Genomic DNA, 72,089 nt, shown 5'->3' on the forward strand with positions numbered 1-72,089 from the left:
GACCCCAGACTTCATCAACAGGGGAGATTATGAGGTGGATATAGCGGGACAGAGATACCCAGCCAAGGCGAAACTGTACCCCTTCAGCTCTCTGTTCGCCCAGCAGAGACGACGCAAAGATGAGATGGAGCTCAGTAACTTTCAGGGAAAATGAGGAGGAGGAAGGAATGTAGGATCTAAGAAGAGGGGTCTGAGTGAAGGGTGAACTCTCCAGACATGACCCTTTTAACCTTTCTCTCGCTCTACCCTTCTGGTGCCGATCTGTTCTCAGCCTCTCGCTCCACCCTTCTGGTGCCGATCTGTTCTCAGCCTCTCGCTCCACCCTCCTGGTGCCGATCTGTTCTCAGCCTCTCGCTCCACCCTCCTGGTGCCGATCTGTTCTCGGCCTCTCGCTCCACCCTTCTGGTGCCGATCTGTTCTCGGCCTCTCGCTCCACCCTTCTGGTGCCGATCTGTTCTCAGCCTCTCGCTCCACGCTTCTGGTGCAATCAATCCCCTGTTCTCAGCCTCTCGCCCCCCACGCTACAAGATACCAAAAACTCCAGAGTTGTCTGTCTGTCAGGACTGGCCCACAATCAAGTTTTCCTGTCAGGACTGGCCCCCCATCCCTCTCCCCTTCTCTGTCACTAGTGTCAATATCTGTCAAGATACCAAAAACTCCAGAGTTGTCTGTCTGTCAGGACTGGCCCCCAAGGTCCAGAGTTTTCTGTCTGTCTGGCCCCCCAAGGTCCAGACTGTCAGGACTGGCCCCCCTAGAGTTTCTGTCTGTCAGGAAGGTCCAGAGTTGTCTGTCTGTCAGGAGAGTCCAGAGTTGTCTGTCTGTCAGGACTGCCCCCCCCAAGGTCCAGAGTTGTCTGTCTGACCCCCCCAGGTCCAGAGTTGTCTGTCTGTCAGGACTGTCCCCCCCAAGGTCCAGAGTTGTCTGTCTGTCAGGACTGCCCCCCCAAGGTCCAGAGTTGTCTGTCTGTCCAGAGTTGTCTGTCTGGACTGCCTCTCCGTCCCCCCAGGTCCAGAGTTGTCTGTCTGTCAGGACTGACCCCCCGGTCCAGAGTTGTCTGTCTGTCAGGACTGCCCCCCCCCCCTGTCAGGAAGGTCCAGAGTTGTCTGTCTGTCAGGACTGTCTAGAGTTGTCTGTCCCCCCCGGTCTCCAGAGTTGTCCTGCCTCTCAGTGCGTCCCCCGTCCCCCGACTGCCCCCCCAGAAGGTCCAGAGTTGTCTGTCTGGACTGCCTCTCAGTGCGTCCGTCCCCCCAGGTCCAGAGTTGTCTGTCTGGACTGCCTCTCAGTGCGTCCCCCCCCCAGGTCCAGAGTTGTCTGTCTGGACTGCCTCTCAGTGCGTCCCTCCCCCCCAGGTCCAGAGTTTTCTGTCTGTCAGGACTGCCTCCCCCAAGGTCCAGAGTTTTCTGTCTGTCAGGACTGCCCCCAGGTCCAGAGTTGTCTGTCTGGACTGCCTCTCAGTGCGTCCCTCCCCCCAGGTCCAGAGCTGTCTGTCTGGACTGCCTCTCAGTGCGTCCCTCCCCCCCCAGGTCCAGAGCTGTCTGTCTGGACTGCCTCTCAGTGCGTCCCTCCCCCCAGGTCCAGAGCTGTCTGTCTGGACTGCCTCTCAGTGCGTCCCTCCCCCCAGGTCCAGAGCTGTCTCTGTCTCCCCCCCCAGGTCCAGAGCTGTCTGTCCTCTCAGTGCGTCCCTCCCTCTACATATCACGTGATAACCATATATTAACTGTATATCTGAACCTTTTAGAGTCCTGCGGTCTGAGTGAGTACGGTGGGGAGGACAGTAGTGGTTATCTGAGGGGGGTGGCGTGACGGAGAAGGGAACATCCATGTTAAATTCCCTCTTATTGGTGGAAACCCGCTGCCCTGTCCAATGGGAGGCCTCGTGGTTGGTGGGTGGTTTCCTATCGATCTCCCTCTGGATGGGTGTCTGTGTAAAGAAAGGAGAAATGTTCAAAATAAATGGATGTATTTTTGTATATGAGTGAAGTTGTAAATATGTTGAAGTAGCACAGATTTGATGAGTTGTACCATGTTTATCAGACTGAAACACTTTGTACAGAATAAAACTATCCAGCTATGATATGGTCCCACATCTGTTTGGTCGCGCCCTTTTCCCCCTGCCCTTTTCCCCCTGCGCCCTTTTCCCCCTGCGCCCTTTTCCCCCTTTTCCCCCTGCGCCCTTTTCCCCCGCCCTTTTGCGCCCTTTTCCCCCTGCGCCCTTTTCCCCCTGCGCCCTTTCCCCCTGCGCCCCCCCTGCGCCCTTTTCCCCCTGCGCCCTTTTCCCCCTGCGCCCCTGCGCCCTTTTCCCCCTGCGCCCTTTTGCGCCCTTTTCCCCCTGCGCCCTTTTCCCCCTGCGCCCTTTTTCCCCCTGCGCCCTTTTCCCCCTGCGCCTTTTCCCCCTGCGCCCTTTTCCCCCTGCGCCCTTTTCCCCCTGCGCCCTTTTTTTCCCCCTGCGCCCTTTTCCCCCTTTATTTGCGCCCTTTTCCCCCCCCTGCGCCCTTTCAGAGAGGATTTTCCCCCTGCGCCCTTAAAACCCTTCTATTTTCCCCCTGCGCCTAATTTTGTGTTGATTCTGAAATGGTGTTTCTTTTCCCTGCTTTCCCCCTGTCCCCCTGCGTTATCCTTCTGGGTCATATTTAAATGGTTTATACCCTCGTTATCCTTCTGGGTCATATTTAAATGGTTCTGTCAGAGAGGATGTCAGACAGACTGTAAAACCCATCTATCTATATCCCGTCTAATTGGTTGTGTTGATTCTGAAATGGTGTTTCTTTACGGTCAGTGTGTCAATGCTTTGTTGTCCAATATTTCATGTTCTAGTACATTTCATTGGGATGGGCTCCCTGAGGTCAGACGTCTGTTTGATCACAATACTGGAGACTCACCTGCTCTGAGGAGGGGAGAGATACAGGTAACTGACACAATACAGGAGACTCACCTGCTCTGAGGAGGGGAGAGAGATACAGGTAACTGACACAATACAGGAGACTCACCTGCTCTGAGGAGGGGAGATACAGGTAATACACAATACAGAGTAACTGACACAATACAGGAGACTCACCTGCTCTGAGGAGGGGAGAGAGATACAGGTAACTGACACAATACAGGAGACTCACCTGCTCTGAGGAGGGGAGAGAGATACAGGTAACTGACACAATACAGGAGACTCACCTGCTCTGAGGAGGGGAGAGAGATACAGGTAACTGACACACAGGAGACTCACTGAGGAGGGGAGAGAGATAGGAGACTCACCTGCTCTGAGGAGGGGAGAGAGATACGATAACTGACACAATACTGGAGACTCACCTGCTCTGAGGGGAGAGAGATACCGATAACTGACACAATACTGGAGACTCACCTGCTCTGAGTAGAGAGAGATACCGATAACTGACACAATACTGGAGACTCACCTGCTCTGAGGAGGGGAGAGAGATACCGATAACTGACACAATACTGGAGACTCACCTGCTCTGAGGAGGGGAGAGAGATACAGGTAACTGACACACAATACAGGAGACTCACCTGCTCTGAGGAGGGGAGAGAGATACCGATAACTGACACAATACTGGAGACTCACCTGCTCTGAGGAGGGGAGAGAGATACAGGTAACTGACACAATACAGGAGACTCACCTGCTCTGAGGAGGGGAGAGAGATACCGATAACTGACACAATACTGGAGACTCACCTGCTCTGAGGAGGGGAGAGAGATACAGGTAACTGACACAATACTGGAGACTCACCTGCTCTGAGGAGGGGAGAGAGATACAGGTAACTGACACACAATACAGGAGACTCACCTGCTCTGAGGAGGGGAGAGAGATACCGGTAACTGTTTAGAGGGCATTCGGTCACCACCAGCCAGAACACCTTCAATGCACCTTGGTATAGATTCTACAAGTGTCTGGAACTCTATAGGAGGGATTAGACATCCATTCTTCCATGAGAAATGACATCATTTGGTGTTTTGTTGATGGACACTATCAGACGCCGCTTCAGAATTTACCATAAAAGTTCATATGGCTTGAGATCTGGTGACTGAGACACAAACCCCCTTTAAACCCCCTCTGGGTTGAGATCTGGTGGCTGAGACACAAACCCCCTTTAAACCCCCTCTGGCTTGAGATCTGGTGACTGAGACACCAACCCCCTTTAAACCCCCTCTGGGTTGAGATCTGGTGACTGAGACACCAACCCCTTTAAACCCCCTCTGGGTTGAGATCTGGTGACTGAGACACCAACCCCCTTTAAACCCCCTCTGGGTTGAGATCTGGTGGCTGAGACACCAACCCCTTTAAACCCCCTCTGGGTTGAGATCTGGTGACTGAGACACCAACCCCTTTAAACCCCCTCTGGGTTGATCTGGTGACTGAGACACCAACCCCTTTAAACCCCCTCTGGGTTGAGATCTGGTGACTGAGACACCAACCCCTTTAAACCCCCTCTGGGTTGAGATCTGGTGACTGAGACACAAACCCCTTTAAACCCCCTCTGGGTTGAGACCTGGTGGCTGAGACACAAACAGGTGGGGCTGTTGCTGGGCAACACAGACTTTCAACTCCCTCCAAAGATTTTCTATGGGTTTGAGATCTGGAGACTGGCTAGACCACTCCAGGACCTTGAAATGCTTCTTACGAAGCCACTCCTTCATTGCCTGGGCGGTGTGTTTGGGATCATTGTCATGATGAAAGACCCAGCCATGTTTCATCTTCAATGCCCTTGCTGATTGAAGGAGGTTTTCACTCAAAATCTCACGATACATGGCCCCATTCATTCTTTCCTTTACACGGATCAGTCGTCCTGGTCCATTTGCAGAAAAACAGCCCCAAAGCATGATGTTTCCACCCCCATGCTTCACAGTAGGTATGGTGTTCTTTGGATGCAACTCAGCATTCTTTGTCCTCCAAACACGACGAGTTGAGTTTTTACCAAAAAGTTCTATTTTGGTTTCATCTGACCATATGACATTCTCCCAATCTTCTTCTGGATCATCCAAATGCTCTCTAGCAAATTTCAGACGGGCCTGTACTGGCTGTACTGGGGGACACGTACTGGGGGACATGTACTGGCTTAAGTAGGGGGACACGTCTGGCACTGCAGGATTTGAGTCCCTGGCGGCGTAGTGTGTTACTGATGGTAGGCTTTGTTACTTTGGTCCCAGCTCTCTGCAGGTCATTCACTCGGTCCCCCCGTGTGGTTCTGGGATTTTTGCTCACCGTTCTTGTGATCATTTTGACCCCACGGGGTGAGATCTTGCGTGGAGCCCCAGATCGAGGGAGATTATCAGTGGTCTTGTATGTCTTCCATTTCCTAATAATTGCTCCCACAGTTGATTTCTTCAAACCAAGCTGCTTACCTATTGCAGATTCAGTCTTCCCAGCCTGGTGCAGGTCTACAATTTTGTTTCTGGTGTCCTTTGACAGCTCTTTGGTCTTGGCCATAGTGGAGTTTGGAGTGTGACTGTTTGAGGTTGTGGACAGGTGTCTTTTTATACTGATAACAAGTTCAAACAGGTTCCATTAATACAGGTAACGAGTGGAGGACAGAGGAGCCTCTTAAAGAGTAAGTTACAGGTCTGTGAGAGCCAGATATCTTGCCAGTTTGTAGGTGACCAAATACTTATTTTCCACCATAATTTGCAAATAAATTAATTAAAAACGCCACAATGTGATTTTCTAGATTTTTTTTCTCATTTTGTCTGTCATAGTTGAAGTGTACCTATGTTGAAAATTACAGGCCTTATATTTTTAAGTGGGAGAACTTGCACAATTGGTGGCTGACTAAATACTTGTTTGCCCCACTGTATTACGGTAACATTTTACCTGTCGAGTCCCAACACCTTACCACTGTTATACCTGGCTATCAGCAGAGTCCCAACACCTTACCACTGTTATACCTGGTTATCAGCAGAGTCCCAACACCTTACCACTGTTACACCTGGCTATCAACAGAGTCCCAACACCTTACCACTGCTACACCTGGCTATCAGCAGAGTCCCAACACCTTACCACTGTTACACCTGGTTATCAGCAGAGTCCCAACACCTTACCACTGTTACACCTGGTTATCAACAGAGTCCCAACACCTTACCACTGTTACACCTGGTTATCAGAGTCCCAACACCTTACCACTGTTACACCTGGTTATCAGCAGAGACCCAGCACCTTACCACTGTTACACCTGGTTATCAGAGTCCCAACACCTTACCACTGTTACACCTGGTTATCAGCAGACCCAGACTGTTATACCTGGCCCAGAGTCCCACCTTACCACTGTTATACCTGGTTATCAGCAGAGTCCCAACACCTTACCACTGTTACACCTGGCTATCAACAGAGTCCCAACACCTTACCACTGCTACACCTGGCTATCAGCAGAGTCCCAACACCTTACCACTGTTATACCTGGTTATCAGCGGAGTCCCAACACCTTACCACTGTTATACCTGGCTATCAGCAGAGTCCCAACACCTTACCACTGCTACACCTGGTTATCAGCAGAGTCCCAACACCTTACCACTGCTACACCTGGTTATCAACAGAGTCCCAACACCACTGTTACACCTGGTTATCAGCAGAGTCCCAACACCTTACCACTGTTACACCTGGTTATCAGCAGAGTCCCAACACCTTACCACTGTTACACCTGGTTATCAACAGAGTCCCAACACCTTACCACTGTTACACCTGGTTATCAGAGTCCCAACACCTTACCACTGTTACACCTGGTTATCAGCAGAGACCCAGCACCTTACCACTGTTACACCTGGTTATCAGAGTCCCAACACCTTACCACTGTTACACCTGGTTATCAGCAGAGACCCAGCACCTTACCACTGTTACACCTGGTTATCAGAGTCTCAACACCTTACCACTGTTACACCTGGTTATCAGAGTCCCAACACCTTACCACTGTTACACCTGGTTATCAGAGTCCCAACACCTTACCACTGTTACACCTGGTTATCAGAGTCCCAACACCTTACCACTGTTACACCTGGTTATCAACAGAGTCCCAACACCTTACCACTGTTACACCTGGCTATCAGCAGAGTCCCAACACCTTACCACTGTTACACCTGGTTATCCGCAGAGTCCCAACACCTTACCACTGTTACACCTGGTTATCAACAGAGTCCCAACACCTTACCACTGCTACACCTGGTTATCAGCAGAGACCCAGCACCTTACCACTGTTATACCTGGCTATCAGCAGAGTCCCAACACCTTACCACTGTTACACCTGGATATCAGCAGAGTCCCAACACCTTACCACTGTTACACCTGGTTATCAGCAGAGTCCCAACACCTTACCACTGTTACACCTGGTTATCAGCAGAGTCCCAACACCTTACCACTGTTACACCTGGTTATCAGCAGAGTCCCAACACCTTACCACTGTTACACCTGGTTATCAGCAGAGTCCCAACACCTTACCACTGTTACACCTGGTTATCAGCAGAGTCCCAACACCTTACCACTGTTACACCTGGTTATCAGCAGAGTCCCAACACCTTACCACTGTTATACCTGGTTACACACCAGAGTTATACCTACACCTGGTTATCAGCTGGTTATCAGCAGAGTCCCAACACCTTACCACTGTTACACCTGGATATCAGCAGAGTCCCAACACCTTACCACTGTTATACCTGGTTATCAGCAGGGTCCCAACACCTTACCACTGTTACACCTGGATATCAGCAGAGTCCCAACACCTTACCACTGTTACACCTGGTTATCAACAGAGTCCCAACACCTTACCACTGTTATACCTGGTTATCAGCAGAGTCCCAACACCTTACCACTGTTACACCTGGCTATCAGCAGAGACCCAGCACCTTACCACTGATACACCTGGCTATCAGCAGAGACCCAGCACCTTACCACTGTTACACCTGGCTATCAGCAGAGACCCAGCACCTTACCACTGCTACACCTGGATATCAGCAGAGTCCCAACACCTTACCACTGTTACACCTGGCTATCAGCAGAGTCCCAACACCTTACCACTGTTACACCTGGATATCAGCAGAGAGTACCACTGTTATACACCTGGTTATCAGCAGAGTCCCAACACCTTACCACTGTTACACCTGTTAGTCCCAACACTTACCACTACACCTGGCTATCAGCAGAGTCCCAACACCTTACCACTGTTACACCTGGCTATCAGCAGAGTCCCAACACCTTACCACCACTGTTACACCTGGCTATCAGCAGAGTCCCAACATCTTACCACTGTTACACCTGGCTATCAGCAGAGTCCCAACACCTTACCACTGTTACACCTGGCTATCAGCAGAGTCCCAACACCTTACCACTGTTACACCTGGCTATCAGCAGAGTCCCAACACCTTACCACTGTTACACCTGGCTATCAGCAGAGTCCCAACACCTTACCACTGTTACACCTGGCTATCAGCAGAGTCCCAACACCTTACCACTGTTACACCTGGCTATCAGCAGAGTCCCAACACCTTACCACTGTTACACCTGGCTATCAGCAGAGTCCCAACACCTTACCACTGTTACACCTGGTTATCAGCAGAGTCCCAACACCTTACCACTGCTACACCTGGATATCAGCAGAGTCCCAACACCTTACCACTGCTACACCTGGATATCAGCAGAGTCCCAACACCTTACCACTGTTACACCTGGCTATCAGCAGAGTCCCAACACCTTACCACTGTTACACCTGGCTATCAGCAGAGTCCCAACACCTTACCACTGTTACACCTGGTTATCAGCAGAGTCCCAACACCTTACCACTGCTATACCTGGATATCAGCAGAGTCCCAACACCTTACCACTGTTATACCTGGTTATCAGCAGAGTCCCAACACCTTACCACTGTTATACCTGGCTATCAGCAGAGTCCCAACAGCAGAGTCCCAACACCTTACCACTGTTATACCTGGTTATCAGCAGAGTCCCAACAGCAGAGTCCCAACACCTTACCACTGTTATACCTGGTTATCAGCAGAGTCCCAACACCTTACCACTGTTACACCTGGTTATCAGCAGAGTCCCAACACCTTACCACTGTTACACCTGGTTATCAGCAGAGTCCCAACACCTTACCACTGTTACACCTGGTTATCAGCAGAGTCCCAACACCTTACCACTGTTACACCTGGTTATCAGCAGAGTCCCAACACCTTACCACTGTTACACCTGGTTATCAGCAGAGTCCCAACACCTTACCACTGTTACACCTGGTTATCAGCAGAGTCCCAACACCTTACCACTGTTACACCTGGTTATCAGCAGAGACCCAACACCTTACCACTGTTACACCTGGTTATCAACAGAGTCCCAACACCTTACCACTGTTACACCTGGTTATCAGCAGAGACCCAACACCTTACCACTGTTATACCTGGCTATCAGCAGAGTCCCAACACCTTACCACTGCTACACCTGGTTATCAGCAGAGTCCCAACACCTTACCACTGTTACACCTGGTTATCAACAGAGTCCCAACACCTTACCACTGTTACACCTGGTTATCAGAGTCCCAACAACAGAGTCCCAACACCTTACCACTGCTACACCTGGTTATCAACAGAGTCCCAACACCTTGATATGGACAGCAACCATCAACCATTATTACAGGAAGCTCCGTGGTTAGATTGGTGGAAGTCAGAAATACCCGTACCTTTGTTTTCCTGGAGCGAAGGTATTACACCCTAACCCTAAGTTATCAGAAGTCATGCCCACCATCAAGAAACCTGCTCTGAAAACAGTTGTGTTGCATATTGGGTCTAATGATATTATGTGTGTGAACTCTGTAAAGCTAAGAGACTCTTGGAGAATGCACAGAAGTTAGCAGGACGTTTCATTGTCTCTGGCCCCAATTCCATCTCCTCGTCGTTGTGGGGACTGAGTGTTGCCGTCTTTTGGTCTCTTCCCCAGTGGTTAATGCGTCTGACCAAGGACCCGGGTAAGTCCTTCGTCGACAAATCTGACTCGTTCTGGAATAGGCTACTTTCTGGAAGAAGGAATTCACCTGGGTGAAAATGGCTCCCGGCTGATGTCATCAAACACTGGAAAGGTTCTTGGTCAACTAAATTAATGTGAGGACAATATTATCATTATATGGAAGTCTGTTTTTATCATCTTCTCATTGGTCACTGAGAGTTCTATATGTTGTATCTGAAGGTGGTGACATAATGGTGCTACCCAGAGAAATGTTCTTTAGTCTCTATGAGAGTTCTACATGTTGTATCTGAAGGTGGTGACATAATGGTGCTACCCAGAGAAACATCATTGCTATTCCTCCTTATAATCTAATCTTTTTGTTTTATTATTATTATATATTGAAACTCTGTATGATTTTAGAAGAAAATACATTTTTACATTTTAATATTTGTAGTTCATTACCTAAAAAATGTCCAGATCTGGGCCTCTCAGGCAGACCCTGATATTTTGTATTGTATCTGAGACCGATAACTGATAAAATCCTGGACTCTGATGTTGCTATGGATGGTTACAATGTGTTTAGGGCTGGTAGGAAAGGTAATGGTGGTGGTGTTACTATGGATGGTTACAATGTGTTTAGGGCTGGTAGGAAAGGTAACGGTGGTGGTGTTTCTATGGATGGTTACAATGTGTTTAGGGCTGGTAGGAAAGGTAACGGTGGTGGTGTTACTATGGATGGTTACAATGTGTTTAGGGCTGGTAGGAAAGGTAACGGTGGTGGTGTTACTATGGATGGTTACAATGTGTTTAGGGCTGGTAGGAAAGGTAACGGTGGTGGTGTTACTATGGATGGTTACAATGTGTTTAGGGCTGGTAGGAAAGGTAACGGTGGTGGTGTTGCTATGGATGGTTACAATGTGTTTAGGGCTGGTAGGAAAGGTAACGGTGGTGGTGTTACTATGGATGGTTACAATGTGTTTAGGGCTGGTAGGAAAGGTAACGGTGGTGGTGTTGCTATGGATGGTTACAATGTGTTTAGGGCTGGTAGGAAGGGCAACGGTTGTGGTGTTTCTATGTATGGTTACAATGTGTTTAGGGCTGGTAGGAAGGGCAACGGTTGTGGTGTTTCTATGTATGGTTACAATGTGTTAAGGGCTGGTAGGAAAGGCAAACTCAAAAATAACAGTTAAAGGAATCTACCGTCCACCTTCGGCCAAGAAGTGTGTACTAAACAAACTCCCTCATTTAATTGCCATTGTTATTACCCCAGAGGTGTTGATCGCTGGAGATTTTAATCTTGTATGGATGCTGGAAGCTGACTGTCTACATGACTGTTGTACTAATCTAAATTTGACCCAGCTGATTACAAAGCCCACTCGTCCAAACTTAAAGGACTCTATGAAATCGACTTTGATTGACCTCATATTTACAAATACTCCAGAGTAATATTCTGGGGTATTTGCTTTGGATATTAGTGACCGCTGTCCCATTGTATGTGTCAGGGATATACAGATGCCTCAATCCAAGCCTCATTTTATCAACGAGAGACATTTTAAACATTTCAATGAACTGGCCTTTTATTTGTGACCTTTATTTTGGTGACTTTGTATTGCTTCTGTACCTGACCCACAGTGGGCTCTGAACCACGTCTCATGTTTTACATTGTATTGTAGATAAACATGTTCCCTTAGAATTAAAAGTAGGTCTTGCCCTTGGTTCAGTCCAGAGCTATCTGAAGTCATGCACAATAGAGATGCTGCCTGGGCCAAAGCTAGATTCCCAGACTGGCAGTCTTTCAGGCAGTTGAGAAATCCGTGTAAAAAAAAAAAGTTTAAAAAAGCTAAATCCGATCATTATGCTAATACACTATCTGAATGTACAGGGAACTCGGCTACATTTTGGGAAGCTGTTAAATCCCTGAAGATGTATCTCTTCTTCTCTCCCTCAATAAATTAATTTAGATTCCCTGGCCCTATTACTGACAACATGGATATCATTAATGGGTGTAAATCACCATTATCTCTGAATGTATTTCAAAGGCAGCTTGGTGGAAATCTATTGATTGACAGTGAAAATGCTGCTCAGGAGTTTTCCTTTTTCTGAAATTCACTGATCAAGAAGTCCTGGATGCTTTGTTAATGTTAGACATGATAACATCCCCAGAGATCATCTGGAGCCTGGTCGTGCTGAAGTGTGCATCACCTCTTATTGCTGTCTCAGTAGCCCACATTTTTAATTTAACGTTGTTACCAGGAAGTTTTCCAAAAGCAAGGAAATCTGCATATGTGCTGCCACTGAGCCCACACTGAGCTGGTTTCTCAATATCAGTACCTGGGAGTCTGGATTGAGCCCACACTGAGCTGGTTTCTCAATATCAGTACCTGGATTGAGCCCACACTGAGCTGGTTTCTCAATATCAGTACCTGGGAGTCTGGATTGAGCCCACACTGAGCTGGTTTCTCAATATCAGTACCTGGATTGAGCCCACACTGAGCTGGTTTCTCAATATCAGTACCTGGGAGTCTGGATTGAGCCCACACTGAGCTGGTTTCTCAATATCAGTACCTGGGAGTCTGGATTGAACCCACATTGAGCTGGTTTCTCAATATTCTCAATTTCTCAAATCCTTCTGTTCACCTGATTTAGAATTCCTCACAATCAAATGTAGACCGCATTATCTACCAAGAGAATTCTCTTCGATTATAATCACAGCCGTATATATCCCCCAAGCAGACACACATCGATGGCTCTGAACGAACTTTATTTAACTCTTTGCAAACTGGAACCCATTTATCCAGAGGCTGCATTCATTGTAGCTGGGGATTTTAACAAGGCTAATCTGAAAACAAGACTCCCTAAATTTTATCAGCATATCGATTGCGCAACCAGGGGTGGAAAGACCTTGGATCATTGTTACTCTAACTTCCGCGACGCATATAAGGCCCCGCCCCCCTTTCGGAAAAGCTGACCACGACTCCATTTTGTTGATCCCTGCCTACAGACAGAAACTAAAACAAGAGGCTCCCACCCTGAGGTCTGTCCAACGCTGGTCCGACCAAGCTGACTCCACACTCCAAGACTGCTTCCATCACGTGGACTGGGATATGTTTCGTATTGCGTCAGATAACAATATTGACGAATACGCTGATTCGGTGTGCGAGTTCATTAGAACGTGCGTTGAATATGTCGTTCCCATAGCAACGATTAAAACATTCCCTAACCAGAAACCGTGGATTGATGGCAGCATTCGCGTGAAACTGAAAGCGCGAACCACTGCTTTTAATCAGGGCAAGGTGTCTGGTAACATGACCGAATACAAACAGTGCAGCTATTCCTCCGCAAGGCTATCAAACAAGCTAAGCGTCAGTACAGAGACAAAGTAGAATCTCAATTCAACGGCTCAGACACAAGAGGCATGTGGCAGGGTCTACAGTCAATCACGGACTACAGGAAGAAATCCAGCCCAGTCACGGACCAGGATGTCTTGCTCCCAGGCAGACTAAATAACTTTTTGCTATAACTTTTAACTTTTTTCCCCCGCTTTGAGGACAATACAGTGCCACTGACACGACCTGCAACGAAAACATGCGGTCTCTCCTTCACTGCAGCCGAGGTGAGTAAGACATTTAAACGTGTTAACCCTCGCAAGGCTGCAGGCCCAGACGGCATCCCCAGCCGCGCCCTCAGAGCATGCGCAGACCAGCTGGCCGGTGTGTTTATGGACATATTCAATCAATCCCTATACCAGTCTGCTGTTCCCACATGCTTCAAGAGGGCCACCATTGTTCCTGTTCCCAAGAAAGCTAAGGAAACTGAGCTAAACGACTACCGCCCCGTAGCACTCACTTCCGTTATCATGAAGTGCTTTGAGAGACTAGTCAAGGACCATATCACCTCCACCCTACCTGACACCCTAGACCCACTCCAACTTGCTTACCGCCCAAATAGGTCCACAGACGATGCAATCTCAACCACACTGCCCTAACCCATCTGGACAAGAGGAATACCTAGGTGAGAATGCTGTTCATCAACTACAGCTCGGCATTCAACACCATAGTACCCTCCAAGCTCGTCATCAAGCTCGAGACCCTGGGTCTCGACCCCGCCCTGTGCAACTGGGTACTGGACTTCCTGACGGGCCGCCCCCAGGTGGTGAGGGTAGGTAACAACATCTCCTCCCCGCTGATCCTCAACACTGGGGCCCCACAAGGGTGCGTTCTGAGCCCTCGCCTGTACTCCCTGTTCACCCACGACTGCGTGGCCACGCACGCTCCAACTCAATCATCAAGTTTGCGGACGACACAACAGTGGTAGGCTTGATTACCAACAACGACGAGACGGCCTACAGGGAGGAGGTGAGGGCCCTCGGAGTGTGGTGTCAGGAAAATAACCTCACACTCAACGTCAACAAAACTAAGGAGATGATTGTGGACTTCAGGAAACAGCAGAGGGAACACCCCTATCCACATCGATGGAACAGTAGTGGAGAGGGTAGCAAGTTAAGTTCCTCGACATACACATCAGACAAACTGAATTGGTCCACTCACACAGACAGCATCGTGAAGAAGGCGCAGCAGCGCCTCTTCAACCTCAGGAGGCTGAAGAAATTCGGCTTGTCACCAAAAGCACTCACAAACTTCTACAGATGCACAATCGAGAGCATCCTGGCGGGCTGTATCACCGCCTGGTACGGCAACTGCTCCGCCCTCAACCGGAAGGCTCTCCAGAGGGTAGTGAGGTCTGCACAACGCATCACCGGGGGCAAACTACCTGCCCTCCGGGGACACCTACACCACCCGATGTTACAGGAAGGCCATAAAGATCATCAAGGACATCAACCACCCGAGCCACTGCCTGTTCATCCCGCTATCATCCAGAAGGCGAGGTCAGTACAGGTGCATCAAAGCTGGGACCGAGAGACTGAAAAACAGCTTCTATCTCAAGGCCATCAGACTGTTAAACAGCCACCACTAACATTGAGTGGCTGCTGCCAACACACTGTCAATGACACTGACTCTACTCCAGCCACTTTAATAATGGGAATTGATGGGAAATGATGTAAATATATCACTAGCCACTTTAAACAATGCTACCTTATATAATGTTACTTACCCTACATTATTCATCTCATATGCATACGTAGATACTGTACTCTATATCATCGACTGCATCCTTATGTAATACATGTATCACTAGCCACTTTAACTATGCCACTTGGTTTACATACTCATCTCATATGTATATACTGTACTCGATATCATCTACTGTATCTTGCCTATGCTGCTCTGTACCATCACTCATTCATATATCCTTATGTACATATTCTTTATCCCCTTACACTGTGTATAAGACAGTAGTTTTGGAATTGTTAGTTAGATTACTTGTTGGTTATTACTGCATTGTCGGAACTAGAAGCACAAGCATTTCTCTACACTCGCATTAACATCTGCTAACCATGTGTGTGTGACAAATAACATTTTATTTGATTTATACAATAACATAATAGTATTCAGATTAGTACATATACAGTAACATACTAGTATTCTGATTAGTCAGTCCTGATTGAAATGTATACATAATTAGTCATCATTGATAAAAATTCCCTTAACAGCCAGCCAGACCAGTTGGATAACATGATAGAGCTCTATGGCCAGTCAGACCAGTTGGATAACATGATAATAGAGCTCTTTGGCCAGCCAGACCAGTTGGATAACATGATAGAGCTCTTTGGCCAGTCAGATAACATGATAATAGAGCTATGGCCAGCCAGACCAGTTGGATATAACATGAGAATAGAGCTCTTTGACCAGTCAGATAACATGGTAATAGAGCTCTTTGGCCAGTCAGATAACATGATAGAGCTCTTTGGCCAGTCAGACAACATGGTAATAGAGCTCTTTGGCCAGTCAGATAACATGATAATAGAGCTCTTTGGCCAGCCAGACCAGTTGGATAACATGATAGAGCTCTTTGACCAGTCAGACCAGTTGGATAACATGATAATAGAGCTCTTTGTCCAGTCAGATAACATGATAATAGAGCTCTTTGGCCAGTTGGATAACATGATAAGAGCTCTTTGGCCAGTCAGACCAGTTGGATAACATGGTAATAGAGCTCTTTGGCCAGTCAGATATAACATGATAGAGCTCTTTGGCCAGTCAGACCAGTTGGATATAACATGATAAGAGCTCTTTGGCCAGTCAGACCAGTTGGATATAACATGAGAATAGAGCTCTTTGGCCAGTCAGATAACATGATAATAGAGCTCTTTGGCCAGTCAGATAACATGATGATAGAGCTCTTTGGCCAGCCAGACAAGTTGGATAACATGATAGAGCTCTTTGGCCAGTCAGATAACATGGTAATAGAGCTCTTTGGCCAGTCAGATAACATGAGAATAGAGCTCTTTGGCCAGTCAGACCAGTTGGATAACATGAGAGCTCTTTGGCCAGGCACTTGAACCCCATTGAAAAGCTGTGTTTTGAATGGAAGAGGGCAGACCATAACCCCAGAGGAAGCAGGATATCTATGATCTGAAAGGATTCTGTATGGAGGGATAGTTTAAGATCCCTTCCTATGTTTATTACCTTCTCAGAAAACATTTTAGAAAAAGGCCACGCCGTTATCCTCGCAAGGTGAGGTATTGAAAACTGGTGTCAATTTTTACTAACATTTGAGGAGAACATTTTGTTTAACAATCTCTTTGAACAATTGTATAAGTATACAATTTGGGAAATGTTTAAGCATAAAATATAACTCAGAATATGAATTGTTTTTGCTCATCTTTATCAAGGGTGTCAATCATTTCAGCCCCCACTATCCAGAATAATCACTATGTTGAATATAATTTCAGCCCCCACTATAATCACTACGTTGAATGTGCTGGCTGGTTTGACTTTCAGATGATTGATGATGTCATCTAGTTTCATTAGGACCACTCCTCCTCCTCAACATTCTTACCTACAGCTCAGACACTAGGCCACAGTAGCAGAGATGTTCTGTTACCTACTGTACAGACACTAGGCTACAGTAGCAGAGATGTTCTGTTACCTACTGTACAGACACTAGGCCACAGTAGCAGAGATGTTCTGTTACCTACTGTACAGACACTAGGCCACAGTAGCAGAGATGTTCTGTTACCTACTGTACAGACACTAGGCCACAGTAGCAGAGATGTTCTGTTACCTACTGTACAGACACTAGGCCACAGTAGCAGAGATGTTCTGTTACCTACTGTACAGACACTAGACTACAGTAGCAGAGATGTTCTGTTTCCTACTGGACAGACACTAGACTACAGTAGCAGAGATGTTCTGTTTCCTACTGGACAGACACTAGGCTACAGTAGCAGAGATGCTTTGTTTCCTACTGTTGACACTTGGCTACAGTAGCAGAGATGCTTTGTTTCCTACTGTACAGACACTAGGCTACAGTAGCAGAGATGTTCTGTTACCTACTGTACAGCCACTAGGCTACAGTAGCAGAGATGTTACCTACTGTACAGCCACTAGGCTACAGTAGCAGAGATGTTACCTACTGTACAGCCACTAGGCTACAGTAGCAGAGATGTTCTGTTACCTGCAGCTCACAGACACTAGACTACAGTAGCAGAGATGTTCTGTTACCTACTGTACAGTAGGAGAGATGTTCTGTTTGACTCCTCATAGCAGAACACCTTGATGGAACCAGGAAGTCAGCATGGTCTGTAACGTTTGACCCCTCATCAGTACACCTTGATGGAACCAGGTTAGCAACGATTGACCCCTCATCAGTACACCTTGATAGACCATGCTGACTTCCTGGTTCCGTAACGTTTGACCCCTCCTATCGGTACACCTTGATGGAACCAGGAAGTCAGCATGGTCTGTAACGTTTGACCCCTCATCAGTACACCTTGATGGAACCAGGAAGTCAGCATGGTCTGTAACGTTTGACCCCTCATCAGTACACCTTGATGGAACCAGGAAGTCAGCATGGTCTGTAACGTTTGACCCCTCATCAGTACACCTTGATGGAACCAGGAAGTCAGCATGGTCTGTAACGTTTGACCCTCATGGTCTGATGGAACCAGGAAGTCAGCATGGTCTGTAACCCCTCATCAGTACACCTTGATGGAACCAGGAAGTCAGCATGGTCTGTAACGTTTGACCCCTCATCAGTACACCTTGATGGAACCAGGAAGTCAGCATGGTCTGTAACGTTTGACCCCTCATCATGGTCAGCATGGTCTGTAACCTTGATGGAACCAGGAAGTCAGCATGGTCTGTAACGTTTGACCCCTCATCAGTACACCTTGATGGAACCAGGTTAGCAACATTTGACTAGTTGATGAACAGAGTTTCTGTAAAACTGCATGTTTTGGTTCACCTCATGTTAGTTATAGTGACTCTCCCCATGGACTGATCTGACCAGGTTCTCTCCCGATGGACTGATCTGACCAGGTTCTCTCCCGATGGACTGATCTGACCAGGTTCTCTCCCCATGGACTGATCTGACCAGGTTCTCTCCCCATGGACTGATCTGACCAGGTTCTCTCCCCATGGACTGATCTGACCAGGTTCTCTCCCCATGGACTGATCTGACCAGGTTCTCTCCCCATGGACTGATCTGACCAGGTTCTCTCCCCATGGACTGATCTGACCAGGTTCTCTCCCCATGGACTGATCTGACCAGGTTCTCTCCCCATGGACTGATCTGACCAGGTTCTCTCCCGATGGACTGATCTGACCAGGTTCTCTCCCAGGATGGACTGATGGACTGATCCTGACCAGGTTCTCTCCCGATGGACTGATCTGACCAGGTTCTCTCCCCGATGGACTGATCTGACCAGGTTCTCTCCCCATGGATGGACTGATCTGACCAGGTTCTCTCCCCATGGACTGATCTGACCAGGTTCTCTCCCCATGGACTGATCTGACCAGGTTCTCTCCCCATGGACTGATCTGACCAGGTTCTCTCCCCATGGACTGATCTGACCAGGTTCTCTCCCCATGGACCTGACCAGGTTCTCTCCCCATGGACTGATCTGACCAGGTTCTCTCCCCATGGACTGATCTGACTCCCCATGGACTGATCTGACCAGGTTCTCTCCCGATGGACTGATCTGACCATCCCCATGGACTGATCTGACCAGGTTCTCTCCTGATGGACTGATCTGACCAGGTTCTCTCCCGATGGACTGATCTGACCAGGTTCTCTCCCCATGGACTGATCTGACCAGGTTCTCTCCCCATGGACTGATCTGACCAGGTTCTCTCCTGCTGGAAGCCTTGTATTTACAACACATGTTATACAGGGGTTTGGGTGTATATGGATTTAATAAACATCGATGAATCATTTATCTGTTACTAGATGTGCTGGTACATGCATTCAGGGCCAGTTCCCCAGACACAGATTAAGTCCTGGACTGCAGATTCTACATTGAACTTGTTTTTCAGTCCAGGGATGAATCTGTGTCTGGGAAACAGGCCCTGAATGTTTTAAACATTTCTGCATGTACAGGTATTTTCCAAAATGCTTAAATACCAGTAAAAATTGTCTTCATATAACAAAAACATTAAGCATGTTACAAGACAGATTGCTGGACCCCTGCAGTCCATGATGGTACGGTCCTGTTCATATTCTTCTAGCCTTGCGAGGGCGACAACCATTGTGTGGTACGGGGGTGTTGTCTGTGATGGACACAACCTCCAATCCTCCCATGGTCAGACCCTTGATGGCAGACTGCACACAGAGAGAAATGCATCAGAAACGAGTCAAACGTCTTTTCCTCATCTCTACAAGATACTGACAGATTCAAAACCAGATGTTTAATTAACCAGGTAAATTGACTGAAAACACATTCGAATTTAAAGCAATGACTTGGGGTATTGGGAAATTGTTTTAGACCAGAGGAAAAAGTGACTCCTACTGGCCCTCCAACACCACTTCCAGCAGCATCTGGTCTCCCATCCAGGGACTGACCAGGACCAACCCTGCTTAGCTTCAGAAACAAGCCAGCAGTGGGATACAGGGTGGTCTGCTGCTGGTTAACACAGTGGGATACAGGGTGGTCTGCTTCTGGTTAACATAGTGGGATACAGGGTGGTCTGCTGCTGGTTAACACAGTGGGATACAGGGTGGTCTGCTGCTGGTTAAAGCCAGCAGTGGGATGCAGGGTGGTCTGCTGCTGGTTAAAGCCAGCAGTGGGATGCAGGGTGGTCTGCTGCTGGTTAACACAGTGGTATACAGGGTGGTCTGCTGCTGGTTAACACAGTGGGATACAGGGTGGTCTGCTGCTGGTTAACACAGTGGGATACAGGGTGGTCTGCTGCTGGTTAACACAGTGGGATGCAGGGTGGTCTGCTGCTGGTTAACACAGTGGGATACAGGGTGGTCTGCTGGTTAACACAGTGGATACAGGGTGGTCTGCTGCTGGTTAACACAGTGGGATACAGGGTGGTCTGCTGCTGGTTAACACAGTGGGATACAGGGTGGTCTGCTGCTGGTTAACACAGTGGGATACAGGGTGGTCTGCTGCTGGTTAACACAGTGGGATACAGGGTGGTCTGCTGCTGGTTAACACAGTGGGATACAGGGTGGTCTGCTGCTGGTTAAAGCCACAGTGGGATGCAGGGTGGTCTGCTGCTGGTTAACACAGTGGGATACAGGGTGGTCTGCTGCTGGTTAACACAGTGGGATACAGGGTGGTCTGCTGCTGGTTAACACAGTGGGATACAGGGTGGTCTGCTGCTGGTTAACACAGTGGGATACAGGGTGGTCTGCTGCTGGGTGGGATACAGGGTGTCTGCTGCTGGTTAACACAGTGGGATACAGGGTGGTCTGCTGCTGGTTAACACAGTGGGATACAGGGTGGTCTGCTGCTGGTTAACACAGTGGGATACAGGGTGGTCTGCTGCTGGTTAACACAGTGGGATACAGGGTGGTCTGCTGCTGGTTAACACAGTGGGATACAGGGTGGTCTGCTGCTGGTTAACACAGTGGGATACAGGGTGGTCTGCTGCTGGTTAACACAGTGGGATACAGGGTGGTCTGCTGCTGGTTAACACAGTGGGATACAGGGTGGTCTGCTGCTGGCAGTGGGATGCAGGGTGGTCTGCTGCTGGTTAAAGCCAGCAGTGGGATACAGGGTGGTCTGCTGCTGGTTAACACAGTGGGATACAGGGTGGTCTGCTGCTGGTTAACACAGTGGGATGCAGGGTGGTCTGCTGCTGGTTAACACAGTGGGATACAGGGTGGTCTGCTGCTGGTTAACACAGTGGGATGCAGGGTGGTCTGCTGCTGGAAAACTGCTGGGATAACTTCAGAGTGGGGGGAGATGCATTGTGAACACTGTTTAGCTCTACGGTATGAATTCTGCATTTCATCAAAAAAGGTTCTCACCAAGCGTCCAGGACCCAGACCTTTCACCAACACGCGGACAAACGTCACCCCCACCGCTGTGGCCTTCTGCCCAGGAGAAGAAGAATACAGGACCATTCATCAGGAAACACAAATTCATCTTTTTGCCAGTTTGTTTTAGGCTCTAGTGCCATCTAGTGGAGAACAGATGTCAGTGTTCTTGTCTGTAGCAGCCAGACTACAACTATTAACTATACGTCTACATGATCTATATTTTCCACGTGGTCTCATCTTACCGCTGCAGCAGAGATGCCTGCGGTCTGAGCAGCGATGGGAGTGGACTTCTTGACGTTCTTGAACCCCTCGGTTCCACACGATGTTCTGACCATGAACTGGCCCTCACAGTCTGTCACCTGGACATGTGTACTGGAGGGAGACATTAATATATATATCACCTGGACATGTGTACTGGAGGGAGACATTAATATATATATATATATCACCTGGACATGTGTACTGGAGGGAGACATTAATATATATATATATATCACCTGGACATGTGTACTGGAGGGAGACATGAATATATATATATATATCACCTGGACATGTGTACTGGAGGGAGACACGTTAAAATATATCACCTGGACATGTGTACTGGAGGGGGACACGTTAAAATATATCACCTGGACATGTGTACTGGAGGGGGACACGTTAAAATATATCACCTGGACATGTGTACTGGAGGGGGTGTACATTAATATATATATATATCACCTGGACATGTGTACTGGAGGGAGACATTAATATATATATATATATATATATATATCACCTGGACATGTGTACTGGAGGGAGACATGAATATATATATCACCTGGACATGTGTACTGGAGGGAGACACGTTAAAATATATCACCTGGACATGTGTACTGGAGGGAGACATTAATATATCAGCTATTCACATCACTGTCTGTCAGCTTACTTGTTATATGTGGCTTTGATATGTGCTATTGGCAACTCCTCGTACTTCTTCCCAGCCCATCTCAGCACACTGTCCTGGCCAGGCATCGGGGGGAGGTGACTTAGAGAGGAGGAAGAAACATGGGCAAACTGTTGGAAACGTGATAATATTGAGCAAAGACGGTTGTAGACACGTCTCGGTGAAACATAAGATATTACTAGTTTTAATGTCCCCGTTGGTAGGAGTCTTAAATCGTAAATGGCCCAGTTTGTTTTCCAATGAGCACGTTGGCCAATAATACGGAGGGGAGTGGTGGTTTACCTACTCGTCTACGAATTCTTAGAATGCACCCCGCCCTCCTCCCCCTTTTCCTCCTTCCCCTTTTCTTCACGCTGATGATGGGGATTTGGGCCTCGTCTTGACAAAGCAGTATATCCTTTGCTTCTGACTCATTAAATAAAAAACTCTGCGTCCAGATCGAGGTGAGTAATCGCTGTTCAGATGTCCAGGAGCTCTTTTCGGTCATAAGAGACGGTAGCAGCAACATTATGTACACAATAAGTTACAAACAATGTGAATGAAATAAATAGCCCAGTTGGTTAGGAGCCTGTAAAACAGCAGCCATCTCCTCCAGCACCATAACTATACCTCAACTGGTAAACACGTTGAGGAGAATAAATTACTTGGTGTTACCATAGAGTGTAAACTGTCATGGTCAAAACATATAGATTCAATGGTTGTAAAGATGGGGAGAGGTCTGTCAGATTTCTTGATACCACACTCCGCAAAGCAAGTCCTGCAGGCTCTAGTTCGATCTTATCGTGATTATTGTCCAGTCATATGGTCAGGTGCAACAAAGAAGGACCTAGTTAAGCTGCAGCTGGCCCAGAACAGAGCAGCACGTCTTGTCATCAGAAGGCTAAGATCAATACAGTCTCTCGGGGCTGGAAGTAGAGGAGAGACTGATTGCAACATTATAAGAAACAGTCGTTAAATTCCAAATTGTTTGCATAGTCAACTTACACAAATCTCTGACACACACACTTACCCCACCAGACATGCCACCAGGGGTCTTTTCACAGTCCCCAAATCCAGAACAACTTCCAGAAAGTGTACAGTATTACATAGAGCCATGGTTGCATTGAGCTCCCATCTGAGATCGCTCAAGTGAACAGCAAACTGGGTTTAAAAAAATTCTAAAGCAACACCTCACCTCACCTCACAGCACCTCTCCCCTATTTGACCTGGATATTGTGTGGGTACTGATATACAGGGATCCTATTAAAATACCCCAGATACCCAATAAGTCATTGGACAAAGGTGTCTTCTGTATGACGCTCGGGCTGAACATTAACAGGCATCGCTTGCAGTACGGTTTTGGAGGCATATGGACCTTATCTTTCAAATCAGAGAGGAATCTGGTTTTTTTTTTAACTAAAAGGTTAAAATTACAACATCTTTATAGGGTTAGTGTTCCCACACGGCCATATCTCCATGGTTCATTGCTTGTGCGAAACTCAGGAAGTGGAGCCGTGCTTCTACACCTGCATTGCTTGCTGTTTGGGGTTTTAGGCTGGGTTTCTGTACAGCACTTTGAGATATCAGCTGATGTACGAAGGGCTATATAAATAAATTTGATTTGATTTGATTTGAATTATAGTTTTGCTGGATGGATCTGGGCAAAATGGACTATTTTTTTATTTTGAAGGCTGAGAGCTGTAGGGAGAATGGCTGAGAGCTGTAGGGAGAATGGCTGAGAGCTGTAGGGAGAATGCCACCTAGAGTCTGAGAGCTGTAGGGAGAATGGCTGAGAGCTGTAGGCAGAATGCCACCTAGAGTCTGAGAGCTGTAGGGAGAATGCCACCTAGAGTCTGAGAGCTGTAGGGAGAATGGCTGAGAGCTGTAGGGAGAATGGCTGAGAGCTGTAGGCAGAATGCCACCTAGAGTCTGAGAGCTGTAGGGAGAAGGCAGAATGCCACCTAGAGTCTGAGAGCTGTAGGCAGAATGCCACCTAGAGTCTGAGAGCTAGGCAGAATGCCACCTAGAGTCTGAGAGCAGAATGCCACCTAGAGTCTGAGGCAGAATGCCACCTAGAGTCTGAGAGCTGTAGGCAGAATGCCACCTAGAGTCTGAGAGCTAGGCAGAATAGAGTCTGAGAGGCAGAATGCCACCTAGAGTCTGAGAGCTGTAGGCAGAATGCCACCTAGAGTCTGAGAGCTGTAGGCAGAATGCCACCTAGAGTCTGAGAGCTGTAGGCAGAATGCCACCTAGAGTCTGAGAGCTGTAGGCAGAATGCCACCTAGAGTCTGAGAGCTGTAGGCAGAATGCCACCTAGAGTCTGAGAGCTGTAGGCAGAATGCCACCTAGAGTCTGAGAGCTGTAGGCAGAATGCCACCTAGAGTCTGAGAGCTGTAGGCAGAATGCCACCTAGAGTCTGAGAGCTGTAGGCAGAATGCCACCTAGAGTCTGAGAGCTGTAGGCAGAATGCCACCTAGAGTCTGAGAGCTGTAGGCAGAATGCCACCTAGAGTCTGAGAGCTGTAGGCAGAATGCCACCTAGAGTCTGAGAGCTGTAGGCAGAATGCCACCTAGAGTCTGAGAGCTGTAGGCAGAATGCCACCTAGAGTCTGAGAGCTGTAGGCAGAATGCCACCTAGAGTCAGAATAGGCAGAATGCCACCTAGAGTCTGAGAGCTGTAGGCAGAATGCCACCTAGAGTCTGAGAGCTGTAGGCAGAATGCCACCTAGAGTCTGAGAGCTGTAGGCAGAATGCCACCTAGAGTCTGAGAGCTGTAGGCAGAATGCCACCTAGAGTCTGAGAGCTGTAGGCAGAATGCCACCTAGAGTCTGAGAGCTGTAGGCAGAATGCCACCTAGAGTCTGAGAGCTGTAGGCAGAATGCCACCTAGAGTCTGAGAGCTGTAGGCAGAATGCCACCTAGAGTCTGAGAGCTGTAGGCAGAATGCCACCTAGAGTCTGAGAGCTGTAGGCAGAATGCCACCTAGAGTCTGAGAGCTGCTAGGCAGAATGCCACCTAGAGTCTGAGAGCTGTAGGCAGAATGCCACCTAGAGTCTGAGAGCTGTAGGCAGAATGCCACCTAGAGTCTGAGAGCTGTAGGCAGAATGCCACCTAGAGTCTGAGAGCTGTAGGCAGAATGCCACTAGAGTCTGAGAGTCTGAGAGCTGTAGGCAGAATGCCACCTAGAGAGTCTGAGAGCTGTGAGAGGCAGAATGCCACCTAGAGTCTGAGAGCTGTAGGCAGAATGCCACCTAGAGTCTGAGAGCTGTAGGCAGAATGCCACCTAGAGTCTGAGAGCTGTAGGCAGAATGCCACCTAGAGTCTGAGAGCTGTAGGCAGAATGCCACCTAGAGTCTGAGAGCTGTAGGCAGAATGCCACCTAGAGTCAGAGCTGTAGGCAGAATGCCACCTAGAGTCTGAGAGCTGTAGGCAGAATGCCACCTAGAGTCTGAGAGCTGTAGGCAGAATGCCACCTAGAGTCTGAGAACTAGTGTTACCTGAAGTCTTTGGATATTTTCCCAGGTGTGGCTGAGACACTGGCATCCTCTTGCAACCTGACAGCACTGGAGGACACTGCTCTCTGCAGACCGCTGGTTCCACAACTATAACAGAGAATAAACCAATCAGCACACTGCAGACCACTGGTTCCACAACTATAACAGAGAATAAACCAATCAGCACACTGCTCTCTGCAGACCGCTGGTTCCACAACTATAACAGAGAATAAACCAATCAGCACACTGCAGACCGCTGGTTCCACAACTATAACAGAGAATAAACCAATCAGCACACTGCTCTCTGCAGACCGCTGGTTCCACAACTATAACAGAGAATAAACCAATCAGCACACTGCTCTCTGCAGACCGCTGGTTCCACAACTATAACAGAGAATAAACCAATCAGCACACTGCTCTCTGCAGACCGCTGGTTCCACAACTATAACAGAGAATAAACCAATCAGCACACTGCAGACTGCTGGTTCCACAACTATAACAGAGAATAAACCAATCAACACACTGCAGACTGCTGGTTCCACAACTATAACAGAGAATAAACCAATCAGCACACTGCTCTCTGCAGACCGCTGGTTCCACAACTATAACAGAGAATAAACCAATCAGCACACTGCAGACCGGTGGTTCTACAACTATAACAGAGAATAAACCAATCAACACACTGCAGACCGCTGGTTCCACAACTATAACAGAGAATAAACCAATCAGCACACTGCAGACCGGTGGTTCTACAACTATAACAGAGAATAAACCAATCAACACACTGCAGACCACTGGTTCTACAACTATAACAGAGAATAAACCAATCAACACACTGCAGACCGCTGGTTCCACAACTGGCTAACATGGGTTGATAAATCAACCGGTTCATGTTGAGTCAGTCCAGTAACTGCCCAGATCATCTAGTGAACAGGAATATAAACACCACATGTGAAGGTGTTGGTTTCATGAGCTGAAATAAACAATCCCAGAAAAAGCTTATTTCTCTCAAATTATTTACACAAATGTGTTTATGTCCCTGTTAGTGAGCATTTCTCCTTTGCCAAGATAATCCATCCACCTGACAGGTGTGGCATATCAAGAAGCTGATTGAGTTGGAGGCATGGTTGGCCATGCAGTCATGGGTGAACAAGGAGTACAGGAGGGGGCTGAGCACCCACCCTCGTGGGGCCCCTGTGTTGAGGATCAGCGAAGTGGAGGTGTTGTTTCCTATCTTCACAACCTGGGGGCGGACCATCAGAAAGTCCAGGACCCAGTTGCACAGGGAGGGGTCGAGACCCAGGGCCTTGAGCTTAATAATGATGAGTTTGGAAGGTACTGAGCTGTAGTCAAAGAACAGCATTCTTACATGGATGGGATAGGAGGGTGATTGCACTGCACAACCGGCCATGATTGGGATTCCCATAGGGCGACGCACAATTGGCCCAGCGTTGTCCGGGTTTGGCCAGTGTAGGCCATCATTGTAAATAAGATTTTGTTCTGACTTGCCTAGTTAAATAAAAGCTTATAAAAAAATAAATAATAAGGCCCCACCCAGTCATGTGAAATCCATAGATTAGGGAATAATTAATTTCAATTGACTATTTCCCTTATATGAACTGTAACTCTGAAATTGTTCACTTGTCAATGGCTGTTACACACACGAACTGAAATTGTTACATGTTGCGTTTATAATTTTGTTTCGTATTTATTTATTATTTTACTAGGCAAGTCAGTTAAGAACAAATTCTTATTTTCAATGACAGCCTAGGAACAGTGAGTTAACTGGTCTAGGAACAGTGAGTTAACTGGTCTAGGAACAGTGGGTTAACTGGTCTAGGAACAGTGGGTTAACTGGTCTAGGAACAGTGGGTTAACTGGTCTAGGAACAGTGGGTTAACTGGTCTAGGAACAGTGGGTTAACTGGTCTAGGAACAGTGGGTTAACTGGTCTAGGAACAGTGGGTTAACTGGTCTAGGAACAGTGGGTTAACTGGTCTAGGAACAGTGGGTTAACTGGTCTAGAAACAGTGGGTTAACTGGTCTAGAAACAGTGGGTTAACTGGTCTAGGAACAGTGGGTTAACTGGTCTAGGAACAGTGGGTTAACTGGTCTAGGAACAGTGGGTTAACTGGTCTAGGAACAGTGGGTTAACTGGTCTAGGAACAGTGGGTTAACTGGTCTAGGAACAGTGGGTTAACTGGCCTAGGAACAGTGGGTTAACTGGCCTAGGAACAGTGGGTTAACTGGTCTAGGAACAGTGGGTTAACTGGCCTAGGAACAGTGGGTTAACTGTCTTGTTCAGGGGCAGAACGACAGATTTGTACCTTGTCAGCTCGGGGATTTGAACTTGCAACCTTCCGGTTACTAGACCACTAGAACACTCTAACCACTAGGATACCCTGCCGCCCCCTAGTATAGATAGATAACTAAGGTAGCTGATCGGTTGAATGAAGTGTAGCAAGCTGGCAGTATAATTCAATCGGTAAAGGTCTTTGTCGAGTTTAAAGTACCAGACTACCAGTTCTCAAACTAGCATCATAAAATAACGTTAACTAGCTGTCAATTGCATGCATGGGATTTCGTATAAAAAAACGAGATACTTACATTGAGCCTCCTGCATTGAAGGAACCAGCAACCTGTTGGCAGGCACTCCTGACAGAATTAGATAATATACAATTTAATTTATGCATGATTAGCTAATATAATTTAGCTACTAGAAACCAACAAGTTAGCTAGCGTTACACAAGAACATGTGTGACATTGGGGTTTCCAATAGATAGCACAGTCACAAAGTCGTTATTAGCCATTTAGTATGACGCGTTTCCTGGAATAGTACATTATTAATAATGTGGGGGAGCGACACAAATTATTAGAAAATATTTAGTTCAAAAATCTTATGCATAAACGTTTTTATTTCTACACTAAATGTATCTAAGATTAATTAAAATATATATGTTTCAATGAATGATCTTAATGTTAAATATTTTATATTTCAAACTACATTTATCTTAATTTCCTCTACCCCTTTTTCCTTAGCATAATCTCTCCCTTCTTCGCAGAGGATTGTGGGTAGAAACTGGAGAATCAAGATGGCAGCGCCCTGCTCGAGAATGGCGAATCGCCCTTTATGGCGATTTATTACAAATGTCAGACGGACAGGGCTAAAACATACAGGAGTTCGTCAAATTTCACTCAGTTCCGCTTGTCGAGCTGCAACTCAGACCAGAAGTAAAACGGAAGGCGTCCCGTCGCCATGGAAGCTGTACGGGGCGGTGTGTCTCCAGAGGCTGCCTGTCATATCACAGGAGCGGAACCCGATCGAAGACCAATTCGCTGAGCTCATGCATCAGGTAAATGTGTTTCCATTCATTTGTCAATGGCTGTACTAATCACTAGTGAATACTCAGAGATGGATTGCTGACCGTGGTCCTGAAGTGGATGTGCAGGCCAATGCAGGTCTTTTCTTCAAGCATAGCACTAACACATATTCAACCAATCAACTTCCAAGACTTTGACATTGAGTTGAATCAGTAGTGGAAGGCTAGAATAAATCCCTGCGCCCTGTTGCTCTCCACTGCTCTGCTACAGGGTTCAGAATACAGATGGGGGGGACTCAACTCCTCTGAATGAAGAGTTAGCTCCCCAATATGCAACAAACTATGGTGTTTCCCTAAATAATGCTAATTTAACCATTCTTCTCTTTGTTTAAAATGCAATGGTAAATATGATTTAGACACCAGCATCACTAGACAACTAGCCTACAGCTAGACACCAATATCACTAGCCAGCTAGACACCAACATCACTAGACAGCTAGACACCAACATCACTAGACAGCTAGACACCAACATCACTAGACAGCTAGACACCAACATCACTAGACAGCTAGACACCAACATCACTAGAGACAGCTAGACACCAATATCACTAGACAACTAGACATCAATATCACTAGACAACTAGACATCAATATCACTAGACAACTAGACATCAATATCACTAGACAGCTAGACATCAATATCACTAGACAACTAGACACCAATATCACTAGACAACTAGACACCAACATCACTAGCAACTAGACACCAATATCACTAGACAACTAGCACATCACATCTAACATCACTAGACAGCCTACAGCTAGACACCAATATCACTAGACAACAGCCTACAGCTAGACACCAATATCACTAGACAACTAGCCTACAGCTAGACACCAATATCACTAGACAACTAGACAGACACCAACATCACTAGACAGCTAGACACCAACAACTAGCACTAGACACCAATATCACTAGACAACTAGCCTACAGCTAGACACCAATCATCACTAGCCTACAGCTAGACACCAACATCACTAGACAACTAGCCTACAGCTAGACACCAATATCACTAGACACAACTAGCCTACAGCTAGACACCAACATCACTAGACAACTAGCCTACAGCTAGACACCAACATCACTAGACAGCTAGACACCTACATCACTAGACACCAAGCTAGACACCAACATCACTAGACAACTAGCCTACAGCTAGACACCAATATCACTAGACACTAGACATCACTAGCCTAGACACCAACATCACTAGACATCACAGCCTACAGCTAGACACCAACATCACTAGACAACTAGCCTACAGCTAGACACCAACATCACTAGACAACACCTACAGCTAGACACCAGCCTAGACACTAGACAACACCAATATCACTAGACAACACCTATCACTAGACACCAACATCACTAGACAACCAATAGCCACTAGACACCAATATCACTAGACAACTAGCCTACAGCTAGACACCAATCATCATCACTAGACAACTAGCCTACAGCTAGACACCAAGCATCACTAGACAACTAGCCTACAGCTAGACACCAATATCACTAGACAACTAGCCTACAGCTAGACACCAACATCACTAGACACCAATATCACTAAGACAGCTAGCCTACAGCTAGACATCACAGCATCAGCTAGACACCAACATCACTAGACAACTAGCCTACAGCTAGACACCAACATCACTAGACAACTAGCCTACAGCTAGACACCAATATCACTAGACAACTAGCCTACAGCTAGACACCAATCATCACTAGACAACTAGCCTACAGCTAGACACCAACATCACTAGACAACTAGCCTACAGCTAGACACCAACATCACTAGACAACTAGCCTACAGCTAGACACCAACATCACTAGACAACTAGCCTACAGCTAGACACCAACATCACTAGACAACTAGCCTACAGCTAGACACCAACATCTAGACAACAGCTAGACACCAACATCACTAGCCTACAGCTAGACACCAACATCACTAGACAGACAACTAGCCTACAGCTAGACACCAACATCACTAGACAACTAGCCTACAGCTAGACACCAACATCACTAGACAGCTAGACACCTATCACTAGACAACTAGCCTACAGCTAGACACCAACATCACTAGACAACTAGCCTACAGCTAGACACCAACATCACTAGACAACTAGCCTACAGCTAGACACCAACATCACTAGACAACTAGCCTACAGCTAGACACCAACATCACTAGACAACTAGCCTACAGCTAGACACCAACATCACTAGACAACTAGCCTACAGCTAGACACCAACATCACTAGACAACAGCCTACAGCAGCTAGACACCAACATCACTAGACAACTAGCCTACAGCTAGACACCAACATCACACCAACAGCTAGACACCAACATCACTAGACAACTAGCCTACAGCTAGCTAGACACCAACATCACTAGACAACTAGCCTACAGCTAGACACCAACATCACTAGACAACTAGCCTACAGCTAGCTAGACACCAACATCACTAGACAACAGCCTACAGCTAGACACCAACATCACTAGACAACTAGCCTACAGCTAGACACCAACATCATCACTAGCCTACAGCTAGACACCAACATCACTAGACAACTAGCCTACAGCTAGACACCAACATCACTAGACAACTAGCCTACAGCTAGACACCAACATCACTAGACAACTAGCCTACAGCTAGACACCAAGCCTACAGCCAGACACCAACATCACTAGACAACTAGCCTACAGCTAGACACCAACATCACTAGACAACTAGTCTACAGCTAGACACCAACATCACTAGCCTACAGCTAGACACCAACATCACTAGACAACTAGCCTACAGCTAGACACCAACATCACTAGACAACTAGCCTACAGCCAGACACCAACATCACTAGACAACTAGCCTACAGCTAGACACCAACATCACTAGACAACTAGCCTACAGCTAGACACCAACATCACTAGACAACTAGCCTACAGCTAGACACCAGCATCACTAGACAACTAGCCTACAGCTAGACACCAATATCACTAGACAACAGCTAGACACCAATATCACTAGACACCAATATCACTAGACAACTAGCCTACAGCTAGACACCAACATCACTAGACACCAATATCACTAGACAACTAGCCTACAGCTAGACACCAATATCACTAGACAACTAGCCTACAGCCAGACACCAACATCACTAGACAACTAGCCTACAGCTAGACACCAATATCACTAGACAACTAGCCTACAGCTAGACACCAACATCACTAGACAACTAGCCTACAGCTAGACACCAGCATCACTAGACAACTAGCCTACAGCTAGACACCAATATCACTAGACAACTAGCCTACAGCTAGACACCAATATCACTAGACACCAATATCTCTAGTCAACTAGCCTACAGCTAGACACCAATATCACTAGACACAAATATCACTAGACAACTAGCCTACAACTAGACACCAATATAACTAGACAACTAGCCTGCAGCTAGACACCAATATCTCTAGTCAACTAGCCTACAGCTAGACACCAATATCTCTAGTCAACTAGCCCACAGCTAGACACCAATATCACTAGACAACTAGCCTACAGCTAGACACCAATATCACTAGACAACTAGCCTACAGCTAGATACCAATATCACTAGACAACTAGCCTACAGCTAGACACCAACATCACTAGACAACTAGCCTACAGCTAGCTAGACACCAACATCACTAGACAACTAGCCTACAGCTAGACACCAACATCACTAGACAACTAGCCTACAGCAGCTAGACACCAACATCACTAGACAACTAGCCTACAGCTAGACACCAACATCACTAGACAACTAGCCTACAGCTAGCTAGACACCAACATCACTAGACAACTAGCCTACAGCTAGACACCAACATCACTAGACAACTAGCCTACAGCTAGCTAGACACCAACATCACTAGACAACTAGCCTACAGCTAGACACCAACATCACTAGACAACTAGCCTACAGCTAGCTAGACACCAACATCACTAGACAACTAGCCTACAGCTAGACACCAACATCACTAGACAACTAGCCTACAGCTAGACACCAATATCACTAGCCTACAGCCAGACACCAACATCACTAGACAACTAGCCTACAGCTAGCTAGACACCAACATCACTAGACAACTAGTCTGCAGCTAGACACCAACATCACTAGACAACTAGCCTACAGCTAGACACCAACATCACTAGACAACTAGCCTACAGCTAGACACCAACATCACTAGACAACTAGCCTACAGCAGCTAGACACCAACATCACTAGACAACTAGCCTACAGCTAGACACCAACATCACTAGACAACTAGCCTACAGCTAGACACCAACATCACTAGACAACTAGCCTACAGCAGCTAGACACCAACATCACTAGACAACTAGCCTGCAGCTAGACACCAACATCACTAGACAACTAGCCTACAGCTAGACACCAACATCACTAGACAACTAGCCTACAGCTAGACACCAATATCACTAGACAACTAGCCTACAGCTAGACACCAACATCACTAGACAACTAGCCTACAGCTAGACACCAACATCACTAGACAACTAGCCTACAGCTAGACACCAATATCACTAGACAACTAGCCTACAGCTAGACACCAACATCACTAGACAACTAGCCTACAGCCAGACACCAACATCACTAGACACCAATATCACTAGCCAACAGCTAGACACCAACATCACTAGACAGCTAGACACCAACATCACTAGACAGCTAGACACCAACATCACTAGACAGCTAGACACCAACATCACTAGACAGCTAGACACCAACATCACTAGACAGCTAGACACCAACATCACTAGACACCAATATCACTAGACAACTAGCCTACAGCTAGACACCAATATCACTAGACAACTAGCCTACAGCTAGACACCAACATCACTAGACAACTAGCCTACAGCTAGACACCAGCATCACTAGACAACTAGCCTACAGCTAGACACCAATATCACTAGACACCAATATCACTAGACAACTAGCCTACAGCTAGACACCAACATCACTAGACACCAATATCACTAGACAACTAGCCTACAGCTAGACACCAATATCACTAGACAACTAGCCTACAGCCAGACACCAACATCACTAGACAACTAGCCTACAGCTAGACACCAATATCACTAGACAACTAGCCTACAGCTAGACACCAATATCACTAGACAACTAGCCTACAGCTAGACACCAACATCACTAGACAACTAGCCTACAGCTAGACACCAATATCACTAGACAACTAGCCTACAGCCAGACACCAACATCACTAGACAACTAGCCTACAGCTAGACACCAACATCACTAGACAACTAGCCTACAGCTAGACACCAACATCACTAGACAACTAGCCTACAGCTAGCTAGACACCAACATCACTAGACAACTAGCCTACAGCTAGACACCAACATCACTAGACAACTAGCCTACAGCTAGCTAGACACCAACATCACTAGACAACTAGCCTACAGCTAGACACCAACATCACTAGACAACTAGCCTACAGCTAGACACCAACATCACTAGACAACTAGCCTACAGCTAGCTAGACACCAACATCACTAGACAACTAGCCTGCAGCTAGACACCAACATCACTAGACAACTAGCCTACAGCTAGACACCAACATCACTAGACAACTAGCCTACAGCTATACACCAACATCACTAGACAACTAGCCTACAGCTAGACACCAATATCACTAGCCTACAGCCAGACACCAACATCACTAGACAACTAGCCTACAGCTAGCTAGACACCAACATCACTAGACAACTAGTCTGCAGCTAGACACCAACATCACTAGACAACTAGCCTACAGCTAGACACCAACATCACTAGACAACTAGCCTACAGCTAGACACCAACATCACTAGACAACTAGCCTACAGCTAGCTAGACACCAACATCACTAGACAACTAGCCTACAGCAGCTAGACACCAACATCACTAGACAACTAGCCTACAGCTAGACACCAACATCACTAGACAACTAGCCTACAGCTAGACACCAACATCACTAGACAACTAGCCTACAGCTAGCTAGACACCAACATCACTAGACAACTAGCCTGCAGCTAGACACCAACATCACTAGACAACTAGCCTACAGCTAGACACCAACATCACTAGACAACTAGCCTACAGCTAGACACCAATATCACTAGACAACTAGCCTACAGCTAGACACCAACATCACTAGACAACTAGCCTACAGCTAGACACCAATATCACTAGCCAACAGCTAGACACCAACATCACTAGACAACTAGCCTACAGCTAGACACCAATATCACTAGCCAACAGCTAGACACCAATATCACTAGACAACTAGCCTACAGCCAGACACCAACATCACTAGACAACTAGCCTACAGCTAGACACCAACATCACTAGACAACTAGCCTACAGCTAGACACCAATATCACAAGACAACTAGCCTGCAGCTAGACACCAATATCACTAGACAACTAGCCTACAGCTAGACACCAATATCACTAGACAACTAGCCTACAGCTAGACACCAACATCACTAGACAACTAGCCTACAGCCAGACACCAACATCACTAGACACCAATATCACTAGCCAACAGCTAGACACCAACATCACTAGACAACTAGCCTACAGCTAGACACCAATATCACTAGACAACTAGCCTACAGCTAGACACCAACATCACTAGCCAACAGCTAGACACCAATATCACTAGACAACTAGCCTACAGCTAGACACCAATATCACTAGACAACTAGCCTACAGCTAGACACCAACATCACTAGACAACTAGCCTGCAGCTAGACACCAATATCACTAGACAACTAGCCTACAGCCAGACACCAATATCACTAGACAACTAGCCTACAGCCAGACACCAACATCACTAGACAACTAGCCTACAGCTAGACACCAACATCACTAGACAACTAGCCTACAGCTAGACACCAACATCACTAGACAACTAGCCTACAGCTAGACACCAACATCACTAGACAACTAGCCTACAGCTAGACACCAACATCACTAGACAACTAGCCTACAGCCAGACACCAATATCACTAGACAACTAGCCTACAGCTAGACACCAACATCACTAGACAACTAGCCTACAGCTAGACACCAATATCACTAGCCTACAGCTAGACACCAATATCACTAGCCTACAGCCAGACACCAACATCACTAGACAACTAGCCTACAGCTAGACACCAATATCACTAGCCTACAGCCAGACACCAATATCACTAGCCTACAGCTAGACACCAACATCACTAGACAACTAGCCTACAGCTAGACACCAATATCACTAGACAACTAGCCTACAGCCAGACACCAATATCACTAGACAACTAGCCTACAGCTAGACACCAATATCACTAGACAACTATCCTACAGCTAGACACCAACATCACTAGACAACTAGCCTACAGCTAGACACCAATATCACGAGACAACTAGCCTACAGCCAGACACCAATATCACTAGCCTACAGCTAGACACCAACATCACTAGACAACTAGCCTACAGCTAGACACCAATATCACTAGATAACTAGCCTACAGCTAGACACCAATATCACTAGACAACTAGCCTACGGCTAGACACCAATATCACTAGCCTACAGCTAGACACCAACATCACTAGACAACTAGCCTACAGCTAGACACCAATATCACTAGATAACTAGCCTACAGCTAGACACCAATATCACTAGACAACTAGCCTACAGCTAGACACCAATATCACTAGACAACTGGCCTACAGCTAGACACCAATATCACTAGACAACTGGCCTACAGCTAGACACCAATATCACTAGACAACTAGCCTACAGCTAGACACCAATATCACTAGCCAACTAGCCTACAGCTAGACACCAATATCACTAGCCTACAGCTAGACACCAATATCACTAGACAACTAGCCTACAGCTAGACACCAACATCACTAGACAACTAGCCTACAGCTAGACACCAATATCACTAGACAACTAGCCTACAGCTAGACACCAATATCACTAGACAACTAGCCTACAGCTAGACACCAATATCACTAGACAACTAGCCTACAGCTAGACACCAATATCACTAGACAACTAGCCTACAGCTAGACACCAACATCAGTAGACAACTAGCCTACAGCTAGACACCAACATCACTAGACAACTAGCCTACAGCTAGCTAGACACCAACATCACTAGACAACTAGCCTACAGCTAGACACCAACATCACTAGACAACTAGCCTACAGCTAGACACCAACATCACTAGACAACTAGCCTACAGCTAGCTAGACACCAACATCACTAGACAACTAGCCTACAGCTAGACACCAACATCACTAGACAACTAGCCTACAGCAGCTAGACACCAACATCACTAGACAACTAGCCTACAGCTAGACACCAACATCACTAGACAACTAGCCTACAGCTAGCTAGACACCAACATCACTAGACAACTAGCCTACAGCTAGACACCAACATCACTAGACAACTAGCCTACAGCTAGCTAGACACCAACATCACTAGACAACTAGCCTACAGCTAGACACCAACATCACTAGACAACTAGCCTACAGCTAGACACCAATATCACTAGCCTACAGCCAGACACCAACATCACTAGACAACTAGCCTACAGCTAGCTAGACACCAACATCACTAGACAACTAGCCTACAGCTAGACACCAATATCACTAGACAACTAGCCTACAGCTAGACACCAACATCACTAGACAACTAGCCTACAGCCAGACACCAACATCACTAGACACCAATATCACTAGCCAACAGCTAGACACCAACATCACTAGACAGCTAGACACCAACATCACTAGACAGCTAGACACCAACATCACTAGACAGCTAGACACCAACATCACTAGACAGCTAGACACCAACATCACTAGACAGCTAGACACCAACATCACTAGACACCAATATCACTAGACAACTAGCCTACAGCTAGACACCAATATCACTAGACAACTAGCCTACAGCTAGACACCAACATCACTAGACAACTAGCCTACAGCTAGACACCAGCATCACTAGACAACTAGCCTACAGCTAGACACCAATATCACTAGACACCAATATCACTAGACAACTAGCCTACAGCTAGACACCAACATCACTAGACACCAATATCACTAGACAACTAGCCTACAGCTAGACACCAATATCACTAGACAACTAGCCTACAGCCAGACACCAACATCACTAGACAACTAGCCTACAGCTAGACACCAATATCACTAGACAACTAGCCTACAGCTAGACACCAATATCACTAGACAACTAGCCTACAGCTAGACACCAACATCACTAGACAACTAGCCTACAGCTAGACACCAATATCACTAGACAACTAGCCTACAGCCAGACACCAACATCACTAGACAACTAGCCTACAGCTAGACACCAACATCACTAGACAACTAGCCTACAGCTAGACACCAACATCACTAGACAACTAGCCTACAGCTAGCTAGACACCAACATCACTAGACAACAGCCTACAGCTAGACACCAACATCACTAGACAACTAGCCTACAGCTAGCTAGACACCAACATCACTAGACAACTAGCCTACAGCTAGACACCAACATCACTAGACAACTAGCCTACAGCTAGACACCAACATCACTAGACAACTAGCCTACAGCTAGCTAGACACCAACATCACTAGACAACTAGCCTGCAGCTAGACACCAACATCACTAGACAACTAGCCTACAGCTAGACACCAACATCACTAGACAACTAGCCTACAGCTATACACCAACATCACTAGACAACTAGCCTACAGCTAGACACCAATATCACTAGCCTACAGCCAGACACCAACATCACTAGACAACTAGCCTACAGCTAGCTAGACACCAACATCACTAGACAACTAGTCTGCAGCTAGACACCAACATCACTAGACAACTAGCCTACAGCTAGACACCAACATCACTAGACAACTAGCCTACAGCTAGACACCAACATCACTAGACAACTAGCCTACAGCTAGCTAGACACCAACATCACTAGACAACTAGCCTACAGCTAGCTAGACACCAACATCACTAGACAACTAGCCTACAGCTAGACACCAACATCACTAGACAACTAGCCTACAGCTAGACACCAACATCACTAGACAACTAGCCTACAGCTAGCTAGACACCAACATCACTAGACAACTAGCCTGCAGCTAGACACCAACATCACTAGACAACTAGCCTACAGCTAGACACCAACATCACTAGACAACTAGCCTACAGCTAGACACCAATATCACTAGACAACAGCCTACAGCTAGACACCAACATCACTAGACAACTAGCCTACAGCTAGACACCAATATCACTAGCCAACAGCTAGACACCAACATCACTAGACAACTAGCCTACAGCTAGACACCAATATCACTAGCCAACAGCTAGACACCAATATCACTAGACAACTAGCCTACAGCTAGACACCAACATCACTAGACAACTAGCCTACAGCTAGACACCAACATCACTAGACAACTAGCCTACAGCTAGACACCAATATCACTAGACAACTAGCCTACAGCTAGACACCAATATCACAAGACAACTAGCCTGCAGCTAGACACCAATATCACTAGACAACTAGCCTACAGCTAGACACCAATATCACTAGACAACTAGCCTACAGCTAGACACCAACATCACTAGACAACTAGCCTACAGCCAGACACCAACATCACTAGACACCAATATCACTAGCCAACAGCTAGACACCAACATCACTAGACAACTAGCCTACAGCTAGACACCAATATCACTAGACAACTAGCCTACAGCTAGACACCAACATCACTAGCCAACAGCTAGACACCAATATCACTAGACAACTAGCCTACAGCTAGACACCAATATCACTAGACAACTAGCCTACAGCTAGACACCAACATCACTAGACAACTAGCCTGCAGCTAGACACCAATATCACTAGACAACTAGCCTACAGCCAGACACCAATATCACTAGACAACTAGCCTACAGCCAGACACCAACATCACTAGACAACTAGCCTACAGCTAGACACCAACATCACTAGACAACTAGCCTACAGCTAGACACCAACATCACTAGACAACTAGCCTACAGCTAGACACCAACATCACTAGACAACTAGCCTACAGCTAGACACCAACATCACTAGACAACTAGCCTACAGCCAGACACCAATATCACTAGACAACTAGCCTACAGCTAGACACCAACATCACTAGACAACTAGCCTACAGCTAGACACCAATATCACTAGCCTACAGCTAGACACCAATATCACTAGCCTACAGCCAGACACCAACATCACTAGACAACTAGCCTACAGCTAGACACCAATATCACTAGCCTACAGCCAGACACCAATATCACTAGCCTACAGCTAGACACCAACATCACTAGACAACTAGCCTACAGCTAGACACCAATATCACTAGACAACTAGCCTACAGCCAGACACCAATATCACTAGACAACTAGCCTACAGCTAGACACCAATATCACTAGACAACTATCCTACAGCTAGACACCAACATCACTAGACAACTAGCCTACAGCTAGACACCAATATCACGAGACAACTAGCCTACAGCCAGACACCAATATCACTAGCCTACAGCTAGACACCAACATCACTAGACAACTAGCCTACAGCTAGACACCAATATCACTAGATAACTAGCCTACAGCTAGACACCAATATCACTAGACAACTAGCCTACGGCTAGACACCAATATCACTAGCCTACAGCTAGACACCAACATCACTAGACAACTAGCCTACAGCTAGACACCAATATCACTAGATAACTAGCCTACAGCTAGACACCAATATCACTAGACAACTAGCCTACAGCTAGACACCAATATCACTAGACAACTGGCCTACAGCTAGACACCAATATCACTAGACAACTGGCCTACAGCTAGACACCAATATCACTAGACAACTAGCCTACAGCTAGACACCAATATCACTAGCCAACTAGCCTACAGCTAGACACCAATATCACTAGCCTACAGCTAGACACCAATATCACTAGACAACTAGCCTACAGCTAGACACCAACATCACTAGACAACCAGCCTACAGCTAGACACCAATATCACTAGACAACTAGCCTACAGCTAGACACCAATATCACTAGACAACTAGCCTACAGCTAGACACCAATATCACTAGACAACTAGCCTACAGCTAGACACCAATATCACTAGACAACTAGCCTACAGCTAGACACCAATATCACTAGCCTACAGCCAGACACCAACATCACTCGACAACTAGCCTACAGCTAGACACCAATATCACTAGCCTACAGCTAGACACCAATATCACTAGACAACTAGCCTACAGCTAGACACCAACATCACTAGACAACTAGCCTACAGCTAGACACCAACATCACTAGACAACTAGCCTACAGCTAGACACCAATATCACTAGACAACTAGCCTACAGCTAGACACCAATATCACTAGACAACTAGCCTACAGCTAGACACCAACATCACTAGACAACTAGCCTACAGCTAGACACCAATATCACTAGACAACTAGCCTACAGCTAGACACCAACATCACTAGACAACTAGCCTACAGCCAGACACCAACATCACTAGACAACTAGCCTACAGCCAGACACCAACATCACTAGACAACTAGCCTACAGCTAGACACCAATATCACTAGACAACTAGCCTACAGCTAGACACCAATATCACTAGACAACTAGCCTACAGCTAGACACCAATATCACTAGACAACTAGCCTACAGCCAGACACCAACATCACTAGCCTACAGCCAGACACCAACATCACTAGACAACTAGCCTACAGCTAGACACCAATATCACTAGACAACTAGCCTACAGCTAGACACCAACATCACTAGACAACAGCCTACAGCTAGACACCAATATCACTAGCCTACAGCCAGACACCAACATCACTAGACAACTAGCCTACAGCTAGACACCAACATCACTAGACAACTAGCCTACAACTAGACATCAATATCACTAGCCTACAGCTAGACACCAATATCACTAGCCTACAGCTAGACACCAATATCACTAGCCTACAGCTAGACACCAATATCACTAGACAACTAGCCTACAGCTAGACACCAATATCACTAGACAACTAGCCTACAGCTAGACACCAACATCACTAGACAACTAGCCTACAGCTAGACACCAACATCACTAGACAACTAGCCTACAGCCAGACACCAATATCACTAGCCTACAGCTAGACACCAATATCACTAGCCTACAGCTAGTCACCAATATCACTAGCCTACAGCTAGACACCAACATCACTAGCCTACAGCTAGACACCAATATCACTAGCCTACAGCTAGACACCAATATCACTAGCCTACAGCTAGACACCAATATCTCTAGCCTACAGCTAGACACCAACATCACTAGCCTACAGCTAGACACCAATATCACTAGCCTACAGCTAGACACCAATATCACTAGCCTACAGCTAGACACCAATATCACTAGCCTACAGCTAGACACCAATATCACTAGACAACTAGCCTACAGCTAGACACCAACATCACTAGCCTACAGCTAGACACCAATATCACTAGCCTACAGCTAGACACCAATATCACTAGCCTACAGCTAGACACCAATATCACTAGACAACTAGCCTACAGCTAGACACCAACATCACTAGACAACTAGCCTACAGCTAGACACCAATATCACTAGACAACTAGCCTACAGCTAGACACCAATATCACTAGACAACTAGCCTACAGCTAGACACCAATATCACTAGACAACTAGCCTACAGCCAGACACCAACATCACTAGCCTACAGCCAGACACCAACATCACTAGACAACTAGCCTACAGCTAGACACCAATATCACTAGACAACTAGCCTACAGCTAGACACCAACATCACTAGACAACTAGCCTACAGCTAGACACCAATATCACTAGCCTACAGCCAGACACCAACATCACTAGACAACTAGCCTACAGCTAGACACCAACATCACTAGACAACTAGCCTACAACTAGACATCAATATCACTAGCCTACAGCTAGACACCAATATCACTAGCCTACAGCTAGACACCAATATCACTAGCCTACAGCTAGACACCAATATCACTAGACAACTAGCCTACAGCTAGACACCAATATCACTAGACAACTAGCCTACAGCTAGACACCAACATCACTAGACAACTAGCCTACAGCTAGACACCAACATCACTAGACAACTAGCCTACAGCCAGACACCAATATCACTAGCCTACAGCTAGACACCAATATCACTAGCCTACAGCTAGTCACCAATATCACTAGCCTACAGCTAGACACCAACATCACTAGCCTACAGCTAGACACCAATATCACTAGCCTACAGCTAGACACCAATATCACTAGCCTACAGCTAGACACCAATATCTCTAGCCTACAGCTAGACACCAACATCACTAGCCTACAGCTAGACACCAATATCACTAGCCTACAGCTAGACACCAATATCACTAGCCTACAGCTAGACACCAATATCACTAGCCTACAGCTAGACACCAATATCACTAGACAACTAGCCTACAGCTAGACACCAACATCACTAGCCTACAGCTAGACACCAATATCACTAGCCTACAGCTAGACACCAATATCACTAGCCTACAGCTAGACACCAATATCACTAGACAACTAGCCTACAGCTAGACACCAACATCACTAGACAACTAGCCTACAGCTAGACACCAATATCACTAGACAACTAGCCTACAGCTAGACACCAATATCACTAGACAACTAGCCTACAGCTAGACACCAATATCACTAGACAACTAGCCTACAGCTAGACACCAATATCACTAGACAACTAGCCTACAGCTAGACACCAACATCACTAGACAACTAGACACCAACATCACTAGCCTACAGCTAGACACCAATATCACTAGACACCAACATCACTAGACAACTAAACACCAGTATCACTAGACACCAATGCACATCCAAATCCATCCAACAAGTAAATGAATGCCAGTAGGCCTATAGGTGACTCTTTTGGTTAGAAGCATTTGCATAGGTCTACATTATTTTAGATTAATGTGCCCATGAGAACTGTTTTTAATTAAATGTTACTCCTGAACCAGGGTGTAAAACATGTTTTTCAACTGCATTATATTGAATGTAGACTACCTGTCCTGCGTGTGTTCATGTGTGTAAAATTGATTTTGCTGGGAGGGTAGACTACCAGCAGTACTGTAGTCCTAGTGGAGGGTAGACTACCGGCAGTACTGTAGTGGAGGGTAGACTACCAGCAGCACTGTAGTGGAGGGTAGACTACCAGCAGTACTGTAGTGGAGGGTAGACTACCAGCAGCACTGTAGTGGAGGGTAGACTACCAGCAGTACTGTAGTGGAGGGTAGACTACCAGCAGCACTGTAGTGGAGGGTAGACTACCAGCAGTACTGTAGTGGAGGGTAGACTACCAGCAGCACTGTAGTGGAGGGTAGACTACCAGCAGTACTGTAGTGGAGGGTAGACTACCGGCAGTACTGTAGTCCTAGTGGAGGGTAGACTACCGGCAGTACTGTAGTCCTAGTGGAGGGTAGACTACCAGCAGTACTGTAGTGGAGGGTAGACTACCGGCAGTACTGTAGTGGAGGGTAGACTACCGGCAGTACTGTAGTGGAGGGTAGACTACCGGCAGTACTGTAGTGGAGGGTAGACTACCAGCAGTACTGTAGTGGAGGGTAGACTACCGGCAGTACTGTAGTCCTAGTGGAGGGTAGACTACCGGCAGTACTGTAGTCCTAGTGGAGGGTAGACTACCGGCAGTACTGTAGTCCTAGTGGAGGGTAGACTACCAGCAGTACTGTAGTGGAGGGTAGACTACCAGCAGTACTGTAGTGGAGGGTAGACTACCAGCAGTACTGTAGTGGAGGGTAGACTACCGGCAGTACTGTAGTCCTAGTGGAGGGTAGACTACCGGCAGTACTGTAGTCCTAGTGGAGGGTAGACTACCAGCAGTACTGTAGTGGAGGGTAGACTACCGGCAGTACTGTAGTGGAGGGTAGACTACCGGCAGTACTGTGGTGGAGGGTAGACTACCGGCAGTACTGTGGTGGAGGGTAGACTACCGGCAGTACTGTGGTGGAGGGTAGACTACCGGCAGAACTGTGGTGGGGGGGGTAGACTACCGGCAGTACTGTGGTGGGGGTAGACTACCGGCAGTACCGTGGTGGAGGGTAGACTACCGGCAGTACCGTGGTGGAGGGTAGACTACCGGCAGTACCGTGGTGGAGGGTAGACTACCGGCAGTACCGTGGTGGAGGGTAGACTACCGGCAGTACCGTGGTGGAGGGTAGACTACCGGCAGTACCGTGGTGGAGGGTAGACTACCGGCAGTACCGTGGTGGAGGGTAGACTACCGGCAGTACCGTGGTGGAGGGTAGACTACCGGCAGTACCGTGGTGGAGGGTAGACTACCGGCAGTACCGTGGTGGAGGGTAGACTACCGGCAGTACCGTGGTGGAGGGTAGACTACCGGCAGTACCGTGGTGGAGGGTAGACTACCGGCAGTACTGAAATCTCTGAGATATCCTCGGGGTTGAGAGGGTGACGTCTCTGTGATATCCTCGGGGTTGAGAGGGTGACGTCTCTGTGATATCCTCGGGGTTGAGAGGGTGACGTCTCTGTGATGTCCTCGGGGTTGAGAGGGTGACGTCTCTGTGATATCCTCGGGGTTGAGAGGGTGACGTCTCTGTGATATCCTCGGGGTTGAGAGGGTGACGTCTCTGTGATATCCTAGGGGTTGAGAGGGTGACGTCTCTGTGATATCCTAGGGGTTGAGAGGGTGACGTCTCTGTGATATCCTAGGGGTTGAGAGGGTGACGTCTCTGTGATATCCTAGGGGTTGAGAGGGTGACGTCTCTGTGATATCCTAGGGGTTGAGAGGGTGACGTCTCTGTGATATCCTAGGGGTTGAGAGGGTGACGTCTCTGTGATATCCTAGGGGTTGAGAGGGTGACGTCTCTGTGATATCCTAGGGGTTGAGAGGGTGACGTCTCTGTGATATCCTAGGGGTTGAGAGGGTGACGTCTCTGTGATATCCTAGGGGTTGAGAGGGTGACGTCTCTGTGATATCCTAGGGGTTGAGGGTGACGTCTCTGTGATATCCTAGGGGTTGAGAGGGTGACGTCTCTGTGATATCCTAGGGGTTGAGAGGGTGACGTCTCTGTGATATCCTAGGGGTTGAGAGGGTGACGTCTCTGTGATATCCTAGGGGTTGAGAGGGTGACGTCTCTGTGATATCCTAGGGGTTGAGAGGGTGACGTCTCTGTGATATCCTAGGGGTTGAGAGGGTGACGTCTCTGTGATATCCTAGGGGTTGAGAGGGTGACGTCTCTGTGATATCCTCGGGGTTGAGAGGGTGACGTCTCTGTGATATCCTCGGGGTTGAGAGGGTGACGTCTCTGTGATATCCTCGGGGTTGAGAGGGTGACGTCTCTGTGATATCCTAGGGGTTGAGAGGGTGACGTCTCTGTGATATCCTAGGGGTTGAGAGGGTGACGTCTCTGTGATATCCTAGGGGTTGAGAGGGTGACGTCTCTGTGATATCCTAATCCCAGATGGAGCTGGAGAGAAGCTTGCTGTCGGATCATGAACAGAGGCTCCTAGAGGACTCAGAACGTATGACTCGTAAACAGGCAGACAACTATGATTCAGATGAGGAGGAGGCAGACTACGGTGGCCAGGAGACCATCACCGCTCAGGACCAGGAGGACACCTGGGAACAGAAACTCAAACACTTCCAACCTGCTCTCAGAGACAGAGGTAGGAGTCAGAGAGGGTGTCCTTAATGGCACCCTATTCCCTATGCACTGACTAGACAAAACATTAGGAACAAATCAAAGAAGAAATCACATGTCATTGGTCACGTGCTTCATGAGCAACAGGTGGAGACTAACAGTGACGTGCTTCATGACCAACAGGTGGAGACTAACAGTGACATGCTTCATGACCAACAGGTGGAGACTAACAGTGACATGCTTCATGACCAACAGGTGGAGAATAACAGTGACGTGCTTCATGACCAACAGGTGGAGACTAACAGTGACATGCTTCATGACCAACAGGTGGAGACTAACAGTGACATGCTTCATGAGCAACAGGTGGAGACTAAGTGACATGCTTCATGAGCAACAGGTGGAGACTAACAGTGACGTGCTTCATGAGCAACAGGTGGAGACTAACAGTGACGTGCTTCATGACCAACAGGTGGAGACTAAGTGACATGCTTCATGAGCAACAGGTGGAGACTAACAGTGACATGCTTCATGAGCAACAGGTGGAGACTAACAGTGACATGCTTCATGACCAACAGGTGGAGACTAACAGTGACATGCTTCATGACCAACAGGTGGAGACTAACAGTGACATGCTTCATGACCAACAGGTGGAGACTAACAGTGACATGCTTCATGACCAACAGGTGGAGACTAACAGTGACATGCTTCATGAGCAACAGGTGGAGACTAACAGTGACATGCTTCATGACCAACAGGTGGAGACTAACAGTGACATGCTTCATGACCAACAGGTGGAGACTAACAGTGACGTGCTTCATGACCAACAGGTGGAGACTAACAGTGACGTGCTTCATGAGCAACAGGTGGAGACTAACAGTGACGTGCTTCATGACCAACAGGTGGAGACTAAGTGACATGCTTCATGAGCAACAGGTGGAGACTAACAGTGACGTGCTTCATGAGCAACAGGTGGAGACTAACAGTGACGTGCTTCATGACCAACAGGTGGAGACTAAGTGACATGCTTCATGAGCAACAGGTGGAGACTAACAGTGACATGCTTCATGAGCAACAGGTGGAGACTAACAGTGACATGCTTCACGACCAACAGGTGGAGACTAACAGTGACGTGCTTCACGAGCAACAGGTGGAGACTAACAGTGACATGCTTCACGAGCAACAGGTGGAGACTAACAGTGACGTGCTTCATGACCAACAGGTGGAGACTAACAGTGACATGCTTCATGAGCAACAGGTGGAGACTAACAGTGACATGCTTCATGAGCAACAGGTGGAGACTAACAGTGACATGCTTCATGACCAACAGGTGGAGACTAACAGTGAAATGCTTCATGACCAACAGGTGGAGACTAACAGTGACATGCTTCATGACCAACAGGTGGAGACTAACAGTGAAATGCTTCATGACCAACAGGTGGAGACTAACAGTGACATGCTTCATGACCAACAGGTGGAGACTAACAGTGACATGCTTCATGACCAACAGGTGGAGACTAACAGTGAAATGCTTCATGACCAACAGGTGGAGACTAACAGTGACATGCTTCATGACCAACAGGTGGAGACTAACAGTGAAATGCTTCACGACCAACAGGTGGAGACTAACAGTGACATGCTTCATGACCAACAGGTGGAGACTAACAGTGAAATGCTTCATGAGCAACAGGTGGAGACTAACAGTCAAATGCTTCATGAGCAACAGGTGGAGACTAACAGTGAAATGCTTCACGACCAACAGGTGGAGACTAACAGTGAAATGCTTCATGACCAACAGGTGGAGACTAACAGTGACATGCTTCATGAGCAATAAGTGGAGACTAACAGTGAAATGCTTCATAAACAACATTGACATGTTAGTCATTCAGCAGATGCTCTTCTCCATAGACACCTACAGTTAATGAGGTCATCTCCAGATAGCTGGGTGGGACAACAGCTCAGTCGTAGTAACAACATTTTCCCTCAAAGTAGTTATCAGTCAACAGTCAGTGATAGTAGGAAAATACATTGATAATCAAACTGACCTGTAACTCTGTGCTTCAGATGTAGGTGGGACACCGCTGGGCTCAGTGGAGAGGTGTCTAGGAGACAGCCTGGTCCTGCTGGTCCAGCAGACTGTCAAACTGACCTGTAACTCTGTGTTTCAGATGTAGGTGGGACACCGCTGGGCTCAGTGGAGAGGTGTCTAGGAGACAGCCTGGTCCTGCTGGTCCAGCAGACTGTCGGTAAAGAGACCATCTGGCTGCTCCCTCAGGCCCAGTGGGAGGCAGGGGAGACTCTCCGACAGACAGCAGAGAGAGGCCTCAGCAGCCTGCCAGGTCAGCTGTGTGGTGGTACTGGAGCCCTATCTAATGCACTACTTTATAGGCCCTGGTCAAAAGTAGTGCTCTGAATTAGGGGGCCAATTTGGGTGGATGCAGTGTTTCCTCTGTCAGACATTTCCATCAGGTTTCCAACACCTTCTCTAGTGCTGGACTCTGGAAGGTTCCAGAAATATCTACACGGCACATGCTTGAGCTGGAGATCTATGCAATATTATTGATCAGGGCTCTATATCTAACTATACTAGGGCTCTATCATGATAGAGCCCTTCACCTGAACACTGTACTGGTACATCAGTAAAGACTCTAAATGCTGTGTTCTCCAACTCCGTTCTAACGCCAAGTTTGTTCTTTGTTCCAGAGGCTGATTTCAAGGCTACGTTCCTTGGCAACACCCCCTGTGGAGTGTACAGATACACATTCCCCAAAGAGGTCCGGACAGAGCGCTGCGTGGGAGCCAAGGTCTTCTTTTTCAAAGCTTTCCTGTCTGCTGGTTCAGCCAGTCAGAAAGAACCTTTCCTGTGGGTGAAGAAGACTGAACTGCAGAGATACCTGAAGCCACCTTACTTGGAGAAGGTTGACCGCTTCATACTCAACCTGTGATGGAGCGGATGAGAGCTGATGGAGAAGATGTGATGAGAGGTTACGGATGTCTTTTTTAGAAACGTCCTCGTTGAGTCCTGGAAGTCATATTTCTGTCACGGCAACTGTTGTTTTTTCTCCTGCCCTTCCACGTGGTGTATAAGAGAGCATCATTAAAGTGTAACATTTATTCCAACATATAAACCATTCAGTGTTGTCTGTAGGCCTATATCCCAGAGGATAGAAAGCCAGTCTCTTTGCCTGTGTGTTGTTCTATGCAAACAGTGTATTTTCCTGTCCTCCACTAGATGACAGTAGTGAGACGGGAGAGGTTGGTCAGAACTGTATTTTCCTGTCCTCCACTAGATGGCAGTAGTGAGACAGGAGAGGCTGGTCAGAACAGTGTATGTTCCTGTCCTCCACTAGATGACAGTAGTGAGACAGGAGAGGCTGGTCAGAACTGTATTTTCCTGTCCTCCACTAGATGGCAGTAGTGAGACAGGAGAGGCTGGTCAGAACAGTGTATGTTCCTGTCCTCCACTAGATGACAGTAGTGAGACAGGAGAGGCTGGTCAGAACTGTATTTTCCTGTCCTCCACTAGATGGCAGTAGTGAGACAGGAGAGGCTGGTCAGAACAGTGTGTTTTCCTGTCCTCCACTAGATGGCAGTAGTGAGACAGGAGAGGCTGGTCAGAACAGTGTATTGTCCTGTCCTCCACTAGATGACAGTAGTGAGGCAGGAGAGGCTGGTCAGAACAGTGTATTGTCCTGTCCACTAGATGGCAGTAGTGAGACAGGAGAGGCTGGTCAGAACAGTGTATTGTCCTGTCCACTAGATGGCAGTAGTGAGACAGGAGAGGCTGGTCAGAACAGTGTATTGTCCTGTCCACTAGATGGCAGTAGTGAGACAGGAGAGGCTGGTCAGAACAGTGTATTGTCCTGTCCACTAGATGGCAGTAGTGAGACAGGAGAGGCTGGTCAGAACAGTGTATTGTCCTGTCCACTAGATGGCAGTAGTGAGACAGGAGAGGCTGGTCAGAACAGTGTGTTTTCCTGTCCTCCACTAGATGGCAGTAGTGAGACAGGAGAGGCTGGTCAGAACAGTGTATTGTCCTGTCCACTAGATGGCAGTAGTGAGACAGGAGAGGCTGGTCAGAACAGTGTATTGTCCTGTCCACTAGATGGCAGTAGTGAGACAGGAGAGGCTGGTCAGAACAGTGTATTGTCCTGTCCACTAGATGGCAGTAGTGAGACAGGAGAGGCTGGTCAGAGAGCGTCTCTACAGTCGTGGCCAAAAGTTGAGAATGACACAAATATACATTTTCACAAAGTCTGCTGCCTCAGTTTGTATGATGGCAATTTGCATATACTCCAGAATGTTATGAAGAGTGATCAGATGAATTGCATTTCATTACGAAGTCCCTCTTTGCCTTGCAAATGAACTGAATCCCCCAAAAACATTTCCACTGCATTTCAGCCCTGCCACAAAAGGACCAGCTGACATCATGTCAGTGATTCTCTCGTTAACACAGGTGTGAGTGTTGATGAGGACAAGGCTGGAGATCACTCTCTCATGCTGATTGAGTTCGAATAACAGACTGGAAGCTTCAAAAGGAGGCTGGAGCTTGGAATCATTATTCTTCCTCTGTCACCATGGTTAACTGCAAGGAAACACATGCCGTCATCATTGCTTTGCACAAAAAGGGCTTCACAAGCAAGGATATTACTGCCAGTAAGATTGCACCTAAATCAACCATTTAACGGATCATCAAGTACTTCAAGGAGAGCTGTTCAATTTTTGTGAAGAAGGCTTCAGGGCGCCCAAGAAAGTCCAGCAAGCGCCAGGATCGTCTCCTAAAATGGATTCAGCTGCAGAATCGGGGCACCACCAGTACAGAGCTTGCTCAGGAATGGCAGCAGGCAGGTGTGAGTGCATCTGCATGCACAGTGAGGCAAAGACTTTTGGAGGATGGCCTGGTGTCAAGAAGGGCAGCAAAGAAACCACTTCTCTCCAGGAAAAACATCAGGGACAGACAGATATTCTGCAAAAAGTACAGGGATTGGACTGCTGAGGACTTGGGTAAAGTCATTTTCTCTGATGAATCCTGTCGTGGAAATATCCTCTATTTACCAAATCATGGGAGCAAACCACACACACAAGTCAGAGTTAGTTATCAAAGTCCATCTTTAATTATATCAGCTCTATCACAATCTGGTGACTCTCAGGTAATTCTGTGTCTCTCAATGAATTCTCTGAGAGCCCCTTCCACATTGCAATAGCCTTTTGACTTTCAACAGTTCAGTATCTCAAATGAAAAGTTGAGAGTCCCAACACAACGGCAAAATGGGATCCTTTATAGCAAAGATACACAGGATAAGACAGCATCGGCATAATTCATTGTTCAGCTTTGTCTCCTCTCTCAACCCCAGAACCATAAACCAATCCTCCATAGCAACAGGCATATATCAAATTGTCATTTAGATACAACCAATTCTAAATACAACCAATCCTGGACAAACTCATGGAGACACACTGAACTGGCACACAGACATTGTGGAGTCAAGAGATATGTTTACACATGATGACACTTTGACCTCTCCCCTCTCTGCGGCCCATGCAACTTAGTCTTGACATAGAACAGATAACTGCAACCTCGCCACAGTATTATACAAAAATACCATTCTGATGAGAAGTAATTTACACACATTTGATGAATATAAAACATCTTACATATGTTACCAACTAATTCTGAATCTTCCACGACAATCCCCTTTCCGATTGTTTGGGGCATCCGGAATAAAGCTTGTCCGGAGAAGACAAGGTGAGCGCTACCATCAGTCCTGTGTCATGCCAACAGTAAAGCATCCTGAGACCATTCATGTGTGGGGTTGCTTCTCAACCAAGGGAATGGGCTCACTCACAATTTTGCCTAAGAACACAGCCATGAATAAAGAATGGTACCAACACATTCTCTGAAAGCAATTTCTCCCAACCATCCAGGAACAGTTTGGTGATGAACAATGCCTTTTCCAGCATGATGGAGCACCTTGCCATAAAGCAAAAGTGATAACTAAGTGTCTCGGGGAACAAAATATCAATATTTTGGGTCCATGGCCAGGAAACTCCCCAGACCTTAATCCCATTGAGAACTTGTGGTCAATCCTCAAGAGGCAGGTGGTCAAACAAAAACCCACAAATTCTGACAAACTCCAAACATTGATTATGCAAGAATGGGCTGCCATCAGTCAGGATGTGGCCCAGAAGTTAATTGACAGCATGCCAGGGCAGATTGCAGAGGTCCTGAAAAAGAAGGTTCAACACTGCAAATATTGACTCTTTGCATCAACTTCATGTAATTGTCAAAAGCCTTTGACACCTATGAACTGCTTGTAATTATTATTCAGTTTTCCATAGTAACGTCTGACAATATTATCTAAAGACACTGAAGCAGCAAACTTTGTGAAGATTAATATGTTTGTCATTCTCATGGTTGGACAACTGTATATTAGGCCCAGAGAACATAGTGATGCACATTGACCCTCTCAGATTCAACTGTCCGTTCACTAATGCTAGAAATATCCCCTTTTCCACTGGTGTAAAGTACTTCAGTAAAAATGCTTTAAACTTCTACTTAAGTAGTTTTTTAAGGGTATCTGTACTTTAGTTTAATATTATAATTTTGACTTTTACTTCACTATATTACTAAAGAAAGTAATATACTTTTAACTACACTTTCTATTGGGTCATTTTAAGGTGTCTACTGTTACTAGGTGACTTTCTATTGGCTCATTTTAAGGTGTCTACTGTTACTAGGTGACTTTCTATTGGCTCATTTTAAGGTGTCTACTGTTACTAGGTGACTTTCTATTGGCTCATTTTAAGGTGTCTACTGTTACTAGGTGACTTTCTATTGGCTCATTTTAAGGTGTCTACTGTTACTAGGTGACTTTCTATTGGCTCATTTTAAGGTGTCTACTGTTACTAGGTGACTTTCTATTGGCTCATTTTAAGGTGTCTACTGTTACTAGGTGACTTTCTATTGGCTCATTTTAAGGTGTCTACTGTTACTAGGTGACTTTCTATTGGGTCATTTTAAGGTGTCTACTGTTACTGGGTGACCTTCTATTGGGTCATTTTAAGGTGTCTACTGTTACTAGGTGACTTTCTATTGGGTCATTTTAAGGTGTCTACTGTTACTAGGTGACTTTCTATTGGGTCATTTTAAGGTGTCTACTGTTACTAGGTGACTTTCTATTGGCTCATTTTAAGGTGTCTACTGTTACTAGGTGACTTTCTATTGGCTCATTTTCTCTACTGTTCCTCAGTATGCCCAAAGCGGCAGGAAGATGTTTTGAGTTGGGGGGCTTTTATAAATGCATTTCATGCAATTCTACGTAATTTAGCCTACATGATTGACGACATTAGCAGCATATTTCTTAATACCACACACATGTCCAAATGCAGGCTGCTGAAACTATTCAGGTAGGATGACATTTTTTTTTTTTTGTATTTATAAATTGTTTTATCATTTACTATTATTGTATATCATTGTAATTATTGTAGAACTATTTATTAATCTAAACCAGTTATTTTAAATAACATGTTTTGTTTCATTATGTTGAGATGTTTTTCCCCTGCTAATTAAGTTGGGATTTGTTTTTTTTTTTACTTGTGCGCTCCATCCTGCTGCAGCAACCCCTACTTCCTGCTGTAGCAACCCCTACTTCCTGCTGCAGCAGCCCCCTACTTCCTGCTGCAGCAGCCCCTACTTCCTGCTGTAGCAACCCCTACTTCCTGCTGTAGCAACCCCTACTTCCTGCTGTAGCAGCCCCTACTTCCTGCTGTAGCATCCCCTACTTCCTGCTGTAGCAACCCCTACTTCCTGCTGCAGCAGCCCCTACTTCCTGCTGCAGCAGCCCCTACTTCCTGCTGCAGCAAACCCTACTTCCTGCTGCAACAAACCCTACTTCCTGCTGCAGCAGCCCCTACTTCCTGCTGCAGCAGCCACTACTTCCTGCTGCAGCAGCCACTACTTCCTGCTGCAGCAGCCCCTACTTCCTGCTGCAGCAACCCCTACTTCCTGCTGCAGCAACCCCTACTTCCTGCTGCAGCATCCCCTACTTCCTGCTGCAGCAACCCCTACTTCCTGCTGCAGCAGCCCCTACTTCCTGCTGCAGCATCCCCTACTTCCTGCTGCAGCAACCCCTACTTCCTGCTGCAGCAACCCCTACTTCCTGCTGCAGCAACCCCTACTTCCTGCTGCAGCATCCCCTACTTCCTGCTGCAGCAACCCCTACTTCCTGCTGCAGCAGCCCCTACTTCCTGCTGCAGCATCCCCTACTTCCTGCTGCAGCAACCCCTACTTCCTGCTGCAGCATCCCCTACTTCCTGCTGCAGCAACCCCTACTTCCTGCTCTAGGAGTATAACCGGTGCTTTTCCCACCACTGCCCTTTGCACTTCCGAAACACTTCCACTCTGAAATGAGTCAACTTCCAGGTAAGTGCATTTCGATGTCAACTTTCCCCTCCAGTCTCCTGGAATCAGCTTGTCATCTCTATTTGTGTCTTCGGGGACAAGTGGATGAAGAGGACATTGTCATAAATGTTGAAGTTATATGTTTTTGTCCCAAATGGCACGGTATTCCCTATGTAGTGCACTACTTTTGAGCTGGACCCAAAGTCTCTGGTCTACACCATAACTACCCTAACCCAACTAAATTATTATAGACCATAACTACCCTAACTAAATTATTATACACCATAACTACCCTAACTAAATGATTATACACCATAACCACCCTAACCCAACTAAATGATTATATACCATAACTACCCTAACCCAACTAAATTATTATATACCATAACTACCCTAACCCAACTAAATGATTATATACCATAACTACCTAACCTAAATGGGTGTACAACTACCCTTGTACACCGAACTAAATGATTATACACCCTAACTTTTTATTTTTTATTTATTTCACCTTTATTTAACCAGGTAGGCAAGTTGAGAACAAGTTCTCATTTACAACTGCGACCTGGCCAAGTTAAAGCATAGCAGTTTGACAGATACAACAACACAGAGTTACACATGGAGTAAAACAAACATACAGTCAATAATACAGTATAAACAAGTCTATATACAATGTGAGCAAATGAGGTGAGAAGGGAGGTAAAGGCAAAAAAAAGGCCATGGTGGCAAAGTAAATACAATATAGCAAGTAAAACACTGGAATGGTAGTTTTGCAGTGGAAGAATGTGCAAAGTAGAAATAAAAATAATGGGGTGCAAAGGAGCAAAATAAATAAATACAGTAGGGGATGAGGTAGTTGTTTGGGCAAAATTATAGATGGGCTATGTACAGGTGCAGTAATCTGTGAACTGCTCTGACAGCTGGTGCTTAAAGCTAGTGAAGGAGATAAGTGTTTCCAGTTTGAGTTTTTTGTAGTTCATTCCAGTCATTGGCAGCAGAGAACTGGAAGGAGAGGCGGCCAAAGAAAGAATTGGTTTTGGGGGTGACCAGAGAGATATACCTGCTGGAGCGTGTGCTACAGGTGGGAGATGCTATGGTGACCAGCGAGCTGAGATAAGGGGGACTTTACCTAGCAGGGTCTTGTAGATGACATGGAGCCAGTGGGTTTGGCGACGAGTATGAAGCGAGGGCCAGCCAACGAGAGCGTACAGGTCGCAGTGGTGGGTAGTATATGGGGCTTTGGTGACAAAACGGATTGCACTGTGATAGACTGCATCCAATTTGTTGAGTAGGGTATTGGAGGCTATATTGTAAATGACATCGCCGAAGTCGAGGATTGGCAGGATGGTCAGTTTTACAAGGGTATGTTTGGCAGCATGAGTGAAGGATGCTTTGTTGCGAAATAGGAAGCCAATTCTAGATTTAACTTTGGATTGGAGATGTTTGATATGGGTCTGGAAGGAGAGTTTACAGTCTAACCAGACACCTAAGTATTTGTAGTTGTCCACGTATCCTAAGTCAGAGCCGTCCAGAGTAGTGATGTTGGACAAGCGGGCAGGTGCAGGCAGTGATCGGTTGAAGAGTATCCATTTAGTTTTACTTGTATTTAAGAGCAATTGGAGGCCACGGAAGGAGAATTGAATGGCATTTGGGAGAAGGAGAAATGGGGAAGGCTTGGGTTGCTGTTGGGGGTGCAGTGCTGTTGACCGGGGTAGGGGTAGCCAGGTGGAAAGCATGGCCAGCCGTAGAAAAATGCTTATTGAAATTCTCAATTATGGTGGATTTATCAGTGGTGACAGTGTTTCCTATCTTCAGTGCAGTGGGCAGCTGGGAGGAGGTGTTCTTATTCTCCATGGACTTTACAGTGTCCCAGAACTTTTTGAGTTAGTGTTGCAGGAAGCAAATTTCTGCTTGAAAAAGCTAGCCTTGGCTTTTCTAACTGCCTGTGTATAATGGTTTCTAGCTTCCCTGAACAGCTGCATATCACGGGGCTGTTCGGTGCTAATGCAGAACGCCATAGGATGTTTTTGTGTTGGTTAAGGGCAGTCAGGTCTGGGGGCAACCAAGGGCTATATCTGTTCCTGGTTCTACATTTCTTGAAAGGGGCATGCTTATTTAAGATGGTTAGGAAGGCATTAAAAAAAAAAAAAAAACAGGCATCCTCTACTGACGGGATGAGATCAATATCCTTCCAGGATACCCCGGCCAGGTCAATTAGAAAGGCCTGCTCGCTGAAGTGTTTCAGGGAGCGTTTGACAGTGATGAGTGGAGGTCGTTTGACCGCTGACCCATTACGGATGCAGGCAATGAGGCAGTGATCGCTGAGATCTTGGTTGAAGACAGCAGAGGTGTATTTAGAGGGCAAGTTGGTTAGGATGATATCTATGAGGGTGCCCGTGTATACGGCTTTGGGGTTGTACCTGGTAGGTTCATTGATAATATGTGTGCGATTGAGGGCATCAAGCTTAGATTGTAGGATGGCTGGGGTGTTAAGCATGTTCCAGTTTAGGTCGCCTAGCAGCACGAGCTCTGAAGATAGATGGGGGGCAATCAGTTCACATATGGTGTCCAGAGCACAGCTGGGGGCAGAGGGTGGTCTATAGCAACGGTGAGAGACTTGTTTTTAGAGAGGTGGATTTTTAAAAGTAGAAGTTCAAATTGTTTGGGTACAGACCTGGATAGTAGGACAGAACTCAGAACTACCCTAACTAAATTATTATATAACCTAACTACCCTAACGTAAGTGATTATACATCCTAACTAAATGATTATATACCATAACTACCTAACCTAAATGATTATACATCCTAACTAAATGATTATATACCATAACTACCTAACCTAAATGATTATTCATCCTAACTAAATGATTATATACCATAACTACCCTAACCTAAATGATTATACATCCTAACTAAATGATTATATACCATAACTACCCTAACCTAAATTATTATACATCCTAACTAAATGATTATATACCATAACTACCCTAACCTAAATGATTATACATCCTAACTAAATGATTATATACCCTAACTACCCTAACCTAAATGATTATACATCCTAACTAAATGATTATATACCATAACTACCCTAACCTAAATGATTATACATCCTAACTAAATTATTATATACCCTAACTACCCTAACCTAAATGATTATACATCCTAACTAAATGATTATATACCATAACGACCCTAACCTAAATGATTATACATCCTAACTAAATGATTATATACCCTAACTACCCTAACCTAAATGATTATACATCCTAACTAAATGATTATATACCATAACTACCCTAACCTAAATTATTATATACCATAACTACCTAACCTAAATGATTATATACCATAACTACCTAACCTAAATGATTATATACCATAACTACCCTAACCTAAATGATTATATACCATAACTACCTAACCTAAATTATTATACATCCTAACTACCCTAACCTAAATGATTATACATCCTAACTAAATGATTATATACCATAACTACCCTAACCTAAATGATTATACATCCTAACTACCCTAACCTAAATGATTATATACCGTAACTACCTAACCTAAATGATTATATACCATAACTACCCTAACCTAAATGATTATATACCATAACTACCCTAACCTAAATGATTATATACCATAACTACCCTAACCTAAATGATTATATACCATAACTACCCTAACCTAAATGATTATATACCGTAACTACCTAACCTAAATGATTATATACCATAACTACCCTAACCTAAATGATTATATACCGTAACTACCCTAACCTAAATGATTATATACCATAACTACCCTAACCTAAATGATTATATACCGTAACTACCCTAACCTAAATGATTATATACCATAACTACCCTAACCTAAATTATTATATACCGTAACTACCTAACCTATATGATTATACATCCTAACTACCCTAACCTAAATGATTATATACCATAACTACCCTAACCTAAATGATTATACATCCTAACTAAATGATTATATACCATAATGACCCTAACCTAAATGATTATACATCCTAACTACCCTAACCTAAATGATTATATACCATAACTACCCTAACCTAAATGATTATACATCCTAACTAAATGATTATATACCATAACGACCCTAACCTAAATGATTATACATCCTAACCTAAATGATTATATACCATAACTACCCTAACCTAAATGATTATACATCCTAACTAAATGATTATATACCATAACGACCCTAACCTAAATGATTATACATCCTAACCTAAATGATTATATACCATAACTACCCTAACCTAAATGATTATACATCCTAACTAAATGATTATATACCATAACGACCCTAACCTAAATGATTATACATCCTAACTAAATGATTATATACCATAACTACCCTAACCTAAATGATTATACATCCTAACTAAATGATTATATACCATAACGACCCTAACCTAAATGATTATATACCATAACGACCCTAACCTAAATGATTATACATCCTAACTAAATGATTATATACCATAACGACCCTAACCTAAATGATTATACATCCTAACTACCATTGTATGCCCAACTCCACTTTTCGAAAGCTGCAGAACCACAGTTTATGCTAAAAACTCCACTGTAAGCACTTCTTCCAAGGGCTTTCCTTAGTTAATGCTTCCCAATATTATCTCTCTCTGTCAACGATGGTACTGAGTAGACCTCTTAACATCTCATAGGGGTGCATCCAAAATGGCACTCTATTCCCTATATAGTGCACTACTACCCAATGGACCCTGGTCTAAAGTAGTGCACTATTCAGGGAATAGGGTGCCATTTGGGATTCATACTTAGTGCTATTACCAGAAGGAGGTAGAGTGCATGGATCCATCTTTATTTACTTGTATATTATAGTGTTTACATATGACCCGAAGGAGATATTAGTTGTTGTGAGGTTGCTGAGCAAGACACTCCTAACACAATCCCTTTCCAAATTAAATTTAAATGACCTCTCACCTCATAAACAGGGGCTGTTAATTCATAATTCAGTGCTGAGCCAGGGGATGAGAGAGAGAGAGATCCACTGATTCTGTCCATCCTGGGCCCTCATCTATATATGCCCAGCTATGTAAACTTTAACATTGGTTTACAATGCAGTAGATGTTGTTCAATTGGTAACATACATTTGTCTTCTTCAAATGTCTTAACAACTTCTTAGGGCTGAGATCCCGTTAACGGGATCGATATGACAACAGCCAGTGAAAGTGCAGGACGCCAAATTCAAACAACAGAAATCTCATAATTAAAATTCCTCAAACATACAAGTATTAAACACCATTGTAAAGATAATCGAAATAGAGTTAAGAAATAGAGATAAAATGAATCACTAACCTTTGATGATCTTCATCAGATGGCACTCATAGCACTTCATGTTACACAATACATGTACAGTGGGGCAAAAAGTATTTAGTCAGCCACCAATTGTGCAAGTTCTCCCACTTAAAAAGATGAGAGGCCTGTAATTTTCATCATAGGTACACTTCAACTATGACAGACAAAATGAGAGAAAAAAATCCAGTAAATCACATTGTAGGATTTTTAATTAATTTATTTGCAAATTATGGTGGAAGATAAGTATTTGGTCACCTACAAACAAGCAAGATTTCTGGCTCTCACAGACTTGTAACTTCTTCTTTAAGAGGCTCCTCTGTCCTCCACTCGTTACCTGTATTAATGGCACCTGTTTGAACTTGTTATCAGTATAAAAGACACCTGTCCACAACCTCAAACAGTCACACTCCAAACTCCACTATGGCCAAGACCAAAGAGCTGTCAAAGGACACCAGAAACAAAATTGTAGACCTGCACCAGGCTGGGAAGACTGACTCTGCAATAGGTAAGCAGCTTGGTTTGAAGAAATCAACCGTGGGAGCAATTATTAGGAAATGGAAGACATACAAGACCACTGATAATCTCCCTCGATCTGGGGCTCCATGCAAGATCTATTGTTTAACATTATGGGGTGTTTAACATTATGGGGTGTTTAACATTATGGGGTGTTTAACATTATGGGGTATTTAACATTACGGGGTGTTTAACATTATGGGGTGTTTAGCATTATGGGGTGTTTAACATTATGGGGTGTTTAACATTATGGGGTGTTTAGCATTATGGGGTATTGTTTAACATTATGGGGTATTTAACATTACGGGGTGTTTAGCATTATGGGGTGTTTAGCATTATGGGGTGGTGTTTAACATTATGGGGTGTTTAACATTATGGGGTGTTTAGCATTATGGGGTGTTTAGCATTATGGGGTGTTTAGCATTATGGGATGTTTAACATTATGGGGTGTTTAACATTATGGGGTGTTTAACATTATGGGGTGTTTAACATTATGGGGTGGTGTTTAGCATTATGGGGTATTGTTTAACATTATGGGCTATAGTTTACACACAACCACACACACACACAACCACACATACACAACCACACAGACACAAACACACAGACACAAACACACAGACACAAACACACAGACACAAACACACACACACCTGTCTGCTGAAAACAAAGGACTCGAGGGGTTTAGTCTATCAGGGTCCAAACTGCCTGTCCTGTCATCGTGTGCCGTTACCCATTTTAATAACCAGTGATTTGTCGCAGCGCTGATGTAGGTGTGTGACTGAGCTCCATTAAATAGTAGTTAAAAAGCCCGGAAAAAGCAAGGCAGGCCCTGACCCTCTCGGCTAAAGGAAATTGCCCCATCCATCATAATTACAGGTAGGGCCAGAGAGGAACCAGACAGAGACCAGAGGGGCAACCTCCACCCTGACCTGTCTGAGGGACTGGATCTGGAAGGGGGTGGATCTTACAGACACCCCTGGAGGGTAAGAGTGGGACGGATTTAGATGTGAGGAGAGGTTAGGGTTTAGAGGTGAGGATAGGGAAGGGTTTAGAAGTGAGGGAGGGAGGGAGTGGGAAGGGTTTAGGACTGTGTCTCTGTAGGGACACTTCTCACCCCTGACCTCTGAAGGGACACTTCTGACCTAATCCTGGCTGCCCTGCCGTAACCCTGGCTGCCCTGCCGTAACCCTGGCTGCCCTGCCGTAACCCTGGCTGCCCTGCCGTAATCCTGGCTGCCCTGCCATAACCCTGGCTGCCCTGCCCTAACCCTGGCTGCCCTGCCCTAATCCTGGCTGCCCTGCCGTAACCCTGGCTGACCTGCCCTAACCCTGGCTGCCCTGCCCTAACCCTGGCTGCCCTACCCTAACCCTGGCTGCCTGCCCTAACCCTGGCTGCCCTACCCTAACCCTGGCTGCCTGCCCTAACCCTGGCTGCCCTGCCCTAACCCTGGCTGCATTTCAACTCTACTGTAGTTCTGACATGGTACAGGTGTCTTCCTTTTTTAAGCCCATAACCATGTGTGTGAGGTGTATACTTTTGTTTCGAAGTAGATTTGTTTGAGACTACCAAGAAACACTGTTACCCCAAAGCACTGCATAAAACAAATAGAATATTATTTATGGAATTAATACAAATATTAATAAAATTCCACTCATAAGGCCACTAGAGGATGCTTTGGTCATTCGATTTCCAGAAAGGGCTACTAAATGCATCGACAACGTCATCCCCACAGTATGACCGTATGTCCATATCCCAACCAGAAGCCATGGATTACAGGCAACATCCACACTGAGCTGAAGGCTAGAGCTGCCGCTTTCAAGGCGCGGGACACTAATCGAGACGCTTATAAGAAATCCCTCTATGACCTCTGATGATCAAACAGGCAACGCTTCAATACATGACAGAGATTGAATCAAAAAGTCATGGATTACAAAGGGAAACACAGAGCTGCCCAGTGACGCCTAACAGACAAGATAAATGTCTTATTTTTTCTTTAAAAAAAAACCTTTACCCTTTTTCTCCCCAATTTCACGGCATCCTAATTGATAGTTACAGTCTTGTCTCATCCTGATCGTGGCCGGCTGCGACAGAGCATGAACTCTAACCAGGAACTCTAGTGGCAAGGCTAATCAAATCAAATCAAATCAAATTTTATTTGTCACATACACATGGTTAGCAGATGTTAATGCGAGTGTAGCGAAATGCTTGTGCTTCTAGTTCCGACAATGCAGTAATAACCAACAAGTAATCTAACTAACAATTCCAAAAAACTACTGTCTTATACACAGTGTAAGGGGATAAAGAATATGTACATAAGGATATATGAATGAGTGATGGTACAGAGTAGCATAGGCAAGATACAGTAGATGATATCGAGTACAGTATATACATATGAGATGAGTATGTAAACCAAGTGGCATAGTTAAAGTGGCTAGTGATACGTTTATTACATAAGGATGCAGTCGATGATATAGAGTACAGTATATATGTATGCATATGAGATGAATAATGTAGGGTAAGTAACATCATATAAGGTAGCATTGTTTAAAGTGGCTAGTGATATATTTACATCATTTCCCATCAATTCCCATTATTAAAGTGGCTGGAGTAGAGTCAGTGTCATTGACAGTGTGTTGGCAGTAGCCACTCAATGTTAGTGGTGGCTGTTTAACAGTCGGATGGCCTTGAGATAGAAGCTGTTTTTCAGTCTCTCGGTCCCAGCTTTGATGCACCTGTACTGACCTCGCCTTCTGGATGACAGCGGGGTGAACAGGCAGTGGCTCGGGTGGTTGATGTCCTTGATGATCTTTATGGCCTTCCTGTAGCATCGGGTGGTGTAGGTGTCCTGGAGGGCAGGTAGTTTGCCCCCGGTGATGCGTTGTGCAGACCTCACTACCCTCTGGAGAGCCTTACGGTTGAGGGCGGTGCTGGTCTTAGGCACTGCAATGCAGTGCCTAAGACCAGCCCGCCACTCGGGAGCTAAATGCCTTCTATGCTTGCTTCGAGGCAAGCAACACTGAACCCCGCATGAGAGCACCAGCTGTTCTAGATGACTGTCTGATCTCGCTCTCCGTAGCCGATGTGAGTAAGACCTTTAAACAGGCTAACATTCGCATGGGCGCAGGGCCAGACGGAATACCAGGATGTGTACTCCGAGCATGCGCTGACCAGCTGGCAAGTGTCTTCACTGACATTTTCAACCTCTCCCTGACCTGGTCTGTAACAATAACATGTTTCAAGCTCACCACCATAGATCCCATGCCCAAGAACGCCAAGGTAACCTGCCTAAATGACTATTGCCCCGTATCACTCACATCTATAGCCATGAAATGCTTTGAAAGACCGGTCATGGCTCACATCACCCTGGACCCACTCAAATTCGCATACTGCCCCAACAGATCATGCAATGTCTATTGCATTCCAGAGTGCCCTCACCCACCTGGACAACAATAATAACTTTGTTAGAATGACTTTCATTGACTACAGCTCAGCATTCAACACCATAGTCCCCTCCAAGCTCATCACTAAGCTAAGGAGCCTGGGACTGAACACCTCCCTTTGCAACTGGATCCTGGACTTCCTGACAGACCTCAGGTGGTGAGGGTAGGCAACAACAGATCTGCCACGCTGACCCTCAAAACGGGGCCCCTCAGGGGTGCATGCTTAGTCCCCTCCTGCCCTCCCTGTTCACCCAAGACTGCATGGCAGCGCACAACTCCAACACCATCATCAAGTTTGCTGACGTCATGACGGTGGTTGGACTGATCATTGACAACAATTAGGCAGCCTATAGTAATAGACCTGGCAGTGTAGTGCCAGGACAGCAACCTCTCCATCAACGTCAGCAAGACAAATGAGCTGATGGTGATGATGACTACAGAAAACGGAGGTGCGAGCACGCTCCAATCCACATTGATGGGGCTGTAGTGGAATCGAGAGCGTCAAGTTCCTCGGTGTCCACATCACTAAGGCTCTGTCATGGTCCAAACACACCAGCACAGTCGTGAAGAGGGCATGACAACGCCTCTTCTCCCCCAGGAGGCTGAAAACAATTTGACATGGGCCCTGAGATCCTCAATAAGTTGTACAGCTGCACCATTGAGAACATCTTGACTGGCTGCATCAATACTTGGTACGGCGGGGCAAGATGCAGAACACCTGCTCGTCCAACATCTCATTCCATCATCATGGGCATTAATATGGAGTTGGTCCCCCCTTTGCTGCTAGGAAGGCTTTCCACTAGATGTTGGAACATTGCTGCTATAACAGCCTCCACTCTTCTAGGAAGGCTTTCCACTAGATGTTGGAACATTGCTGCTATAACAGCCTCCACTCTTCTAGGAAGGCTTTCCACTAGATGTTGGAACATTGCTGCTATAACAGCCTCCACTCTTCTAGGAAGGCTTTCCACTAGATGTAGGAACATTGCTGCTATAACAGCCTCCACTCTTCTAGGAAGGCTTTCCACTAGATGTAGGAACATTGCTGCTATAACAGCCTCCACTCTTCTAGGAAGGCTTTCCACTAGATGTTGGAACATTGCTGCTATAAAAACCTCCACTCTTCTAGGAAGGCTTTCCACTAGATGTTGGAACATTGCTGCGGGGACTTGCTTCCATTCAGCCACAAGAGCATTAGTGAGGTCGGGCACTGATGTTGGGCGATTAGGCTTGGCATCCGCCAAACCCAGATTCGTCCATCGCATTGCCAGATGGTGAAGTGTGATTCATCACTCCAGAGAACACATTTCCACTGCTCCAGAGTCCAATGGCGGCGAGTTTTACACCACTCCTGCCGACGGTTTGCATTGCATATGGTGATCTTAGGCTAGTGTGTGCCTGCTCGGCCAAGGAAACCTATTTATAGAAGCTCCTGAATGAACAGTTCTTGTGCTGATGTTGCTTCTACAGGCAGTTTGGAACTTGGTAGTGACTGTTGCAAACGAGGGCAGACTCTTTTTACGTGGTCCTCAGCACTCGGCGGTCTTCTTCTGTGAACTTGTATAGCCTACCACTTCGCGACTGAGACATGTCCACTTCACAATAACAGCACTTACTGGGGCAGCTCTAGCAGGACAGCTCTGGGGCAGCTCTAGCAGGGCAGCTCTGGGGCAGCTCTAGCAGGGCAGCTCTGGGGCAGCTCTGGGGCATCTCCAGCAGGGTGGATTTTTTGATGAACTGACTTCCTGGAAAGGGGGCATCCTATGACGGAGCCACGTTGAAAGTCACTTAGCTCTTCAGGAAGGCCATTTTACTGTCAATGTCTGTCTATGGAGATCGCATGGCTGTGTGCTCGATTAATACACCTGTCAGCAACGGGTGTGGCTGAAATTGCCGAATCCACTCATTTGAAGGGGTGTCCACATACTTTTGTATATATAGTGTAGCTAATCAAATGGCTTCCTGGACTACCTGCATTGACCCTTTTTTGTTGAGGGTTGAAGGCGATGTGAGTCTGGACCTCCAGTCTAGAGAAATTACCCAGCGAGAAGCGGAGAGAATACAAACTGGCTCAGTGGGCCCCTACAGCCTGGCTGCAGTCAGTGGTTTCCATAGCACTACATGCTATTTATCTAACGTATTGACCCATTACCCACCCCTGTGTTACATAGAACTGCCGAGGGATATCATGCAGTCCCCCAGCAGGCACAGAGGAGGACGGGGCTGGGAGGAGGACGGGGCTGGGAGGAGGACGGGGCTGGGAGGAGGACGGGGCTGAGAGGAGGATGGGGCTGGGGCTAGGAGGAGGATGGGGCTGGGAGGAGGACGGGGCTGGGGGAGGAGGACGGGGCTGGGAGGAGGATGTGGCTGGGGCTGGGAGGAGGATGGGGCTGGGGGGGAGGATGTGGCTGGGAGGAGGATGGGGCTGGGAGGAGGATGGGGCTGGGAGGAGGATGGGGCTGGGAGGAGGACGGGGCTGGGAAGAGGATGGGACTGGGAGGAGGACGGGGCTGGGAAGAGGATGGGGCTGGGGCTGGGGCTGGGAGGAGGATGGGGCTGGGAGGAGCACGGGGCTGGGAGGAGGACGGGGCTGGGAGGAGGACAGGGCTGGGAGGAGGACGGCGCTGGGAGGAGGCTGGGGCTGGGAAGAGGATGGGGCTGGGAGGAGGACGGGGCTGGGAGGAGGATGGGGCTGGGAGGAGTCCGGGGCTGGGAGGAGGACGGGGCTGGGGCTGGGAGGAGGACGGGACTGGGAGGAGAATGGGGCTGGGGCTGGGAGGAGGATGGGGCTGGGAGGAGGATGGAGTTGGGAGGAGGATGGGGCTGGGAGGAGGATGGGGCTGGGGCTGGGGAGGACGAGGCTGTGGCTGGGAGGAGTATGGGGCTGGGAGGAGGATTTGGCTGGGAGGAGGATTTGGAGGATGGGGCTGGGGCTGAGAGGAGGATGGGGCTGGGAGGAGGATGGGGTTGGGAGGAGGATGGGGCTGGGAGGAGGACAGAGCTGGGGCTGGGAGGAGGATTGATTTGGGAGTTATTCTATTTCTGCAGACAGACTCTTAATCATCCTGCAGGTTGTGCGTCTCTATCTCTCTCTTTCTGTTTCTCTCTCTCTGTATTTCTCTCTCTTTCTCTGTCTATCTCTCTCTCTGTGTTTCTCTCTCTTTCTCTGTCTCTCTCTCTCTCTCTGTGTCTCTATCTCTCTCTCTGTGTTTCTCTCTCTTTCTCTGTCTATCTCTCTCTCTCTCTCTGTGTGTCTCTCTCTTTCTCTGTCTGTCTCTCTCTCTCTCTCTCTCTCTCTGTGTGTCTCTATCTCTCTCTTTCTCTGTCTATCTCTCTCTCTCTCTCTGTGTGTCTCTATCTCTCTCTTTCGCTGTCTATCTCTCTCTCTCTCTCTCTCTGTGTCTCTATCTCTCTCTTTCTCTGTCTATCTCTCTCTCTCTCTCTGTGTTTCTCTCTCTCTCTCTCTCTCTCTCTCTCTCTCTCTCTCTCTCTCTCTCTCTCTCTCTCTCTCTGTTTCTCTCTCTCTGTTTCAATTCTAATGGCTTTATTGGCATGGGGAAACATATGTTTACATTGCCAAAGCAAGTGAAACAGATTGTTTATTTTCTCTCCCTCTCCCCCCTCCCTCCTCCCCTCCCTCCCTCCCTCCCTCCCTGAGGGTCAGCAGCACAAACAAGCATTGTCAGGCAGTTCCTACAGTTTGGTAACATACTTCTAACTCTAGATGAAATCAAAGGCTCAGCTCTCTGGTTAAACATTTCTCCATAAAAACAACCAATGTTTCCCCCCGGTGCTTGTTTTGGTTTCTTTGTCTCTATTACCTTCCCAGAGAGTTTGTGTGGATACAATTGCCCAATGTGTTTGAAATGGATATTTAATTGTCTCATTTAGAGACTTAAATAGTTCGATCAATTCTGTACTGATAAATAAGGCTATGTGTTGTCATCAGAAAGAGACAGGCCTCTAACTGAATCACACCGGTTCTTAAGTCATAACCAGGATATGGGAAGTGATTATTGCATCTCAGAAACAAAGTGTTTTTAAGAACGATGCTAAGGACAGGAAACACAGCGGATCGTTTTAAGTAGCTTTAAGGGACTCTGTTTGTTCCAGATTGATGAATACGGATGAACAGTAATGTCTCTTATCGATGGCAGTTATGATGTCATTTAGGACCTTGAGCGTGGCTGAGGTGCACCCATGACCAGCTCTGAAACCAGATTGCATAACGGAGAAGGTACGGTGGGATTTGAAATGGTCGGTAATCTTTTTGTTGACTTGGCTTTCGAAGACCTTAGAAAGGCAGGGTAGGATAGAATAGGTCTGTAGCAGTTTGGGTCTAGAGTGTCACCCCCTTTGAAGAGGGGGATGACCGCAGCTGCTTTCCAATCTTTGGGAATCTCAGATGATATGAAAGAGAGGTTGAATAGGCTAGTGATAGGGGTTGCAACTATTTCGACAGATAATTTTAGAAAGAGAGGGTCCAGATTGTCTAGCCCGGTTGATTTGTAGGGGTCCAGATTTTGCAGCTCTTTCAGAACATCAGCTGTCTGGATTTGGGTGAAGGAGTTGCGGGGAGTGCAGGGCTGTTGACCGTTGTAGGGGTAGCGAGGTGGAACGCATGGCCAGCCGTAGAAAAATGCTTATTGAAATGCTCAATTATCGTATATTTATCTGTGGTGACAGTGTTTCCTAGCCTCAGAGCAGTGGGCAGCTGGGAGGAGGTGCTCTTATTCTCCATGGTCTTTACAGTGTCCCAGAAGGAGGTGCTCTTATTCTCCATGGTCTTTACAGTGTCCCAGAACTTTTTTGAGTTTGTGCTACAGGATACAAAAATCTGCTTGAAAAAGCTAGCCTTTGCTTTCCTAACTGCCTGTGTACATTGGTTCCTAACTTCCCTGAAAAGTTGCATATCTCGGGGGCTATTCGATACTAATGCAGAACGCCACAGGATGTTTTCATGCTGGTCAAGGGCTGTCAGGTCTGGAGAGAACCATGGGCTCTATCTGTTCCTGGTTCTACATTTTTTGAAAGGGGCATGCTATTCTATGATTGTGAGGAAGGCACTTTTAAAGAATGACCAGGCATCCTCTACTGATGGGATGAGGTCAATTCCCTTCCAGGATACCCGGGCCAGGTCGATTAGAAAGGCCTGCTTGCTGAAGTGTTTTAGGGAGCGTTTGACAATGGTTAAGGCAATGGTTAGAGGTAATGTTTGGAGGTAATGGTTGGAGGTAATGGTTGGAGGTAATGGTTGGAGGTAATGGTTGGAGGTAGTGGTTGGAGGTAGTGGTTGGAGGTAGTGGTTGGAGGTAGTGGTTGGAGGTAGTGGTTGGAGGTAATGGTTGGAGGTAATGGTTGGAGGTAATGGTTGGAGGTAATGGTTGGAGGTAGTGGTTAGAGGTAATGGTTAGTGCTAATGGTTAGTGCTAATGGTTAGTGGTAATGGTTGGAGGTAATGGTTGGAGGTAATGGTTAGTGGTAATGGTTGGAGGTAATGGTTGGTGGTAGTGGTTGGTGGTAATGGTTAGAGGTAATGGTTGGTGGTAATGGTTGGAGGTAATGGTTGGAGGTAATGGTTAGTGGTAATGGTTGGTGGTAATGGTTGGAGGTAATCAAAATCAAATCAAATCAAATCAAATTTTATTTGTCACATACACATGGTTAGCAGATGTTAATGCGAGTGTAGCGAAATGCTTGTGCTTCTAGTTCCGACAATGCAGTAATAACGAGCAAGTAATCTAACTAACAATTCCAAAACTACTGTCTTATACACAGTGTAAGGGGATACATTCTTTAGCCTGTCAGCTTCCTACTGGGAGGGGTGACTCTGTAGTCAATTTCTCCCTCCGGCAGCGTGACCTCATCTCTACCTGGCTGAGTCCCAAATGGCAACCTGTACTCTATAAAGTGGTACTGAGCCCTAGTCCCACCTCTCTGACTCAGCAATACTCACCCTGTACTCTATAAAGTGGTACTGAGCCCTAGTCCCACCTCTCTGACTCAGCAATACTCACCCTGTACTCTATAAAGTGGTACTGAGCCCTAGTCCCACCTCTCTGACTCAGCAATACTCACCCTGTACTCTATAAAGTGGTACTGAGCCCTAGTCCCACCTCTCTGACTCAGCAATACTCACCCTGTACTCTATAAAGTGGTACTGAGCCCTAGTCCCACCTCTCTGACTCAGCACTACTCACCCTGTACTCTATAAAGTGGTACTGAGCCCTAGTCCCAACTCTCTGACTCAGCACTACTCACCCTGTACTCTATAAAGTGGTACTGAGCCCTAGTCCCACCTCTCTGGCTCAGCACTACTCACCCTGTACTCTATAAAGTGGTACTGAGCCCTAGTCCCACCTCTCTGACTCAGCAATACTCACCCTGTACTCTATAAAGTGGTACTGATCCCTAGTCCCACCTCTCTGGCTCAGCAATACTCACCCTGTACTCTATAAAGTGGTACTGAGCCCTAGTCCCACCTCTCTGGCTCAGCACTACTCACCCTGTACTCTATAAAGTGGTACTGAGCCCTAGTCCCACCTCTCTGACTCAGCACTACTCACCCTGTACTCTATAAAGTGGTACTGAGCCCTAGTCCCAACTCTCTGACTCAGCACTACTCACCCTGTACTCTATAAAGTGGTACTGATCCCTAGTCCCACCTCTCTGACTCAGCACTACTCACCCTGTACTCTATAAAGTGGTACTGAGCCCTAGTCCCACCTCTCTGGCTCAGCAATACTCACCCTGTACTCTATAAAGTGGTACTGAGCCCTAGTCCCAACTCTCTGGCTCAGCAATACTCACCCTGTACTCTATAAAGTGGTACTGAGCCCTAGTCCCACCTCTCTGACTCAGCACTACTCACCCTGTACTCTATAAAGTGGTACTGAGCCCTAGTCCCAACTCTCTGGCTCAGCAATACTCACCCTGTACTCTATAAAGTGGTACTGAGCCCTAGTCCCACCTCTCTGGCTCAGCACTACTCACCCTGTACTCTATAAAGTGGTACTGAGCCCTAGTCCCACCTCTCTGGCTCAGCACTACTCACCCTGTACTCTATAAAGTGGTACTGAGCCCTAGTCCCACCTCTCTGGCTCAGCACTACTCACCCTGTACTCTATAAAGTGGTACTGAGCCCTAGTCCCACCTCTCTGGCTCAGCACTACTCACCCTGTACTCTATAAAGTGGTACTGAGCCCTAGTCCCACCTCTCTGACTCAGCACTACTCACCCTGTACTCTATAAAGTGGTACTGAGCCCTAGTCCCACCTCTCTGACTCAGCACTACTCACCCTGTACTCTATAAAGTGGTACTGAGCCCTAGTCCCACCTCTCTGGCTCAGCACTACTCATACTGGGATGATGATGGATATCTTTAG

At 46.4% G+C, this 72,089-nt stretch overlaps 3 protein-coding genes across 4 annotated transcripts in view; 2 read left to right on the forward strand and 1 right to left on the reverse strand.

Moving 5' to 3' along the window:
* Positions 1 to 478, forward strand: part of LOC112241834 (pyruvate dehydrogenase phosphatase regulatory subunit, mitochondrial-like) — a 34,876-nt gene extending 34,398 nt beyond the window's left edge. Inside the window, 1 exon segment of the mRNA XM_042317757.1 lies at positions 1 to 478. This exon segment is cut by the window's left edge and continues 114 nt beyond it. Coding sequence (XP_042173691.1) covers positions 1 to 154 — 154 coding nt within the window. The 3' untranslated portion in view covers positions 155 to 478.
* An 18,334-nt stretch (positions 479 to 18,812) lies between these two features.
* mrps11 (mitochondrial ribosomal protein S11) lies at positions 18,813 to 28,531 on the reverse strand. 2 transcript variants are annotated; one of them, XM_042317760.1, is made up of 7 exons: positions 28,337 to 28,531; positions 25,734 to 25,838; positions 22,242 to 22,340; positions 21,556 to 21,685; positions 21,302 to 21,367; positions 19,041 to 19,642; positions 18,813 to 18,915 (listed from the first exon to the last, which is right to left on the reverse strand). In XM_042317760.1, exons 1-6 carry the CDS (start codon positions 28,420 to 28,422, stop codon positions 19,535 to 19,537), a joined length of 594 nt encoding a protein of 197 aa, XP_042173694.1. In that variant the 5' UTR covers positions 28,423 to 28,531; the 3' UTR covers positions 18,813 to 18,915; positions 19,041 to 19,534. The 2 variants fall into 2 exon arrangements, with proteins under 2 accessions (XP_042173694.1, XP_042173695.1); XM_042317761.1 differs by lacking the exons at positions 18,813 to 18,915; positions 25,734 to 25,838 and having other exon boundaries at positions 19,218 to 19,642.
* Positions 28,532 to 28,791: 260 nt separating this feature from the next.
* On the forward strand, positions 28,792 to 50,098 carry LOC121845794 (39S ribosomal protein L46, mitochondrial-like). The gene is made up of 4 exons (XM_042317762.1): positions 28,792 to 29,082; positions 46,794 to 46,998; positions 49,139 to 49,309; positions 49,674 to 50,098. Exons 1-4 carry the CDS (start codon positions 28,822 to 28,824, stop codon positions 49,913 to 49,915), a joined length of 879 nt encoding a protein of 292 aa, XP_042173696.1. The 5' UTR covers positions 28,792 to 28,821; the 3' UTR covers positions 49,916 to 50,098.
* Positions 50,099 to 72,089: the final 21,991 nt, after the last annotated feature.

This window comes from Oncorhynchus tshawytscha, unplaced genomic scaffold (genome assembly GCF_018296145.1).
Source record: "Oncorhynchus tshawytscha isolate Ot180627B unplaced genomic scaffold, Otsh_v2.0 Un_scaffold_8679_pilon_pilon, whole genome shotgun sequence".
NCBI classification, from domain to species: Eukaryota; Metazoa; Chordata; class Actinopteri; order Salmoniformes; family Salmonidae; genus Oncorhynchus; species Oncorhynchus tshawytscha.

Excerpts from the sequence above, each read along its gene's own strand:
- mrps11 (XM_042317760.1), bottom strand. The coding sequence starts at position 28,422 with ATGCATAAATTAAATTGTATATTATCTAATTCTGTCAGGAGTGCCTGC. Across the intron at positions 25,839-28,336 it reads TTCAATGCAGGAGGCTCAAT|TTGTGGAACCAGCGGTCTGC; the intron begins GTAAGTATCTCG and ends TCTCTGTTATAG. Across the intron at positions 22,341-25,733 it reads AAAATATCCAAAGACTTCAG|TCACCTCCCCCCGATGCCTG; the intron begins GTAACACTAGTT and ends CTCCTCTCTAAG.
- LOC121845794 (XM_042317762.1), top strand. The coding sequence starts at position 28,822 with ATGGCAGCGCCCTGCTCGAGAATGGCGAATCGCCCTTTATGGCGATTT. Across the intron at positions 29,083-46,793 it reads TCGCTGAGCTCATGCATCAG|ATGGAGCTGGAGAGAAGCTT; the intron begins GTAAATGTGTTT and ends TCCTAATCCCAG. Across the intron at positions 49,310-49,673 it reads AGGCCTCAGCAGCCTGCCAG|AGGCTGATTTCAAGGCTACG; the intron begins GTCAGCTGTGTG and ends TCTTTGTTCCAG.